This window comes from Syngnathus acus, chromosome 20 (assembly GCF_901709675.1).
Source record: "Syngnathus acus chromosome 20, fSynAcu1.2, whole genome shotgun sequence".
Taxonomy (NCBI): Eukaryota; Metazoa; Chordata; class Actinopteri; order Syngnathiformes; family Syngnathidae; genus Syngnathus; species Syngnathus acus.
Window position 1 is genome coordinate 600,184 of NC_051104.1, and position 71,690 is coordinate 671,873.

Sequence of the window (71,690 nt, forward strand, 5' to 3'; positions counted from 1 at the left end):
AACATTTTGCATGGAAAAACATAGAAAAACAACGTTCAAATCAAACGCTTTCCTTGATTATCGATTGATTGACAGCCGAGTGAGTGCTACTTGTGGGTGTGCTAGCTAACGCTCCACCTCTTGTTTCACAAGAGCTAGCGAGTTTCCACTGACGTAACGACTAACAATTATTCTCCTTTCATTTAATTGTTTACATGTATGCATTTACATATACATACAGCAAATACAGAGCTTGGAACCAGGGCTGTGGACTCGGACTCGGGGACTCTGTCATTTTTGCCGGACTCGGACTCGGTGCTGATTTTGACCGAGTCCACCGAGTCCGACAATAAAAAAAATACGGAGGAGGATGAGTTTGAAAAAGAACTTGATAGCATTGAGCGCCGCCGGCGTTTGTCGGCCGCCACCTCGCCAACCGACATAGATGAAGAAATTGGGGCAATGTTGGCACTTGGTCGAATGAAAGAGAGCCCATTTGTTACAGCTGATCGTTATCCGTCCGGCCTCAAGGCAGCGACTCGGACACTAACAGCAATGCCAATCAGCCAAGTCAGCGTAGAGCGCCTGTTTTCCGGGCTCAAGTTTATCATGTCTGATCAGCGCGGCGCGATGAAGGCTGACTTGGTTGAGGCGATTTTGTTCCTAAGAACAAACTCAAGTCGTTGAATTGAAACTTGAAAGTATCTGTTTATTGTATTCGTTTATATCAGTGGTTCCCAAAGTGGGCGGTGAGGAAGAAAGGGGCGGTAGGGGGGCGGTAGGGGGGCGGTAGGGGGGCGGCAGTCGATTTGTACACAACACGCCGCTCTGGCCCAGTCAGATCCGACAGCATAGACTACAAAAGCAAAAGCTCAGGTTTGTAATTTCAAGCTTGTAATGTTCAGAATTTTATCTTATAATAAAAACCGCATTCTGGCGGTCAACATCATCTTGAGTTCAAGTCAACATGAAATTGGGGACTCGCCAGAACGCGCCGTGTTGTGTTGTGTTGAGCTGGTTAGGGCAGTGGTCCCCAACCACCGGGCCGCGGACCGGTACCGGTCCGTGGGTCACTTGGTACCGGGCCGCCAAGCCGCACAGAATTTTTTTTTTATCGACGATCAATTAATTCAGGTCAAGACACTCGTCCCGGTCACGTGACATGTTTCCCCAGTCGAGCCCGCAAAGCTAATATGTGGCGACAGGCTAACTAACCAGGCAGTGAAGCATTCAAAACTGCTTCAACACGTGGAGACCAAGCATCCTGCAATAAAAGACAAACCTTAAATCACTTCGGGTGTCATTGTCTCCGATTACGTCTAGATGGGACCGGCTCGTTTCTGAGAAACAAACTCAATGCTCCCACTAATTCAACGTAATGGTAATGATATTATAAATGTATTATTTATTTATTTATATAAATGTATTATTTATTTATATAAATGCCGGTCCTTGGGGGGGGGGGGGGGCGCTAGGAATTCACTGGGGAGCCAAAGGGGGCGCCAGCCTGCAAAAGTTTGGGAACCACTGGTTTATATGTTTAATAAAGACAAAGCCATCACAAAACTGTTGTAATTATTTAGATTTTGATCTAAATTAGCCTTGAATAAAGACTAAGCAGTCACATGAATTAACAGAAAAAATGGACAGCCGGACTCGGACTCGGTGGTCAAGAGGCCGGACTCGGTGCAAAAATCCGACCGAGTCCACAGCCCTGCTCACTACAAACCTGAAATGGTAACAACCCGAAGAGCTGCTCGCTGAAGCGGGAATGTACGGTAGCCGAGAAAGCTCAATTCAAATAGACACAAAAGCGCGTCTTTGACAACTTGTCAGAAGAGACACTCCCATATCATGCATACAACACTAGTTCAAATAATTAAGTAAACACGCATAAAAGACACTCAATGCGCTATATGGGAAATATCATTCTGGCAGAGCAAACCATTTAATGCTGCTATCTTTGGTGAGTAGAAGGGCAAGGCTGGTGGATGATATACAGGTGCATATCAATGAATTACAAAATGATAGAAAAAAAACATAGTCAAGTCGTTTGATTGAAAAACATTATTATAGTATTTTATTTATGAAAGGAATCACGCAAAAAAACCTGCAAGGAATTGATGCACCAATTTCAAGAGGGTTCTTGTTGCTGTAACATGGCGGCAAAGCATTACTTTTATCTAAATAAAGCTTCTCAATTCATTTCAACAGAAAGGGAGAAAAAATTGCAACTAGGTGAAATCATGAACGCTGGGGGACAAATATCCAACTAGTGAAATAAATGAACTCCTCTCCAATTCTATCGAAGTGCACTTGTGGCTGTATTAGTGCATCCCTCCATTTCCACCCCCCCCTCATTTGAGGAAAGTATCGAGCTTCCTTTTGATATTGTCAAAGGAGTCCGTCCCCATGTAGTCCGCCTGGCCTTGCTCCCATTTCTGCTTGCGTTCCTCAGAAGACGGCTGCTGCTCCTCCTGCTGTTGCAGCTGCGGCGGCGACAGGTGGACCGCTGCAGCCGCGGCCGCCAGGTTCTCCTTCATGGCCTGAGGAAACCAGTGAAAACAGCATATGAGTCCCAAATAAGGTACTTCGTAAAAATTTTTTAAAAAAAGCATCAGAAGAAAGGAATGCCGCAGAAGCTCTGATGTGAGGTGGGAGCAAAGCCAACAAGCTTTGATTTGCTTGAGTTGAGCTTCTTCCATACCTGTACGCTGCCAAAAGTAACCATGTAGGGGAACTTTACGGGAAAATCAGGAACATCATCCACCACCAGAAATACATAACAACAATCATATTTACATAATCTGTCATGACTGAAACAAAGTGCATCACATTGAAAAAAAATACGGACGGTATAGTTACCTCACCGATGCATTCCGAGTGGAAGGCCCGCTCTCCGTATTGCTCTTGGAGCATCGGCACCACACTGGCCGAGTACAAGGCCCACCAGTCCAGGAGGAAGGAGGGGTGCGCTCCGCCGGATATCCCTTTGCTTTTGGTGTCCAGGCTGTGATTCCAAGGTTTCGTCTTCCCCAAAAAGTGGACCACCTTGGCCTTGGCGCCGTAGCTGAAAGAAGACGGAGCGGAGACAACGAAGGTTTTCATTTGGAAAAACACGCTCATCCGTCCTGCATTGCCAGGAAAAACAAAAAACAACGTGGGGGGTGCACAGCCACAAGAGTGGACGCACAATGACCTGGCTGAGTGGTAAACATAAAAGGTCTTTAAATAAACAGCTCTATTTGGGGATTTGCAATCAGCTGTTGGGGTAGAAACCCTATCCGGAGTTGCAGCCCTCCCAATACTCAAGTCGCTCTCAACTCCGTGTCAGCGTGTGATTACCAGGCCGTGATTTGCGTACGCCTCGTCACGGCGTACGCAGACACTTGGCTGTCGTATGATTTTACTCTCCAACTTTATAAAAAGAACTCAGTGCCCCGCGCCTCTTTTGTGCGCCACTGACGGCTACATTTATCACCCCACCCATTGCCCGTTCCAAATATTCAAGGCACCCGCTCCAGTATGTCAGCAAAGTGAGACACATACTGCTTGAAAGCCGGTAGGTACGTATAAATGGCGATGCTGCTGAGGTTGTAAATGAAGGGAAGGTGTTTTGAAATGTCAGCCGTAGCCCAGTCGCTGAAGAAGCCGTTTAGTACTCCTTGGTCTCCCCCTGAAACAGAAGGGAGGCATCAGGATAGTATTAGCTCCAAGTCGAACAATCGTGCACCAAAAACAACTGCTGCTTATTTTTCCCAGTAGCGTGAAAGCCAGACTTCTTAATTCCTCTACCTGCTCTGTTAAAATTGTTGACGTCTATAGCCGTCAATGGGAGTGAATGAGTTGCCTTATGAGTCGGTATGATTTTTACGCAATCATCTGGACATGAAAGCTGACTTTTTAATACACAGTGTACATTACATGTATGCTGCTACATTTCACAGTTGGCGGCCAGAGCTTTATAGTATGTGTCACACGAGCGTTACAGTTGACACCTAAGCCTCTTCCTCACCATGGCAAATATCAAAGATCAGTGTGTTGCTAGAAATAGGAAAGCTTGCCTACTTTCTGCTCACTACATTTTTATTCAATGGGAGGTTTGACAATGACTGATCGGGACAACTCAGGATGGATCCCAACACTATCAAAGTGGAAAGCTTGTGAATTTTGCAGTTTTGGAGTTCTTGGAAGTTACATTTGCGTCTAAGTGTGTGATTAAACTCCAAAGTTGTTCTTTGTCAGTTTCCACCCGCTCCTGAGGGCATCATTGCTTAGCAGGTAGCGTGCATTTTTTTTTTTTTCTATTGCATTTCCAAAATGACAAACAATCAGCCTAAAGTGAAAACATCCGAGCGGGTGCGCCCTGGGTTTTTTATTACTTTTTACCGTTCTTCACGGTTTAATTGCATCTATGATGTTTCATGAGTCATTTTCCTTCATAAATTTAAAAAAAACACTCAAAGCATCTGTTAAATGCCAACTGGGGTGCAGTGCGCACTTTTAAAGATTATACTGGCTGTAATGTCTTCCTTTTTTAATTGCCCTTTACTCCATTATAGAAGCCATATCCAACTTCCCGTCGTGAAATATTCTGCAATTAATGCTTGTAAGTCATCAAACGAGGAAGGTAGTTAGCGCCGGCGTCTTAATTGACTTCCGTTGCTTTAGAAAAGTTTCAAGCGCATCGTTTCATCCCTCATTTGCTTTATTGCGATGATACCTAGTGCACTTTTTTTTTTTTTTCCCCTGACAAAATAATATTATCCCTCAAGGGATGGGAATAATTCAAGTAACGCACCGGTGCCGATTTACTGATATTTGCAGTCAACTCAATGAACTACTCTCTTCATTAACGTTTCTTTTGAAGTTTGATGTCCCTGAGTGGGGGGGGGGTGACTCCAAATAACACGGGGTATCCTGCAAATGAGAACATTCAGCCATATCTCGATACTATTAATAAAAAAAAAAAAATGCTAGTCATATTCATGACAAATCTGCCGTGTTTATATATTTTTTTGCAGTCTATCACATTTTAAAATTCTGTTATGTTTTCTGTGTTGAATGACTCGGGGATTTCTGGTATGTAGTTGTTGATATCCTGCCAATTTATTGTTGTGTATCAATGTTTGTTTGGAGCCAGGCACGCAGGGAGAGGACACACCGGATCACATCGCTATCTCTGTTGTCTTTTAAAAATATCATTCATAATCTGTAGAGTGATGGAAAGCTTAAGTGCCACTCTGGCTAAAAGGTCAAAGCAGCTTCCAGTCATGTGTCAGCCTACATAAAAAATAAACACCAATGCTGACTTCTTGGTACACTGACAGCGTAAACAAGGTATGCAGCTTCCAGGATCCCGACGGTAAATTTGACACAAGCCCCCCACCCCCCGCGACTTGTGCAAGTTTGCTTACCGTCAAAGCTGCCGTATTCTGTGGAGTAATGAAGGAGTTTGTCATAAGTCTCCACAGACGGACAAAAAACAAACACGCCCGAGTTGAAGCAGTCAGGCCAGCCGGGATCGGGGGCAGCTGACAGTTCTTCTCTGTCAAAGAGCTCGTCTATATTCGAAAGCACCTGAGATGGAAAACATGCTCAGGCACTTTTTTTCAAATTGATTTGACATCAATTTGTCTCACCAGAGTGTCTGCATCCATGAAGACACACTTGGAGTAATGTGTGAGCGTCCAGCAGTGGAGTTTAGTGAAAGTGATGCCTAATTCGGGCCTCTTCAACAGCGCCAGGTTAGCCACGTCGCCGCTATCGAGCACGTCCACCAGCCGAACCTCGTCGAAGATCCTCCTCAGCACGGACCTGACAGTTTTTCAAGCGTCAGACAACAACAACACAGGATTGATGGATGGGATGGGAATGGAGATTCCTTACTGGCATTCTTCAGACACCTGGGGTCCGATGAGGGCTGCCAACCTTTTGGAGGTTTTGTGGTGCCGCAGGGACTGACCCAGAACCATGGCTCCCTTCGCATAGCTGTCATTGGTAGCCAACGTCACAAAAGCTTGGTCTGTGGGCGTTGTAAATTCTTAAGCAACATTTCAAATGGCTCCCTTGTGTTTTAATAACCTTTGAAATATGAAAAGAGTGACAGCTATGGAGTTGTTGTGGTTGTTGTTGCTACTTTCGGATTGTCCTGTCACGGGTCGCCCCAGCGAGGCACGCACATGATTTGTCTGGCACAGGTCGTAATGCCAGATGCCCTTCCTGACGCAACCCACCCATTTTATATCCGGGCTTTGGACCAGCTGTCAAATAATAGCAGATAATACTAAACAATACATCAAACTGCCAACCACCCTCTCCGACAGGGACATTTGGCATCCATTTTGTTTGACGTGAAGTGAGTGATGTCTTGTATAGCAAACAAAGTGACAAAAACACAGTCGTAATTCTTAAAGAAACGGCCTTACATGTTGCTATAATTATTTGTCGAATTGGATTTAAAGAACGTTAGGCGAACCTGAACAATACTAATCGACACAACCCGACTTTACATATTTTGTCATCCATGTTCAGTTGTCATGGCGACCAGATGTTATGTTATCAAATTATGTAACCATACAGGCTAGCACAAAAAATATCGCATTCAATTTTTGGCAGTTTATATGCACAAAGACAGTGCTAGACAATAATAATCGTAATTATTGTATTGCATCTGACAGGGTTATGATGTCATAGCAACACAACTCAACTGACAATATTCAATAGAGTATTTGTCACTTTTGACAGTACTTTTTTTTAAAAGTTAAAATGCAAAATTAAAGTAACAAATACTGCACATTGTTCAATTGTTTGATGTCACTGCGTCTTGTGACGACAGCATGAGTGATGACGTCAGGTGATCGACACACTACTGACATTTAACCTAAAAAAGATCACTTAAAACCTGTACACACATGAGTTCGAGTTTAAAGTAACGACACACACCCCAAGTAGAAATCGCGCTTTGTCACTCCGGTGACATTTTACCTAGGCGCGTCGTTTTATATTTCAGTACAAACTTTTCCACGCTCGTCGCACGCACTTTAAGTGTCAGGTCTCGCCCCCTGGACAGTATCGCGTTATTTGGAGAAAAAGTCGCGTTCCGTTGTCCCATACCTGCCATGACCGAAGGAAGAAAGTCCAAGCTACGTCTTCGTAGCTTCTTGGACGCGACCACCGCACGCACGCACGCACGTACACTCAGGGCAGCTTTGGCGTGCAAACGAAAAGGAGCGACTAAATTTTACTGTGGTGCATTTATAGCAGTGGGACAGTGGTCAGCGTCATGTGACTGGGAATGGGGGTGTCCCGTATGTCCTGTCTCCTGTCCACGCACGCACACATGCTACCAAACCGTGATTTGAAACCGTAACTAACACCGGCTAGTAACCCCAATTTGAAAGCTAATTAACTTTACAATCCTTAATCACTTGCCTTTCCCCCCGATCTGAGAGCAGAGTGGTTGGAGCCGCTCCAGCAAAACAAACACTACCCCAAATTACATATTTTTTTAGCACAAGTTATATAAATAGAGTAGTTAAGTGACCAGAAGTAGCGTGGTAATACAGCTCCGCAAATGATGCAGAGTGACAGCTAAATGATAAATGGTAAATACGACCAGTCCTTCAGAAACCCTTGATCCGATTCCACTATAACTTAGAAGGGTTCATCTTAGATCCTTTTTTTCTCTTATTTTATAAATACTAAACTGCTTCACATTGGAATGTGTGTAAAGCAGAGTGTTGCGGTGCTCTGAAAATATTTGAAGAATGTTGCAGTGTTGGAGGACATATCAAGGAACCGTCCATAAAGCGTATGATGGCTAAATATGATGCTTTGGCATCACCTTGTGGACAAAGGGAAGTACGGCAAATGCACTTGGTGTTTCCCAACTTTTATCGCGTCAACAGGCTTGGTGTATTTTACGTTAGAAAAAACGGATGTACATGTCTTCTGTAAACGCATGTGGAGTTAGTATTTGTTTTTCGTTTTGTTTAGGTACTACTTGTTAATTAATATTTTTATTTTTTCTATAAATGTTTTTGTTGTGCAGTTTCAAAAAATGTAATGTATGATCCACAGCAATCAGTTTTATTTGCGCAATTTTCTTTCTCTTAAACTCCACGGAGGCCTAGGCTGACTCTAAATAAATGTAGTGTATTGTAACCCTGCCCCCCAAACTATATAATTTTAAATTGAATGCAGTGAAGCCTGTATAGTGGGCCCATTGTTTTTACTAGCTATACATGAGTGTTTTATTCTACATTTGTTCCCCCCTCCCATCAGACGAAGCAGCAGACACTCTATTATCATACACACATAAAGCTTTGATTCAGCACGTGGGGATGGATCATTGATTTTATTGTTCACACTCATCTTGACATTCTCTCAAGCACAGCAAGGAAACATGGCGGGTGGTGACCGTTCCCATGGATACGGGGCTGGAGATGGCGGAGAGGTTGCCAGGGGCCGGGGGGGAGGCTGGAGAACTTGTTGGCGGGGGTCCTTTGCTTCTCTGGTCCCACTCAGTTTTTTTTTTTTTTAATAGAGGTTCTTCTGCACATAAGCAACGATGTGCTTGACGGCCAGCATGGTCTCCTCGCACGTGGGCTTAATCTGAGACTCGGGCAGCAGGAAACCGTAACGACCGGTGTCGCGCAACTCAAAGGTGAAGGAGTATTTCACACCCAGGTCGTAGGCCCAGTCGTCGGAGCCTCCGGCGGCGGGGTCTGAGGGCACGTAAACAGAGAGAGACAAGCTTTGTATACAGAGAAGCTAAGGTTAGCCTAGCATGGTTTTGGTCACGAGACAACTAGACTGTCAAGCCTTTCACGGTGGGTCAGTTTTACTCACAGATGGTCGCTGCTCCAGGTCCACTGGTGTAGCGGGTTCCATACAGACCACGAAGAGCGGCAGAAGCTCCCTGAGCGATCTTCAGCTGCAATGAATACGGAGGAGAAAAAAAAGACACGAGTCGGCATGTTTTCTTCTTACACTACCAGTCATTATAGATCAGGAGAAGTTTGCATGGGGGGATCCTCGACTTGGAACAGACTTTGGTGATCAGAAAAAACACACACACTTGGATTTATGAGTGGAAATACTTGCAAGTTAGGATTTAAAGATGGACGAGAAGCCATGAACTCAATCCAGATGATAACGGCAAAAAACACGCGCGTACGCACGTGTAACGTATTATTACGGAAATTGCGCCGGCGCCCGGCAGGAAATGAAATCAAGGCACGCTCAGGAAATGAAATTCCTCATCTGCGAGACTTCTTTTGTTCATCTCCTTTCAAGTGTCAAAAAGATGCCAAGCATTAGTGACTGGAGGTGCGAGTGTGAACTAACTGGATCCTCCCAATTGAGAGCCAGAAGTTTGGTACTGACCAGCTCGCTGTGGTGCGCAGCCAGCTCATACGTGTACGAGTAAGGGAAGAGCAGCAGCTGCGAGTATGAGTGGATGGTGATGTAGGCCTTGATGATCGACTTGTTCGCGCGGATAAAGTCGGCCACATTCTTGACCTCAATCTCTGACTCGGGTTTGTAGCCGCAGAAGGTGTCGCTGCAGGGCTTGCTGGAGGCTCCGATGGCTGAAATGAAGACCCCGATTGTCGTCTCCATTGTGTCTCCATCATCTTCATCCTACTCACTGCACCAGCCGGCGTTCCAGTTTCTGTTGGGATCGGCTCCGATGCAGCTGGATCCAGATCTCCTGGAGCGGGTTTTCCTCCACATTCTGTTCTGAAAAGCATACAGCGCAAACACAGTCAGTCATCTTTTTTTTGGGGGGGTGGGGGGGGGCACTTACGCTCTTGTGGGTGTAGGCATAGCCGTCAATGTTGAAGACTGGAAGGACGTAGACGTCCATCTGGTTGAGCAGGTTGGTCATCTGAGAATCTTTGCCGTAGGTGGACAGAGCCTGAAGACACAAAAGCGGTTAGGAAAACATCCCTCATTTTGAAACTGGGGGGGTTCTTTGGCTCGGACCTCCTTGACAAACCACTGGCAGAAAGCAGGCGAGATCCACTCCCTGGCATGGATGCCGCAGTCCATGAAGATGGCGGGCTTGGCGAAGCTGGACTTTTTGCCGAGCTGCCGTGGCAGACAAATGGTCAGATGCAATCGTGTTCCATGGCGAGATCTGTTGCTCAAAAGGCCTGACCTTGAGGAGAGTCATGGGGCGTCCCTCAAAGGTGTTACCAATCACCTGCTTGCTGATCAGACTCGGGTTGGAAGAGGAAATGGATGCAATCCATGCCTGGACCTAACAGAACAAAAAATTGCAGATTGAGGAAAAAAGTGGAAGCTACTTCTTCTTACCTTGTCCCAGCTGTTGTAATTGATGTAGCTGTGGCTTCGGGGTGAAGCCTTATTGTCGGCCTGGTCCTCTACGGCAGACTGCAGGTCGTCGATGAGCACCCTTTAAGAAAAGGCATTTAGCCAAAAAATGCTGCTAGGTTGACGGGAGAATTTCTCAGACGACTAAATCCGAATCTTACTCATGCTCCATGTCACTTTGCAGCAACATGATGAGCACCATGTCCTGGTACAAAGCGGGCACACGGATGTCCACGTCCGTGTCGATGGTCACCAGCTCGACGCTCTCGGGTCTCCAGAAGTCCACCTAGTAAAAAAGACAATCGTGCTTGAGCTACAGCGACGGCACGTGAAGGTACGTTAGAGTTGAAAGTCTACCTCGATGGTCTGTGCCAGGTCCTTGATGAGGGTCACATGTTGGTCCAAAACTGGTTTCAGACGCAGCACTTGTTGGCTGGGGGGGAAATTGTATTCATGAATTTATTCCGGAGAAAACTCTTCAACCTCAGTCAAACTTGGCAAAATACAAGAAAAGGCTCTCGGTATGATACACCGATGATAAAGTGCGTCACAGCGGGGTGTAACGAAGACCTCCCGAAGATGACAACTTTCTTGTTTGCCGCCGCATGGAAAATTGTAATACTCCAAGTTGATGGGAGGCTAATTGAACTGGATCAGAAGCCAGCGCCAGCCGTGATGGATCGCAGCCACTTGTCACAGTATGCAGCATTAGCAAAAAGTATGATTTGCTCAGCGTGTTTGGCATGGAAAAGAAAAATGGAATTGTCTTTTCGGCAGAAGATTGGGAAACGTTACCCGTCGAAGCGAGCGACGTCCGCCAGGGCCACGGCGACCAGTCCAAAAAGCAGGAGGATTCTCATGTTGGCAAGTCGGGCTGACGTGGCCGCTGCAAGGCTCTTATAAGCGTGGGCACGACCCCCCCCCCCCCCCCTGTCATTTGTAATCAGTTCCGACATGCATAAGTCAATCATTAATACAACCGAGGTGTTGAAACTTGCAAGGTGACATTTTTAGGAATGATGACACATTTCATAATCAAGCAAAGAAGAAAGAAAGATAGATTAGTATCAATTTTAATGTTATATTTTTATTTATATTCTCACATATTCACAACTGTACACATAGACGGTAAAAAACAATATATCGACATATTTAAATACCACAGACCCTTTCTACTTTTTTTTTTTTTTTTTTTTTTACATTGTTACCACCAAGTATATTTTGGACATCGCCACGAGGAGCACATTGGACAGTACAACCACCAAAAAGCATCCTCAATATTTTTGTCGTACAGTACATTGACGCCACATTTGTCGCTTCACAAATTTTTTTTTTTTTTGCACTTCCGACTGCACACACGAAACATTTGATGACCTCTAAGCATGACGACACCGTGTCCTCATGGCCCCCACTTCACATGCTGCATGCAAATGAAAAGACCCATGCAAGAAATTGGACACAAAGTCCACCATTTTGTTTTTAGGTAACTATTTTGGGCTTTCTAACTTAGATCACAAGGGAGGGAAAATGCTTTTTTCCTTGTAACTGATGGACCAGCATGCTACAGGACATCAAAACAGACCGGCATGCTTCAGCATTTCCAACCGTGGAATGTCTTCTTCTTCGGCCTCTGTAGTCCCCTTTCCCCCGCCCCTGTTACTTCCCATCGGACGAAGCCTTGCTTTTCAGGGCAGTCAGGCTCAGAGCCTCGGAGGCCCGAAAGGACAAGGCGCTCATCTTGGAGCTGATGCTGGGGTGTCCCCCAGTGGGTCTGGACGGCGAGCAGCGCAGCAGCCGCTTGCAGTTCTTGCGGAAGTTGCGTCCCACAAACCCGTAGACGATCGGGTTGACGCAGCTGTTGAGATAAGCCAGGCAGATGGTGAAGGGCATGGCCGTGTCGATGATTTCAACCAAGGTGCAGTTCTCCATCTTCATGAGTTGGGTGAGAACCTGCAGCAAGTGGAAGACCTGGTGCGGCATCCAACACAGGAAGAACGCCAGGACGGCGGCGGCCAGCATCCGCAGAACCTCGTCGTCGCGAGACCTCGAGCTCTTCTGGATGTGCCTGGCGCCAACCAGCGCCCGCCCGATCAGGCAGTAACAGGTGATGATGATGACGAAGGGCACCAGGAAGCCCATCAGGCTCTTCATGAGGCTGATGGCCAGGAGGAGACCCTTGAGCCTCTCACGGTTCTCCGAGGTTGGGTGCAGGACACCGCACAAGGTGTTGTTGGTGTTGGCCACGTTGAGCACGTCCCGCGTCAAGGCCGTGGGCACGCTGAGGACCAAGGCCACCAGCCACACCACCACGAAGGTGATGCGGGCGTAGGCCACCGTGCGGAAGCGTCGTGAGCGCACCGGGTGCACGATGGCCAGGTAGCGGTCGATGCTGAGCGCCGTGAGGAAGAAGGTGCTGGTGTACAAGTTCAACATGGCCAGCCCGGCGCTGGTCTTGCACAGAAACCCACCGAACGGCCAGTGGTAGCCCGTGGCGGTGAATGTGGCCCACATGGGCAACGTGATGAGGAAAGTCAGGTCGGACACGGCCAGGTTGAGCACGAAGATGTTGGCGACCGTCTTGAGCCTCATGTAGCAGTAGATGACGGCCACCACCATGCAGTTGCCCACCATGCCGATGACGAAATTGCAACTGTACACGATGGGCACCAAGGTGAAGATGATATCGTGGTTTCCGGACATGCCGCATGTCAGGTTGATCTCCTTGGTCGTCCTTGCTGTCACGTTCTCCATTTTGCCGCTTGGATTCCGCTGACAGCTGTTAGAACTTTAAAACAAGCCTTGGGCCAGAGTTGCTGTAGCTTGTCCTATAAAGAAGTCACGAGAAGAAGAAAAAAAAGACATTGGAAAGTGGCAGAGTCTTTTGTTCAATGATAATTTCATTTTTTTTTTAATAAACATTAAAAAATTATGGAAAGATGTTTAGATAACGTGTCCAGCCCCCCACCGTCTGTCTTCTCAGTATGAGCACTATGCAAGTCAATAAAAGAGAGAAACTATTTTGAGTGCTAGTACTATTGCCACCTCTGGCACCAGCACGACCCATAAACGCTAAATCCACACAAAAGCGCTCACCCCTACACACGAGCTCATTACCGAGCCCAGCATTAAAAGCATCCTTACGCTTTATGCTACCTCGCTAAAAGAGGAGGCCGTGAAAAAAACAGATGTCAAATGCCCGTATATTCCAAAAATGCTCCTGAGGAACATCGTTACTCAGATGTTCAACGTCCCGACTCGTCATTTAATGAATAGGCTAATGAATGGCGACATTCCGTCCGTCCACCTGGGTGGATCCCAGAAGGATAACGTTATTAATAATTCGACAATTCCATTTCTGCACAAAGTGCTGGAGAGCTGAGGCTGCCTTGAAATGAATTGTTGCAATATAAAATGTGAAATTTAATGTCCAGTTCTCGCTCATCAGGATAAAATGTGTCTGTATGCTTTGGTGAGCAGATGTTGCTTGCGGAGTTTTTTTTTTTTTTTTTTTTTTAATGTCCAGGAAAGCCGCATCAGGGATTTTAGTTTCCCTTCCGGTCCCTGTGCGTTACGGCCTGTGTTAAAGCTCCCAAGATAGGCTTAGCGCGTCATTAAAGCACAAAAGGTATAAGAAGACACGTTTGAAAAATGCTCGCCTCGATACGTCGTGCCTCAGCGTGAGAACGTCTAATCAGCGTGCACCTAAACAAACAAGACAGCGGGGATTCGGCTCTCTGGAAACTTTTTTTTTTAGGCCCGACGGTGAGAAAACCAAACCTGCGTGTGGTGGAAAATTAGCCCGGGGGTGGTGAGCCTTTGCTTCCATTTGTACAGGCAAGAGAGATGAAATTATACTACCTGGTTTTATGTTTAATGGCTCTGTGGGCCTCATTAGTTGGCCTACAATAATTGTCGCGGCATACACTAAATAAATGAGTCACTGAGAACTGTTGTGGGCTAACTCCATTTTTTTTTAAATGCAGCTTTGTGGGTAAGTGATTTAAAGTTTTGTTTGCCTTTTGAATGTCCACCACCAACAGTTTAGCCCAAACACTCATCGGCTCTATCAAAAAAAATGTTGAGTGTGCAAATGGACTGCCACCTATATGTGAACATTGGAACTAAATCTTGATTATTATTTCATTTTTGCGTTAAATCTATTCATTCACCAAAAACTACCTTTGCCCACTCTATTTGTCAGTGGATCACTTACTAAAGCCGCGTTTGTGAAGTATTGTGGCAAAATTCAAGCTGAAGTACAATTATAAGTATAAAAAAATACAATTTTAAAAACAAAATTATGAATATATATTTTTTGTGGGGTGTACACTATATTATTATTGCCATTTTGATAAAGTGCTCAAGCGGACAGTTGACAGCTCACTATGACCACAAGAGGTCAGTATTGCTTTAAGATAATATTGTAGTTGAGTGGCAATGGCTCGTTCGCTTTATATTTCTGTATTTTTTTGTATCTATCATAAATGAGAAATATTCAAATATTTTGTTATTGAATAATTGTGAAGACAACATAAATCAAGTGTTACATTTCTGCATTCATTCACAAGTAAATATTAATGCTAGTCGCCATTAATGGAATTTTTTGAGTGAGCGCTTTGCTATTTTTCTTAACAATAAAGTGGCATCATGTCAAAAATGTTAATCCAGTAATTAACTTTACATAATAATAAACATTTTCAGGTAATGTACAATTCATCACAAGTGATGGAAGCCGATTCCACAGCATTCTATCAGAACAATTTAATCTTCCCGACTTTGGTGAAGAACAACAAGCGTATCGTTAAGGTTGTGGCTTACGCAGGACGACTTGGCACTGCCAACGACAACACAATGATGGGCTATCTTGCACGCTTTCCTGCACAGGGGCCAGGCATTGCACGTCATTGCTTTGTTATTTACTTGTACAGTATGTTGTTTTCCATTGTTAATGATTAGAGTAGCAGTTTAGCTGCAGGTGGCCATAAAAAGCCTCCTAGAACAGCAGAACTTTATTTGGGGTCACTTTGAACTCTGTATAGGTCTCAGCATCGATCGTGGCTCCTTTTAAGGCAGCAGTTTGTGCCACAGGTGTTCTTAATAAAATGTTCAAATTTCACTTTTGAGGCATTTCCGACAAAATCTTTCGTTTCACAAGGGATTTATGATAAGCGCCTCTGTAAATAAGGTCTGAAAATCTCCACCATGTGCTCAGTTTATGATTTTATGAGAATTCGAAGTGTTTTTCCATGAGGGAAGTGCATCAAGGCAAACAACGAGGTGTGACAGACGGGAGCTGGGTACTCGGAAGCTGGTGATTTTTTAACGGCGGACATATGGCGATATGACACATTACAGAATGGGCGCCATAAACCCAGGGTGACCGCAAAACAGGAAGGCAAACATGGAGGTCGAAGCTGCATCCTCCTCCTCCAGGGAAGAAGCATAAAGGTCAGGCAAGGCTTATGGTAAACAATCAAGACAGCAATAGCAGGATGTTGGGGGTGAGAAACCCACTGCCTGAAAAAATGACCATTGACAGCCAACATTTTTACTTACAGTACAGTGGCGAGAGAAAGTCTACAAACAAAGTTGACATGTTTTTCACCCCCTTGAAAAAAACTTTTTTTATATAGTATATAAAATATATATAATTTTTTGGGGGTATTTTTTTAAATATATGACAAAACCCAGGCATTTAAACAGGGGTGTGTAGACTTTTTATATCCACTGTATTTATAAACAACCTCCTCCTGGGATCATGGGAAGTTTGTGTCCAAGTAAAATCACAGCCCAGGTTTGAGCGAGTAAATAAAAAAACATGCTTCCCATCAACGGAGATATGCAAGGCTGCCCTTGGACTGCGCAACGGCTCCCGCCTTCCACACGCTTTCCACACGCCACCCGCGTAGTGTGTGCGAGTCTGACCACACACACACAACCAAGCGTGATGCGGGCTTGATGGAGTTAATGATTGATACCAGGCCGTCATCAAGTAGGCCGTCATCAAGTAGGTTTTCTCTTGACGGGCGCTCCCATCAAACGTGCTTGAATGCTGCCCAATTAAACATTCACAATATTTCCTTTTTTTTTTTTTTTTTTTTTTTGCGGCATAAAAAACCCCCACTGCATTTGTGTGTAAGTTTTTTTGCTATTTTATTTTTTATTGTTGCCTCATTTTCTATTTTTATATATGTATATATATATATATATATATATATGTGTGTATACAATACAGCCAGACTACATTGGGGTGTCAATAGACGATAAAAGTATTTTTATCTGATAATAAAAATGTCATATTACAAGAATAAAGAAACAAGTAAGTTCATTTAATAATTAACCTTTCCCAACCTTTTTTCATTCACGGCACACCTTTTCATTGGAAAAAATCTCACGGCACACCGCCAACAAAAATCTGTTATGCTTCTATATTAAAATCAGTTATATTACAACGAAAGACGTAAAGTCCTATTCCTATATATATATATGTATGGAGAGTCGAATAATTTAATAGAAATAAATACTAAATATTCTTTAAATTGTATTCCTTTTTTTTTAAATAAAAGTGACTGTTTTTTAAAAAGGTTTTAGACGGTGTAAGAAATAAACTATTTAAAGTGATTGTGATTAAAATAAAAGAATCAACGTGATTTTGTTTACTGTTTTAGACTAGGTCTATAAATATTGCAACAATAAGAACAAAGTCACTTTTAAAGACGCTCTGCTGTTCTGACAGCAGCTGAGTGGCTATCACAGTCGAGGTGTCTCGACTTGACTGTTTATGTATGTGAAAAATAACCAATCCAGGTTCTCCGGTTGAACTGCATGCTCTGATTTCCATTGGACCACAAACGCACCACAACCGTCATAGTGTCTGTCACTGTTAGCAAAATCACACAGCAACACACACATAAACTGAATATGTGCCAATGCAGCACAATCAGACCGACAGAGCATAACATTTCAAGATTCTCCGATTCTCCACGCATGCACGATTAGCAAGTGGCTGACCAGGCCTTGCGCGAAATGACCAGTGGTTTGGCGATCCTGTTTACAATGCGCTCCGTAATTAATATTTGACAATCCCACGGCACAGCTGAACGTCTCTCACGGCACACCAGTGTGTGCTGAGTACAGTGTCAGCATTTCTTCTCTTAAAAAACTTCTCCATCACTGTCACTATCGACTCGTCTCGCTATCCACAATGACAACGTCGCTGTCAATGCTACCTGCATGGGCATCCCATATACCTGCCGCTGCATCCACAAGTCACCAATTTTCTCGTCTGCAAGCACAAGGCAAATCGCTACCTGCTGCTGCCACCTTCTGATATGGAAGATATGATTACTCTGCCGCACAGGCGCACAAATTGGAGAATTTCCCACGGCACCCCTGACAATATTTTGCGGCACACCAGTGTGCCGCGGCACCCCGGTTGAAAAACACTGATTTAATTAACAGCATGTTTGTATTAACAGGTAATACTTTTGGTAAAAGTGAAAAGATTATTTTAACTTTACACCATTTAAAGTTTGCTTATTACATTCCGTCCTTCCCATCATAAAATGACTTTATTCTTGTAATATTAACATTTTTGTTTTCACAAGATTGCTCACAAATGCAGCATTTAAAGCAGCGGGCTTGAGTCTGAAATGTTGCATGTGTATATATATATATATACACACACATATATATATATATAGACATACATATATTTTTTTTCCTGAATATTTGTGTATTTTTCCATCTACTATTGTGTCTATCTATTGAATTCTTTACTTCCTGTCAGCAACCCAATTGTTGAAAACCATCTGATTCCAGATTGTGATGTTTCAAGTTGGGTGTGAAGTCTCGACCCGTAATGGACGGAAGCAAACGTGACCATTACCAAGTCGGGCCAATGGGATCCATCCACACAATGACTATGACGCTTAAAAGGCAGCACACCATCTGCATTCTTCATTCAACCAGCTCAGTGGCCTAGTGGTAGAGTGTCCGCCCTGAGACTGGAAGGTTGTGGGTTCAAACCCCGGCCGGGTCATACCAAAGACTATAAAAATGGGACCCATTGCCTCCCTGCTTGGCACTCAGCATTAAGGGTTGGAATTGGGGGGTTAGATCACCAACTGATTCCCGAGCGCGGCACCGCTGCTGCTCACTGCTCCCCTCTCCCCCAGGGGATGGATTAAAATCAGGGCTGTGGACTCGGTCGGATTTTCGCACCGAGTCCGAGTCCGGCCTCTTGACCACGAGTCCGAGTCCGGCTGTCCATTTTTTTCTGTTAATTCATGTGACAGCTTAGTCTTTATTCAAGGCTAATTTAGATCAAAATCTAAATAATTACAACAGTTTTGTGATGGCTTTGTCTTTATTAAACATATAAACGAATACAATAAACAGATACTTTCAAGTTTTAATAATTAATTACACCATTATAGCTCAGACATTTATCTAAACACAAATAATTAGTGACGACCCCACAACTATCGAAACACATCAATGATATAAGCTGGGTGACATAATCGTCCTTGACATTGGTACATAATGTAAACATTAGCCTAAGTGCAACTCAACGTGGCCGCATTGATCGTAACTTACGCTCGGTCTTGTACGTGCACGCACGCAGGCAGGCAGGCGCGGGCGCGCACGCAACAACTAAATTTGTCTTCATAACAAGCAAGCAGGGCTGTGGACAGTATTCCTACGCGCATTCTCAGCAGCATGATGAAAATAAAATTCAATAACGTCACTGAGGCATATTTTAACGAACTCCACTTCATTGTATGGCTTTTTAGCCCGTGCAATGTTCCAAGCCAGTTGAAACAATGCAAGTGTGACAGTCTCTGAGTGCTTCGTAATTTTTTTGAAAAACTGTACCTATTTTTCTGCCTGACTTTTCAAAGTCTCCAAACTTGTGCTTGCGAAATTCAGTCCCTTTTGCAAAGTCCTTATCGATATTGGCATGAAGTGAGCTGAAGTGGCGCTGACCATTTGAAGCTTTTAAATGCGCCAATGACGTCCGACTTATCAGGCAGAATGGCTTGCCATAGGGTTCAACAAAAAACAACTTTAACTCTGTTAAAAACGTCCTGTGTTCATCGTCATATATTCGTTTAGCTGTGCATTTTTTCCTTGCCATTTGGGCAAGCGTCTTGTCAGCTTTTCTGGACCTAATGGGCCCCCGTAGTCACAGTCGGCATTTATTAAAAAGCCAGCAAAACCAATCGCTCTGTTTGTCCCTCCTCCTTTGCGGGATTTCCCCTCACGCGCATGCGCGTTTGACCGGTTGGCGAGGTGGCGGCCGACAAACGCCGGCGGCGCTCAATGCTGTCAAGTTCTTTTTCAAACTTGATCGTAAGCAGGGCTGTGGACAGTATTCCTACGCGCATTTTCAGCAGCATGATGAAAATAAAATTGAACGTATTTTTTTTTATTGTCGGACTCGGTGGACTCGGTCAAAATCAGCACCGAGTCCGAGTCCGGCAAAAATGACCGAGTCCGACCGAGTCCGAGTCCCCGAGTCCGAGTCCACAGCCCTAATCACACGGGGATGGGTTAAATGCAGAGGACAAATTTCACCACACCCAGGTGTGTGTGTGTGACGATCATTGGGACTTTAATCTTTAATTCAAGTACATGTGCATGCGTCATTGCCTAAATAGTACTGGCTAGTTCATTGATCGTTTCCATGCCTCCAACGTTCACTTTTGTCGTGAAAATGAGAAATAATTAGACACTAGAGAGAACTGATGGATTGTTTGGATATAAATATTTGGCTCTCCAGTGCCTGGCCACCCATCCACCCATCCACCCATCCACCCATCCATCCACCCATCCACCCATCCCTCCATCCATCCATCCATCCTCTTCCGCTTATCCGGGGTCGGGTCGCGGGGGCAGCAGCTTTGGGAGGGACTCCCAGACTTCCCTCTCCTCAGCCACTTCATCCAGCTCATCCCGGGGGATCTCAAGGCGTTCCCAGGCCAGCCGAGAGACATCAAGTCAAAGTCTGCTTTATTGTCAATTTCTTCACATGCCAAGACACAAAGAAATCTAAATTACGTTCCCACTATCCCACGGTGACAAGACATAGTCTCTCCAGCGCGTCCTGGGTTGTCCGCGAGGTCTACTACCGGTGGGACATGCCCGGAACACCTTCCCAGGGAGGCGTCCAGGAGGCACCCTGATGAGATGCCCGAGCCACCTCATCTGGCTCCTCTCAACGTGGAGGAGCAGCGGCTCTACTCTGAGTCCCTCCCGGATGACCGAGCTTCTCACCTTATCTCTAAGGGAGAGCCCGGACACCCTGCGGAGGACACTAATTTCGGCCGCTTGTATCCGGGATCTCGTTCTTTCGGTCACGACCCATAGCTCGTGACCATAGGTGAGGGTAGGAGCGTAGATCGACTGGTAAATTGAGAGCTTTGCCTTTTGGCTCAGCTCTCTCTTCACCACGACGGACTGGTAAAGAGTCCGCATTACTGCCGACGCTGCACCGATCCGCCTGTCGATCTCGCGCTCCATCCTGCCCTCACTCGTGAACAATACCCCAAGATACTTGAACTCCTCCACTTGGGGCAGGATCTCATCCCCAATCCGGAGAGGGCATTCCACCCTTTTCCGACCGAGGACCATGGCCTCGGATTTGGAGGTGCTAACCCTCATCCCGACTGCTTCACACTCGGCTGCGAACCGCCCCAGTGAGAGCTGGAGATCACGGCTTGAAGAAGCCAACAGCACCACGCCGTCTGCAAAAAGCAGAGACGCAATGCTGTGGTCCCCAAACCGGACACCCTCAACGCCTCGGCTGCGCCTAGAAATTCTGTCCATAAAAGTTATGAACAGAATCGGTGACAAAGGGCAGCCTTGGTGGAGTCCAAACCTCACTGGGAACGAATCCCACTTACTGCCGGAAATGCGGACCAAACTCTGGGATCGGTGATACAGGGACCGAACCGCCTTTATCAGTTGGCTCGGTACCCCGTACTCCCGAAGCACCCTCCGCAGAACTTCCCGAGGGACACGGTCGAACGCGTTCTCCAAGTCCACAAAACACATGTGGACTGGTTGAGTGAACTCCCATGCCCCCTCGAGGATCCTGCCAAGGGTGTAGAGCTGGTCTACTGTTCCACGGCCAGGACGAAAGCCACACTGCTCCTCCTGAATCCGAGGTTCGACCTCTCGACGGACCCTCCTCTCCAGCACCCCTGAATAGATCTTACCAGGGAGGCTGAGGAGTGTGATTCCCCTATAGTTGGAACACACCCTCCGGTCCCCCTTCTTAAAGAGGGGAACCACCTCCCCAGTCTGCCAATCCAGAGGCACCGTCCCCGATGTCCACGCAATGCTGTAGAGGCGTGTCAGCCATGACAGCCCCACAACATCCAGAGCCTTTAAAAACTCTGGGCGGATCTCAGGAGTTTTTAACTACCTCAGTGACTTCGACCCCAGAGTTTGGAGAGTCCACCTCAGAGTCTCCAGGCCCTGCTTCCACAATGGAAGGCGTGTCGGTGGAATTGAGGAGGTCTTCGAAGTACTGTCCCCACCGACTCACAACGTCCCGAGTCGAGGTCAGCAGCACGGCATCTCCACTGTAAGTCAAGTCAAGTCAAGTTTATTTGTATAGCCCTAAATCACAAGCAGTCTCAAAGGGCTTCACATAGATGAACAATTGACAATTATTCTCAAAGCATCCCCTGATCTTAAGCTCCCAAAAGGGCAAGGAAAAACTCAAAAAGAGGGAGCGAAAACAAACTCCAGCCGAATCGGCTACTACAGGTTAATTAAAGGCCATATCATAGAAATGTGTCTTTAAACGTGTCTTAAATGTTTCTAGTGAGGTAGCAGTTCTAATATCCATTGGTAGGGCATTCCAAAGCTCTGGAGCCCGAATAGATCATGCTCTAGACCAGCGGTGGCCAACCCGCGGCTCGCGAGCCGCATGCGGCTCTTTGGCTGGTTTCATGCGGCTCTTTTACGTTCATATCAACATTTGTGTTTATTTTTCGTGCGTATTTGCTTCGCTTGAGTTCAATATGGTATTTTGGTCAAACGCGCATGCGCGTGAGGTGAAATCCCGCAAAGGAGGAGGGACAAACAGAGCGATTGGTTTTGCTGGCTTTTTAATGAATGGCGACTGTGACTACGGGGGCCCATTAGGTCCAGAAAAGCTTAAAGTTGTTTTTTGTTTCAGCCATTCTGCCTGATATGTCGGACATCATTGGCGCATTTAAAAGCTTCAAATGGTCAGCGCCACTTCAGCTCACTTCATGCCAATATCGATAAGGACTTTGCAAAAGGGACTGAATTTCGCAAGCACAAGTTTGGAGACTTTGAAAAGTCTGGCAAAAAAATAGGTTCAAAAAAATTACGAAGCACTCAGAGACTGTCACACTTGCATTGTTTCAACTGGCTTGGAACATTGCACGGGCTAAAAAGCCATACAATGAAGTGGAGTTCGTTAAAATATGCCTCAGTGACGTTATTGAAATCTTGTCTCCTGAAAACGACAAACTAAAACGAATGGTCTGTCCCGCCACACATAGTAAGTGAAAAAACTTATGTTTTTGTTTGTGGAATTTGTTGAACTGAGAGTTTGTCTGTGTGAGACAATGCACACAATGTTCATTGTTGAAAATGTGGTCTTTGGTCTGTGGTTTTAGTACTGTAGGAGTCAATTTGTCATTATCATGTTGGTGCGTGACATAATAATGTCACACAATAAATTTGGCTGAGCAGAGGGGTGTGTGTGTGTATGTGTGTGTGTGTGTGTGTGTGTGTGCGTGTGTCTGTGTGTGGGGGGGGGGGGGGTGTTCATGTGTGCTCATGTGTATGATGTGGCTCTTTGCGATGACACAGTAAAAACTGTGGCTCTTGGTCTCTGACTGGTTGGCCACCCCTGCTCTAGACCCTGCAGACATTTTCTTGGCCCTCAGTGTCACTAAAAGACTGGCGTTTTGCGAACGAAGGTTACGAGACGGAACATAAGGAACAACTAGGTCGACGAGATATGAAGGCGCTAAGCCATGCAATGATTTATAGGTTAATAGAAGAACCTTGAAGTCACATCTTAAATGGACCGGGAGCCAATGTAAGTTGGCTAATATTGGGGTAATGTGATCAAATTTTCTTGACCGTGAGAGCAGCCTTGCAGCAGCATTTTGTACTAACTGTAGACTTTTGACACTGGACTTCGGAAGACCAGAGAATAATGCATTACAGTAGTCCAGGCGCGACGTGATGAACGCATGTATAATAGTTTCCGCATCACGAGAGGATCGGACGAATCTTAGCAATATTACGAAGGTGAAAAAACGCAATTCTGGTTATATTCTTAATGTGCTTTTGAAAGGAGAGCGTTTGGTCAAATAATACCCCGAGATTAGTTACAGTATCGCTCTGAGTGATAGTACGGTTATCTATAGTTATAGTGGTTTCCTTAAATAAGTGTTGATAACGAGTTGGACCAATTATCAACATCTCAGTTTTATCTGGGTTAAGACGAAGGAAGTTGAGAGACATCCATTGCTTGATCTCCGCAAGGCATGCCTCAAGATTACAACAGTCCCGCGGATCTGTCATCGATAACGGCATATATAATTGGGTGTCATCCGCGTAACATTGAAAACTAATATTATATTTACGTATTATGTCCCCAAGCGGAATCATATACCGTATTTTCCGCCCTAAAAGGCGCACCTAAAAACCTAAAATTTTCTCAAAAGCCGACAGTGCGCCTTATAGGCCAGTGCGCCTTATATATGGATCAACTGATGAATTTGTTGATCCATACTGGTTGTACACAGTGCTCTGCCAAAATGTTTCAGTACGTTTTAGTACGACTAGTAAATTACAAGGTCGCATCGCTTCCCAGCATTACGGCAACTGTAGTCAGGGGGCGTCACCGAATAGCTGTTGTACCCGCGAGGCTATTTCATGTCAAAATAGGCTGCTCTGTTAATGTTTCGAGTAAATCTACGGATCGATATGGAAGGGAAACATAGGTAAGTAGTACCAATGCGTTAGATCGAACTTTAGTCAGTTCCGATCATTTTATAGGAGATCGTTTGAGAAACGCGATTGTTTACACTTTGCTGAGGCTCATGGGAGATTGCGAGCTGAGGCTCGTGAGACTTTGCGGATGGCTAATGCTATTGCGATAGCTGCTATACGTACCAGGCTATTTCATGTCAAAATAGGCTGCTCTGTTAATGTTTCGAGTAAATCTACGGATCGATATGGAAGGGAAACATAGGTAAGTAGTACCAATGCGTTAGATCGAACTTTAGTCAGTTCCGATCATTTTATAGGAGATCGTTTGAGAAACGCGATTGTTTACACTTCGCTGAGGCTCATGGGAGATTGCGAGCTGAGGCTCGTGAGACTTTGCGGATGGCTAATGCTATTGCGATAGCTGCTATACGTACCAGGCTATTTCATGTCAAAATAGGCTGCTCTGTTAATGTTTCGAGTAAATCTACGGATCGATATGGAAGGGAAACATAGGTAAGTAGTACCAATGCGTTAGATCGAACTTTAGTCAGTTCCGATCATTTTATAGGAGATTGTTTGAGAAACGCGATTGTTTACACTTTGCTGAGGCTCATGGGAGATTGCGAGCTGAGGCTCGTGAGACTTTGCGGATGGCTAATGCTATTGCGATAGCTGCTATACGTACCAGGCTATTTCATGTCAAAATAGGCTGCTCTGTTAATGTTTCGAGTAAATCTACGGATCGATATGGAAGGGAAACATAGGTAAGTAGTACCAATGCGTTAGATCGAACTTTAGTCAGTTCCGATCATTTTATAGGAGATCGTTTGAGAAACGCGATTGTTTACACTTTGCTGAGGCTCATGGGAGATTGCGAGCTGAGGCTCGTGAGACTTTGCGGATGGCTAATGCTATTGCGATAGCTGCTATACGTACCAGGCTATTTCATGTCAAAATAGGCTGCTCTGTTAATGTTTCGAGTAAATCTACGGATCGATATGGAAGGGAAACATAGGTAAGTAGTACCAATGCGTTAGATCGAACTTTAGTCAGTTCTGATCATTTTATAGGAGATCGTTTGAGAAACGCGATTGTTTACAGAGGGCTCGTTGGTTATTGGCTAGTGGATGCATACCGCAACCCTAGTCAACCTCAGTTTGATGCAGTATAGCTTCTATTTTATGCGCCTTATAATCCGGTGCGCCTTATATATGGACAAAGTTTTAAAATGGGCCGTTCATTGAAGGTGCGCCTTATAACCCGGTGCGCCTTTTAGGGCGGAAAATACGGTACATATTAAATAGAATTGGTCCGAGTACCGATCCCTGTGTGACACCACACGTAACATTATAGAGCTCAGAGGACGTATTGCCATGGACCACTCGGCGCGTCCTGTCTGATAGATAGGAATAGAACCAGCCTAGTGCTGACCCTGAAATACCAACACAACTTTTAAGACGCTCTAATAAAATATCGAAGTCTATAGTGTCGAAGGCAGCACTAAGATCGAGTAGTAACAATACCGATGAAGTGTTTGAATCCTTAGCTATGAGGAGATCATTAGTCACTTTAGCAAGTGCTGTCTCAGTGGAATGATTAGCTCTAAAACCAGACTGAAAAGATTCATATCGATTATTGGCGACCATGTAATCAATAAGCTGCTGCGCTACTACTTTTTCCAAGAAGTTTTGCTTTGAATGGGAGGTTTGAAACTGGCCTATAATTACTGAGACAGTCCGGGTCAAGATTTGGTCGCTTAAGTAACGGTTTAATGATAGCGGTTTTAAAGGCTGTTGGCACTATCCCAGAGGAGCAAGACAGATTAATTATATTTAAGACGGACGGTCCTAAAATTTGAAATAATTATTTAAATAGTTTGGCTGGAAGCGGGTCGAGTAAACATGTTTGTTTAGCCGCACTAACCAATTGTGTAAGCCTTTCAAGGAACACGCTTTTAAAATTTGAGAGGGTTATTGCATGATCGTCAGCGCCGGTAATCGGCGGTCTCGACTGAGCGATTGGAATGGTCATCTTGATCTCATCCCTAATGGATTCAATCTTTCGAGCGAAAAATTTCATGAACTCGTCAGCTGAGTGGAAGGAGCTATCGAGGGTCGGCTGGCGTAGTGTTAGCTTTGCCACTGTATCAAATAGGTATTTAGTATTGTTTTTATTGAGATTAATGACTTGCGAAAAATAACGAGTTTTTGCTAAGATAAGCGCATCTTTATATTTCAGGAGGCTGTCATGCCATGCCTGATGGAAAACCTCAAGTTTGGTTAAACGCCATCTGCGCTCATGCTTTCTACATAATTGCTTAAGTGTACGCGTTTCATCTGTGAACCACGGAGTAGGCAATCTGCGGTGAGTTTTCAGACGTAGCGGCGCCACAGAGTCGATGGCATTTAACAATGTTGTATTGAATTAATTTGTAAGATTATCAATAGAGCCGATATATGCGGGAAATATGGCAGTTGCCGGCGACAGTAACTCAGATAGCGCAGTTGCAGTCATGGAGTTAATATTACGGCTGCTATAATTCTGATTGCTCCCTTGTCTTTGACAAAGAACTAAAATTTCAAATTTTATTAAGTAATGATCAGACAAAACAGTAGTGTATGGCAGTACTGTTATATTTGAGGTTGCAAGTCCTCGGCATAATACCAGATCTAAGGTATTTCCATTCTTATGCGTTGCTGCCTGTATGGCTTGCGTATCAGTTAAAGTCTGCACTGCTTCCCCCTCCTGAGATGCCGGATGGTGGACCAAAATTTCCTCGAAGCCGTCCGGAAGTAGTTCTCCATGGCCTTGCCAAACTCCTCCCACGCCCGGGTTTTTGCCTCAGCAACCGCTGAAGCCAGGTTCCGCTTGGCCATCCGGTACCTGTCAGCTGCCTCCGGGGTCCCGCAGGCCAAAACGGCCCGATGGGACTCCTTCTTCAGCTTGACGGCATCCCTTACCGCCGGTGTCCACCAGCGGGTTCGGGGATTGCCGCCACGACAGGCACCAACCACCTTACGGCCACACCTTACGGCCACACCTTACGGCTGCCTCAACAATTGAGGCACGGAACATGGTCCACTCGGACTCAATGTCCTCCGCCTCCTCCGGAACGTGGGAAATGCTCTGCCGGAGGTGGGAGTTGAAGCTCTTCCTGACAGGGGATTCTGCCAGACGTTCCCAGCAGACCCTCACAATACGTTTGGGCCTGCCAGGTCGGATCGGCATCTTCCCCCACCATCGGAGCCAACCCACCACCAGGTGGTGATCAGTTGACAGCTCCGCCCCTCTCTTCACCCGAGTGTCCAAAACATGACTTCCCAAATCGATGACACGACTACAAAGTCGATCATCGACCTGCGGCCTAGGGTGTCCTGGTGCCAATTGCACACATGGACACCCTTATGTTTGAACATGGTGTTCATTATTGACAATCCGTGTCCAGCACAGAAGTCCAATAATAGAACACCGCTCGGGTTCAGATTGGGGGGGCCGTTCCTCCCAATCACGCCCTTCCAGGTCTCACTGTCATTGCCCACGTGAGCATTGACGTCACCCAGTAGAACGATGGAGTCCCCAGAAGGAGCGCTCTCCAGCACTTCTTCCAAGGACTCCAAAAAGGGTGGGTACTCTGAGCTGCTGCGGCGGCTGTGGCTCAGGCAGTAGTGCGGGTCGGTTAGTAACTGGAGTGTTGGCGGTTCGATCCCAGCTCTGTCACAGTCACATGTTGTTGTGTCCTTAGGCAAGACACTTCACATACCTTGCCTCCAGGTCGCCATTGTAAATGAGAAAGTGTTCTCAATTGGCTTGCCTGGTAAAACAATGAATTAAAAAAGAAAAAAAAAAAAAAAAGCTGCTGTTTGGTGCATAGACACAAACAACAGTCAGGACCCGTCCCCCCCACCCGAAGGCGGAGGGAGGCTACCCTCTCGTTCACCGGGGTGCAGGCGCCCAGCCAGGGGGCAATAAATATACCCACACCTGCTCGATGCCGCTCACCGTGGGCAACCAGAGTGGAAGAGAGTCCAGCCCCTCTCGAGAGGGCTTGTACCGGACCCAAACTGTGTGTGGAGGCAAGTCTTTCGTTTCGTTTCATTTATTTCAAACATGTGAAAAAAAGAATAAGATTATTGTACACAATGAGTCGTCACCTTATCGTGGTGGAGGGGTTTGCGTGCCCCTATGATCCTAGGAGCCATGTTGTCTGGGGCTTCATGCCCCTGGTAGGGTCACCCATGGCAAACGGGTCCTAGGTGAGGGGCCAGACAAAGCACGGCTCATCAGCCCCTTATGATGAAAAAAATTAATGGATCACGTTTTCCCTCGCCCGGACGCGGGTCACCGGGGCCCCCCTCTGGAGCCAGGCCTGGAGGCGGGGCTCGAAGGCGAGCGTCTGGTGGCCGGGCCTTCGCCCATGGGGCCCGGCCGGGCTCAGCCCGAAAAGGAAACGTGGGTCCCCCTTCCCATGGGCTCACCACCTGTGGGAGGGGCCAAAGGGGTCGGGTGCATTGCAAGCTGGGCGGCGGCCAAAGGCAGGGACCTTGGCGGTCTGATCCCTGGCTGCAGAAGCTGGCTCTTGGGACATGGAATGTCACCTCTCTGGCTGGAAAGGAGCCCGAGCTGGTGTGCGAGGCAGAAAAGTTCCGACTAGATATAGTCGGACTTGCCTCCACGCACAGTTTGGGTTCCGGTACAAGCCCTCTCGAGAGGGGCTGGACTCTCTTCCACTCTGGAGTTGCCCACGGTGAGAGGCGTCGAGCAGGTGTGGGTATACTTATTGCCCCCCGGCTGGGCGCCTGCACATTGGGGTTCACCCCGGTGAACGAGAGGGTAGCCTCCCTCCGCCTTCGGGTGGGGGGACGGGTCCTGACTGTTGTTTGTGTCTATGCACCAAACGGCAGCTCAGAGTACCCACCCTTCTTGGAGTCCCTGGAGGAAGTGCTGGAGAGCGCTCCTTCTGGGGACTCCGTCGTTCTACTGGGTGACTTCAATGCTCACGTGGGCAATGACAGTGAGACCTGGAAGGGCGTGATTGGGAGGAACGGCCCCCCCGATCTGAACCCGAGCGGTGTTCTATTGTTGGACTTCTGTGCTCGACACGGATTTTCAATAATGAACACCATGTTCAAACATAAGGGTGTCCATGTGTGCACTTGGCACCAGGACACCCTAGGCCGCAGTTCGATGATCGACTTTGTAGTCGTGTCATCGGATTTGCGGCCGCATGTTTTGGACACTCGGGCGAAGACAGGGGCGGAGCTGTCAACTGATCACCACCTGGTGGTGGGTTGGCTCCGATGGTGGGGGAAGATGCCGGTCCGACCTGGCAGACCCAAACGTTCTGTGAGGGTCTGCTGGGAACGTCTGGCGGAATCCCCTGTCAGGAAGAGCTTCAACTCCCACCTCCGGCAGAGCTTTTCCCACGTCCCGGGGGAGGCGGGGGACATTGAGTCCGAGTGGACCTTGTTCCGCGCCTCCATTGTTGAGGCGGCCGACCGGAGCTGTGGCCGTAAGGTCATTGGTGCCTGTCGTGGCGGCAATCCCCGAACCCGCTGGTGGACACCGGCGGTAAGGGATGCCGTCAAGCTGAAGAAGGAGTCCTATCGGGCCGTTTTGGCCTGCGGGACTCCGGAGGCAGCTGACAGGTACCGGGTGGCCAAGCGGAACGCGGCTTCGGCGGTTGCTGAGGCAAAAACCCGGGCGTGGGAGGAGTTCGGCGAGGCCATGGAGAATGACTTCCGGACGGCTTCGAGGAAATTCTGGTCCACCATCCGGCGTCTCAGGAGGGGGAAGCAGTGCAACGTCAACATTGTTTACAGTGGAGATGGCGTGCTGCTGACCTCGACTCGGGACGTCGTGTGTCGGTGGGGAGAATACTTCGAAGACCTCCTCAATTCCACCGACACGCCTTCCATTGTGGAAGCAGGGCCTGGGGACTCTGAGGCGGACTCTCCAATCTCTGGGGTTGAAGTCACTGAGGTAGTTAAAAAACTCCTCGGTGGCAAGGCCCCGGGGGTGGATGAGATCCGCCCGGATTTCTTAAGGGCTCTGGATGTTGTGGGGCTGTCATGGCTGACACGTCTCTACAGCATTGCGTGGACATCGGGGACAGTGCCTCTGGATTGGCAGACTGGGGTGGTGGTTCCCCTCTTTAAGAAGGGGGACCGGAGGGTGTGTTCCAATTACAGGGGAATTACACTCCTCAGCCTCCCTGGTAAGGTCTATTCAGGGGTGCTGGAGAGGAGGGTCCGTCGGGAGGTCGAACCTCGGATTCAGGAGGAACAGTGTGGCTTTCGTCCTGGCCGTGGAACAGTGGACCAGCTCTTCACCCTCAACAGGATCCTCGAGGGTGCATGGGAGTTCGCCCAACCAGTCCACATGTGTTTTGTGGACTTGGAGAAGGCGTTCGACCGTGTCCCTCGGGAGGTTCTGTGGGGGGTGCTTCGGGAGTACGGGGTACCGAGCCAACTGATAAGGGCGGTTCGGTCCCTGTATCACCGATGCCAGAGTGTGGTCCGCATTTCCGGCAGTAAGTCGGATTCGTTCCCAGTGAGGGTTGGACTCCGCCAAGGCTGCCCTTTGTCACCGATTCTGTTCATAATTTTTATGGACAGAATTTCTAGGTGCAGCCGAGGCGTTGAGGGTGTCCGGTTTGGGGACCTCAGCATCGCGTCTCTGCTTTTTGCAGACGACGTTGTGCTGTTGGCTTCTTCAGGCCGTGATCTCCAGCTCTCACTGGAGCGGTTCGCAGCCGAGTGTGAAGCGGTCGGGATGAGGGTCAGCACCTCCAAATCCGAGTCCATGGTCCTCGATCGGAAAAGGGTGGAATGCCCTCTCCGGATCGGGGATGAGATCCTGCCCCAAGTGGAGGAGTTTAAGTATCTTGGGGTCTTGTTCACGAGTGAGGGGAGGATGGAGCGTGAGATCGACAGGCGGATCGGTGCAGCGTCGGCAGTAATGCGGACTCTGTACCGGTCCGTCGTGGTAAAGAGAGAGCTGAGCCAAAAGGCAAAGCTCTCAATTTACCGGTCGATTTACGCTCCTACCCTCACCTATGGTCACGAGCTATGGGTCGTGACCGAAAGAACGAGATCCCGGATACAAGCGGCCGAAATGAGTTTTCTCCGCAGGATGTCCGGGCTCTCCCTTAGAGATAGGGTGCGAAGTTCGGTCATCCGGGAGAGACTCGGAGTAGAGTCGCTACTCCTCCACGTTGAGAGGAGCCAGATGAGGTGGCTCGGGCATCTCATCAGGATGCCTCCTGGACGCCTCCCTGGGGAGGTGTTCCGGGCATGTCCCACCGGTAGGAGACCCCGGGGACGACCCAGGACGCGCTGGAGAGACTATGTCTCTCGGCTGGCCTGGGAACGCCTTGGGATCCCCCGGGATGAGCTAGATGAAGTAGCTGGGGAGAGGGAAGTCTGGGAGTCCCTCCTGAAGCTGCTGCCCCCGCGACCCGACCCCGGATAAGCGGAAGAAGATGGATGGATGGATACACAATGAAAAGACATGACAAAATACATGCATATACATATATACACATACCGACATACCCACATACATACATATACATATATATATACATATAAAAATATACATATACATATATATACATATACACATACACATGCCTACAAGCGTAGCAATAAAGATATAACCGCAAAAGAACCATAAGTCACATTCACATGTCTGAAAAGGAGTAGGAAGAAGTATCCAGCTCAGTGGCCTAGTGGTAGAGTGTCCGCCCTGAGACTGGAAGGTTGTGGGTTCAAACCCCGGCCGGGTCATACCAAAGACTATAAAAATGGGACCCATTGCCTCCCTGCTTGGCACTCAGCATTAAGGGTTGGAATTGGGGGGTTAGATCACCAACTGATTCCCGAGCGCGGCACCGCTGCTGCTCACTGCTCCCCTCTCCCCCAGGGGATGGATTAAAATCACATGGGGATGGGTTAAATGCAGAGGACAAATTTCACCACACCCAGGTGTGTGTGTGACGATCATTGGGACTTTAATCTTTAATCTTTAATAACTTATTTAATCCCACCCCCTTTTAATAATCCCTAAATACCCAGCCATAAATCATTTTGCCTCAGTTATCCCAACAAAATACTAAATTACTAAATTATCTCCCACCTGCTGCTCGCTTAACACTAAACATGTACCTACACACTATTAATACATACGTATATTTCACACACAGACACTTAACGTACATACACACCTCAAATACAACACAAAGATACCTGAATGGTAGAAATAAACAAAATAAAACAAAAAATAAAAAACAGCCTGAACAAAACAATGACAAACAGACAAAACCAACAAAGAAACGTAAATCAATAATTACTAAGCACCCCATGATACTCATACACCCTCATTTCTGTACCTTGTAAAAATAATTTCTTCTTTATATCTTTTTTTAAACTGATAGATGTTTGAACATTCCCTGAGCGTTTCCTCCAAAGTATTCCATAACTTAACTCCACATATTGAAATACAGAATGTTTTTTTTGTTGTGCGTGCCTTCCTTATCCTGTAATTAAATGTCCCCCTTAAATTATAACCCCCTTCCCTCCCAATGAAAAGATTCTGAATATTAGTTGGCAACAGATTATTTTTTGCTTTGTAAAGTATTTGTGCTGTCCGGAATTCCACTATATCTCTGAGTTTGATGAGTTTTGACTCTAAGAATAATGAATTTGTATGATCCCTGTATCCTGCCCCATGAATGATCCGTATTGCTTTTTTTTGTAAAATAATAAGTGGATATATTGTGCTTATGTAATTATTACCCCAGATTTCTACACAATACATGAAATATGGAAGAACTAGTGTATTATAAAGGATGCGAAGTGTTGTATGATCCAGAGCCTGTTTTGCTCTATTTAATACTGCGATGCACCTTGAGATTTTAGTTTGTACATGTTTAACTTGTGATTTCCAACTGATCTTATCATCTATTGTCACCCCTAAAAATTTAATCTTATTCACTCTTTCAATAATAACCCCATCCAGCTTTATCTCTAGTTTCAAATTAGTTCTGTGATTACCAAAAAGTATTGCTCTTGTTTTGCTTAGGTTTAAGGATAATTTATTGCTGTCCAACCATACCTTTAATTGACTTAATTCATTATTTATTAGTGTTGTTAAGGTGTGTAAATCACTACCAGAACAAAAAATATTTGTGTCATCTGCAAACAAAACCATCTTCAAAATATGTGATACCTTGCATATATCATTTATATATAATATAAAAAGTTTAGGGCCCAACACTGACCCCTGAGAGACGCCACAACTAATGTCCAACCACGTTGAACAAGTGTCACCCAACTTCACAAACTGCTTCCTTTTTGTGAAATAGCTCTTGATCCATTCTAACGGTTTCCCCCTGATGCCATACCGATGTAATTTATTGAATAATATTTCATGATTTATTGTGTCAAATGCCTTTCTTAGATCAATGAATATCCCAACTGTATATTGTTTTAGGTCTATTGCGTTAGTAATTTCCTCCACTGAGTCAATTAGTGCCAGTGATGTTGCTCTGTTGGATCTAAATCCATATTGACTTTCAGTGAGTATTTTATATTTATCTATAAATTTGTCCAGTCGTTTATTGAAAAGTTTTTCCAGTATTTTAGAAAATTGTGATAGTAATGATACAGGTCTGTAGTTTGTGAAGTGGTGTTTGTTCCCGGTTTTATACAAAGGTATGATTTTTGCTATTTTCATTTTATCTGGAAATATACCGGTCTGAAATGATAGGTTACAGATGTATGTTAATGGTTTAGAGATCCCCTCAATCACTCGTTTTACGGTAATCATATCAATGTCATCACAGTCTTTGGATGTCTTGTTTGTGCATTGGGAGACTATCTTTATAATTTCTTTCTCATCCGCTGCTTTGAGGAACATTGAGCTCAGATTCCTATCTATTAAACTATTACACTGCTCCTCAGTTGTTACTGAATCTGGTATTTGTTTGGCCAGATCAGGTCCCGTATTTACAAAGAATGTATTGAAGTTATCAGCCACTTCTTGCATATCATACTTCTCAGTATTCCTGATAATAAAATATTTAGGATAATAAATTTTTTTAGAGCCATTTTTTATTACAGTATTCATTATATTCCATATTTCTTTGGTGTTATTTTTATTATCATTTAATATTTTACTATAGTATTCTTTTCTAGCAGCTCTTTTAATATTAGTTAGTTTATTCTTATATTGTTTATATTTATTTTCTGACTCTTTAGTTCTCTGTCTTATAAATTCTCTGTAAAGTGTATTTTTCTTTTTACAGGCATTTTGTAAGCCCTTTGTGATCCAGGGATGATCTACATACTTTAGTTTCCTATTATTTACTTTTACAGGACAGTATTTGTCATATAACCTTTTGAAATTTTTTAAGAATTCCTCATATGCACAGTTAATATTATTTTCATTGTATATAATATCCCAGTTTTGTGACATTAAACCATTTTTAAATGCGTTTATTGTTTCTTCTGTTTTAATTCTTCTGTATTCCTGTTTTTTGGCCGGTTGGATAATTTTATAGTTGTCATCAAATACCATAAAAACTGGCAAATGGTCACTGATGTCGCTGACTAATAACCCACTTATGGTGTTGTTTAAAATGTCATTTGTGAATATATTATCAATAAGAGTGGCACAGTGAGAAGTTATTCTGGTTGGTCTAGTGATTTTTGGATACAAGTTCATGCTATATATTGTGTTAACAAAGTGTTCGGTCAGGTTGTGCTTGTTTGGATTGAGTAAATCAATGTTGAAGTCCCCACAGATGAAAATTGTTTTGCAACCGATTTTTGAAAACACCTCCTCCATCCATTCTGTGAACAGTTCAATGGTAGAACCTGGTGTCCGATATATACAGCTAATGATCACATTTTTCTTTTTTTCCTTGAGTATTTCAATTGTTATGCATTCCAATATGTTGTTAACTACCATTGACATATCCTTTATCACCCTGACGTTTAATGTCTTTTCCACATAGATCGCAACTCCTCCTCCACCTTTGTTTTGTCGATCTATGTGTATAAAGTCATATCCCTCCAGCTCAAAGTCCGCCCCTTTTACTGTGTTGATCCATGTTTCCGTTATTGCAATAATGTTGAATGGGCGAGTAAACTGATGAAGATAATCCTTAATGTTTGTAAAGTTGGCATACAGACTCCTACTGTTAATATGTATAATAGACAGTTTGCTATCTTTATTGATTCTATTAAATTCTTCATCAGTATAATAACTGCAGTTATTGTTGATTGAGTTAAAGAAGTTGTTATCCGGGTCTATATCATGTTCCATATCCAGTGAACTGTGGTCAGTGTATTGAAATGATTGGAGTTCCAGTTTGTCGTGTTCACTAATCCTCTGAGTTATGTTACTGTTGTCTTCAGGTGTAGATGCTTGATTTCTTTCGATGTGTGTCATGGTTGTGAGTAGAGTTTACCTTACAGTCCTGCATGATGATCATTGGTATCTATCCAGCTCCTCAATACTCCTTACCATCAGCACTTTTGCTTCCTCCGGTGTTCCATTGAGCTTGATAAATATTTTACAGTTTGTAGTCCAGGTATGTTGAATTTTTTTCTGCTTCCTCAGGTAGCGTGCTTTTTTGGCAATATCAGCGTTGTGCTTGGTCAGGTGCTCATTGATGTAGACGTCGGTTCCTCTCAGCTTTCTTCCTTGTTTTAATAGTGCAATCTTGTGTTTTTTGTTGACAAACCGCATGATGACAGCGGGTTTGTCTCCGGGTCTCCTCTTGGGCAGAGGGTGGCAAGCTTCGATGTTGTCGCAGTCCAGCTGTATCCCCTTGGACTGCAGGAAAGTAGCCACCTGTTGCTCCGTGGAGCTAACATCCAGTTCATCGGGCTCACCTCCCTCGCCAGCGGCCAATGCCCGGGCGTATGACCGGGCTTTGGTATTGACTCCAGAGATGATCACGTCGTTGATTCTGGTATACTGCTCCAGGTCAGCAACCCTGCTTTCCAGGAAGGTGATTTTCTTTTCATTTTCCGCATTCTGGATGCGGAGAGCTTTGACCTCCTCGACCAGCTTGAGGATAGCTTTCTGCTCCAACCTGACAGCCGAGACTTCTTCAGTGAGGAAGTCCAACGCCTTTTTAATATCCTCGCCCTCCTCGACCGAAAAGAGGGGAGCCGTTGACGCCTTCTTCGGACCCATGTTTGGGACGCGCTTGTTGGTTTTTAGCAGTGAAGCAGTGTGTTGTAGCTTCACGGCTCTAGTCTAGTCGGAACTTTTCTGCCTCGCACACCAGCTCGGGCTCCTTTCCAGCCAGAGAGGTGACATTCCATGTCCCAAGAGCCAGCTGCTGCAGCCGGGGATTGGACCGCCAAGGTCACCAAAGTCGCCGCCCAGCTTACACTGCACCCGACCCCTTTGGCCCCTCCCACAGCTGGTGAGCCCATGGGAAGGGGGACCCACGTTTCCTTTTCGGGCTGTGCCCGCCCGGGACCCCATGGGCGAAGGCCCGGCCACCAGACGCTTGCCTTCGAGCCCCACCTCCAGGCCTGGCTTCAGAGGAGGACCCCGGTGACCCGAGTCCGGGCGAGGGAAAACGAAGTCCATTTATGTTTTTCTTCATAAGAGGCTTGTGTGAGCCGTGCTTTGTCTGGCCCCTCACCTAGGACCCTTTTGCCATGGGTGACCCTACCAGGGAAATGAAGCCCCAGACAACATGGCTCCTAGGATCATTGGGGCGCGCAAACCCCTCCACCACGGTAAGGTGACGACTCACGGAGGCCACCCATCAAGTGTGAAATCGTCCATCTTTTGTTTGCTGCCGATTTCTAAATCTGACCGTAAGTGAACTGTATTTTAATTTTGCCGAAATTACTCAGTGGTGACTTTGAGCACGCGCCATTCATTTTCAGTCTCAAAGCGGAGGGAGGGAGGAAATCCGTCTGTCTCACCAACTCCAAAATGTCACTACATTTGGTGCTCATCAATTTTCGGAGGGTAAAAATAGTTACTCGAAGCCTGGAAGAATCACTCAGCCCCTAAAAAAAACCCCCAGAGCCTCCAATCTCAACTGTGGGTCAGACATGCTAACCAATAACGGAACACGCTGACGCCAGTTTCACCCATGAGAGCCAATAAAAGACAAAGATGCCGTTCACTTTGATTGGCTGCAAATGACTCCAAAGTGTTGTCAATATGATTCAGTGCAGTTCTGCATGGTTTGGAATAGCAAGCACCAAGATAAGCATCATAATGCTGCTAGAGATGTTGCCCCATCCAAAGCTCACATCCATTCATAGAGCACGTTTCAAAACAACAGTACGAAGCCTTCAAATCAAAATAAAATAAAACGATGATCACTTTCTTGGCGCAGGGGTGGGCAAACTTTTTGACTTGCGGGCCGAACTGGGTTCTAAATTTGGACCGGAGGGCCGAACCAGGAGCAGATGGATGTAGTGTTTGTGTGAAGTAATATAAACAACCTGTAAAGGTCATTGCATAAAAGGTTTTGGCCTTTAGTAGGTAGTAAAGCATGGATATTCAAAAAAGTTTTTTTGAAAACAAATGCATTAAAAACAAAAAATTCACTAAAAAACTGCTATCAGTGATTCTCATAAAATACAACACTGTTATTATGAATAACAGTCTCCATCACTTCAGTGCCTGCAGGTCAGATTAATGCAAGATGTTTATCTTATGAGATCACATCAAACGGCAAACATTCTGACCAAATATATCATCTTGAAGAATCGGTGAAAGCATACATCCAAATAAAGTAATCAAAACGGCAACACGGTGAGGGGTATCTGAAAATCAGAGCAGAGTTTTAACTCACAAACACCTGGTAACAGAGGTGAGGAAACGGGAAACACTTCCTTAAAGTAAGCCTTAAGAACTTTACAGGTTAAGATTAGTCGCAAACAAGTGGTGCATCAATGTCCTCCTTGAGCATCCTGCATTGTTTGAAAATGAGAATGGTCACTAGTTTCAATCCCTGCTATTTGTACAAATCATATTCAAAATGCATTTTTTTACAACAAACTTGAGAGTCTCCCATTCATTTTCAGTGGGAACAGTGTTGTTGGTCTCCCTTTTTTGCTAGTGCGTCATAGTCTGGAGTAAAATTTGTTGTGGCAATTCTTGGGAGAGATCCGAGGTGTTGGTCCGTTTACCTAGATCTGTGACGGGTTGATGTTGATGTTCATGTGGCTGAACGTCACGTCGCGTACGTCGAGCCAAATTGGCCACTCTTTTTTTAAACACTCGGCACTGTGTCCACCTTGCTTTTCCTTGGGCGACTCATTTTAATAGAAGGATTCCAGGGGAAGGTTTGTGGGTGGCTTTAGCGTAAAACTGTATCTGAAAGCTCAGCGCGCGAATTACAAGAATGCTGTCGTCACAGCCCACGCTCTAAATTCGGGACTGATACAAATAGAGCGCGAGTGCGCCATGTCCGTACTACTGAGTACGTACACGCACTTGTGAGTGTGCACCGAGCTTTCTGACACGGCTTCCGGTAGTAAATGCGCAGGCGAGCGGTTCCCCATCTACTGGGGAAACGCAGTCATTGCAGGCAAAATGACCCAAAAAATTTTTTAATAATACAATTTATTTAGGGTTGGCGGGCCGGATTAAACGGTCCCGTGGGCCGGATGTGGCCCGCGGGCTGTAGTTTGCCCATTCCTGGTCTAGCGGGTCACAGACGCTAAGTCCAACTGGATCTAACCAAATGAACTTAACATGCAGGTTTTTTGGAATGTGGGAGGAAGCCAGACTACTACTGAAAGCGCCGTTGAAACATGCAAATTGAAGCTACAACCCCCAGAACTGGGACGCAGACAGACAGACAGACAGACAGACAGACAGACAGACAGACACAGCGAGAACGTTGAAACAAGTTTTTAAGTGTGTACATTATTTAAATGCCTTTCATTACTGTCAACGGCTCAGCTAGAAAAAGTTTACTTGCATCACTGATTTCAGAATTTTGATACATTTGATGACTACGATTATTTTAATTGATTTAAAATTGAAAGTATAGAAAATGCACAAAGAAAAATGATTTCATTTTCTGGTTTGGTCCATGACATGTCAGAAAATACAATGTTTGCCATTTTTAAAATTTGAATTGATTTGATGAATTAAAGATAACCAGTCTGCTTTCATGGAGAGCGACAGAAATCGGACAAAATTTACTGTTACTGGACAATTTTAAATTAAAGGTCCGACGAATCGATTTTCTAAAAATGATTGCGTCATTTGAGAATCAATTAGTTGTTGATTTGCACCTCTACTAGAGTTATTATTTTTTTTAAATTGAAATGCCATTTACAACGATACACTTGGCTCTCATGAATCGCAGACCTCTTTGTTTTAAAGTCCTTGTTTGACATTATGTCACAACTGGTAACGGTCCCGAGCGAGCGAGAGAGCCCGTCTCCCTACATAAACTCCGATGAGAGTTTGAAAACATGATGTTAGGCATGAACGTTGCCTCAAACAAGGTCCTCTTCAAAAAGCAAGTCACTCTGTGGAAAAACATCAACCCCCTTTAAAAGCCACATTAGAAGAGGCCCTTATTGACACTAGTCTCCATTTCCTTGCTCTTAAAACTCTCTCACTGGGAAAGTGAGGAGTTCATCAGGCCGGATTGGGATTTCCACTCCCTTTTACTTCCACATCAACTACTGGACCAAACAACAACAGGTGGAAAAGAAGCAGTCGCTCAATGTAGCCCCCCAATAATGAATACAGTTCAAATCAAAGAGAGCTCAGTCTTTACCTGAAGAGATGCTGTGAGAGCGGAAAAGAGAGAGAGACCACCGCTGTGCCGTGTACCACCGGTTGCCTCTGATTCGACTTAACTGGCGCAGCCAGACGAGCAGGAATACCATCTGACACACACCAACTCGGACTGACCGCCCACCCTACCCACCCAGGCCCTACACACTGCTCCCCCCACCCCACCCCTCCCCTCCCTCTCGCATACACACACAAAGTGATGAATGAGTTACATTGGAGCTTTTACACACTCACATTGTCCTGGCCCATCTCTTGAGTGCGCGCGCACACGCACGCACACACGCACACGCACGCACGCACGCACGCACGCACAGACACACGCACGCACGCACGCACGCACGCACGCACGCACGCACGCACACACGCACACACGCACGCACGCACGCACGCACGCACGCACGCACGCACGCACGCACGCACGCACGCACGCACGCACACACCACACACACACACACACACACACACACACACACACACACACACACACAACCACACACACACACACACACACACACACACACACAACACACCACACACACACACACACACACACACACACACACACACACACACAAATAAACACTATTTCACAACAGCAACTCTCCATCCAGCCCTTCCTCTTTGCTCCATGTCTGCTTTTAATCACTCACTTTCTCTCTCATATGAAGTCTGCTTTCTCTTGCAGGCTTTTAGAATCAACACTCGCTCGTAAATTACACTTTCAAGGCGGTTCCATGTCATCATGTGACCTGAAAATGAAGGTTGTTGTAGTAAACGAAAAAAAAATCGAAATTGATTATAAAAAGCAAAATGCATAAGAAAATTAAATTGAGGTTAGAATTGAAGGCAAATTTGGAAGAGGAAGGACAAAAGTGGTGAGCACGTTTGCATCACAGCGCCGTGGTTCCAGGTTCGAATCTCAGCTTCCACTGTGTATTTTACAAGTTCTTCCCTCCAACTCGTTTTCTCCAGATGCTGCAGCTTCTCCCCACATTCCAAAAACATGTTAAAGTTTCCATAAGTGTGAAGGGCTTGATTGTATGTGCCCACGCCATCGACTGACGACCACGCAGGTCTGACTTCTTCCCGCTCTCCAAAAACATGCGTGTTAGCTCCATGGAAACGGTGGACATGTCCAGATGTGCGACTGATTGTTTGTCTATCCCTGCCATTAAACAGCAACCAGTTCTTCCACATTCCCAAAACGTGCAGCCTAGGTTCACTGAAGACTCTAAATTGAAAGAGCATTTTTTTTCTTCTTCACTATTGGTGTCAGAACTCGCTTTCTATCCTTGTGCTTTACTGTACTAAGTTTGGACAAGATGCATTGGCCAAGACCAAACGCCAAACAATCATCTCACCCGAGTGCTTCAAGTATCTTCACCCTCCTCACTTGGTCCTCTTTTGTGCCCAACTTTCATCAATTGTGCCCACCCCCCCCCATCCGTCCCCCTCCCCTCCACAAAACATGAAAGCGACAAGCATTCTGATTGTGACAAGATCTGTCATCACTTTGTATTAACAGCCAATGCTAGTTTGCTCACGGCCGGCCGGGGCTATTATAAGGGTGGAGCCGGGCAGTTTTCTTTACTCAACTTTTTTTTCCCCCTCACTTGATGATATTTCCAGAACCATTCAGTTGTCACTCACTCATCCAGCGTTTTTCTCCGACGGGCTTTACAAGAAATGCTCACAAATAGATGAATAGGTCAAAAAAGGCCGTGTCATTTTTATCCATCCATCCATCCATCCATCCATCCTTCCATCCATCCATCCATCCATCAGTGCTAAACACATTCTTTTCTTTTCTAAAGGTGTGAGAAGTGGGTCACATTCGTCCTCGCTTCTCAGGCCGCACCGTCCGAAGCCGTGACGGCATAAATGGATCGTGATAGATGAGTTGTCCGTCAGCGGCAAAGGCAGTATCGACAACGAGGAAAGAAAGGAAAAACAAACAGGCTTTTTAAAAGTCCGGCCGGCCGGGCGACTTGCGGCACTCAGGTGTGACCGAGTCATCGGCTCACAAAGCCGACAGGTGACGGCGAGATGGGAGAGTTGTTTGTGAAGCCATGTACCTGAGGCCTCTTCAGTCTTTATGCCTGTCATTAGTCAGGTCGGGCCTGAAATGCGGCAACCGAGCAATTTACACCTCCCGAGTCTCGTATGGCCTCCATTACGCCCGCCAATGAAGAATCCCCCTCATTAGCCGCCGCACCTTCTCCGGACTATCAAACAACGTGAATCTGACCCACGAGAAGGCTCAGGATGTCTGTTATGTATGGAGCGGTGCATCTCCGAGAGGGGCTCTTCACAAAACAAATACTCCACAGAGGAGCCAGGATGATTTGGCAATGGCTAGCTAGCGCTGCGCCGCAACACCGATTTACACCCCCTCGGGTGCAACGAGCGCAAACAGATGGCCGCTTTTTCAGAGTCAAGAAAAAAATTGTGAGAAGCTTTTCTTTTTGTTTGTCCTTGTGGGCTTGCTTCTGAATTGACACTATAATTCGATAATTATTCGATTCATCGTACTCTGTGCCGGGAATCCATTGTCCGAGATTGTGATGACTAACGTCTCAAGATATTTTTCATCTCACTTTACAGGCTCCATTTGGAAAACACTTTGATTGAAGAAGAGGCGAAGAGGGCGAGACTCGACCTCGCCTGGAGCTGCGGCACTCCGGCCATGTTCCCGCTAATCGGATCCCCTATAACACTATTAGCCGCATTCACGCTTAAGCGAGCCATCCGACGAATCGGCGATTACCGGCAGCTGGGGAGGCACTTTTTCGAAATGCCAAACCGTTACCCTCGGTCACCTGCCCAAGGAAAGATGACACCCGACGTTTTGTCACCGGCAGAAAAATGGCTCATCGCCAGTAAATGCAGAAAGATTTCTTCTTCACATATCCAAACGTAAATTTTGTAAAATTTGTTGCTGTTGCACAATCAAAGTTTTGCATTACGGCGTTCGTGAACTTTGGTCATGTTTTGGCCTAGACTGATGTTTTATTGATGAGCGTGGCTTCCTCTCCACTGTCTGGTGTGTTTTGTACTTTTGTTACAAAGCCACTCGCCGCCCCCCGCCGTCCCCCAAAATGCATTCATATGTCTTCACCTCAGATTGGGAATGTATTTAAGACACCATGAGTCATAATATAAGGGTATTATTAGAAGCGTGATACTGTTGTGGAGCTACTTTGAAACAATTTGTACAGCAATCTGGTCAGGTTATGATTTATGAGAGGGGAAAGTTGGAAGAAATGTTCTGTACACATACACAAATCTGTTTTCATTCTTTTTCTTTTCTTCTTGGCCGAGACTTTCATTTCTATCAAATTGAGTGAAACAAGAGTTACAGCTGGAATGCAACAGTAATAATGACAAAAATGTCAGGTGTGATTTGTAAACATTGCATTAGATTATTTTTGCAAGGCAGAAATATCAAGAAATTAAATATTAAAACTTAAACTTGCATTTTTTTTGCAGTTTTTAAACTTGCATTTTTTTGTAACATTTTCAATATGTTAGACTTGACACATTATATACATTGTTGAAATGCTAAACACCATCTGCTGTAGTTCTTCCACATTTGAAAACATTTAGCTTGGACCCATTTTTCCACCATTTTGTGTCCAGTTAAGAGTGATGCTGTGTCCTTGTAAACTGAAGTTTTTAACCAGCTGTCTAGGGCTGGGTGATACGGCTTTGAAAAAAAGAGCACTAAAATCTTGCCAATCCAATTTTGGTAACGGAAAAAGCGAGTGACAATGCCATTGTTTGAACCAAGTTTTGCTTTTTGTTTTTTTCTCCTTATTGGATTTGCTTTATTTCTCTTGATACTACTAATCAAGCACAAACAGTTTTCCCTCATGTTTTTTCCCAGCAGCAACTCCCGCAGAAAAATTTACCTTTTTTTTTTTTTTTCAGATTAAATAAGTGTTTCCTTGAATCAAAACAGTCCTTGAAATAGAAATAAAAAATACACTTGTTTTCTAATGGCAGCATAAACAAAATATTATTTGCAGCTCGGTCAGCTTAAAAGTTTGCTGTAAAAAAAAAAAAAGTATTGTCAAATCAATTGGCCAACTCACCCATCCCTATTGCTGACTAAATTGTTTTACTGCTTTGCTGTACTGGTGCCTCAGAAATTCTTAAAATACCATCGCTATGATTGTGGATAGTGTTTCTAAATGCTTAAAAAAAAAAACAATTATTCTTGCTGAACATTCCGTGTTTTACCACAGCCGCATGTTCGCTTCCCCTTTTGTGGAAGTAAGTTTTGCATTAACCAATCCTGACTGTTTATGGTAAACCTTGTGACAAGGTAAGTAACAATGGTGGTCTTGTCTACACACGGCCACAACATATGCTTGACGTTGGAATAATGTTTTGATTCGCCCTTTCCAACCCCATAAATGTCCAAACGTTATAAGCACTTCTCCCATTTTCAAGCGTTATATAACATTTGTTAGGCTTCAACTGAATTCCAAACTCTATTTGAATTTAATATTCTATTCCCAGATCCCTTCAGATGAGAGCAATCTAGTGTAAGCCCCTCTCAACCGAAATAAATATCATACACCAGTGTAACGCAATACTTTAAATGGCCCGCTAACAACATCAAAACATTTTTTCACCCTGATCAAACTTTCAACTATTGAACGAACACATACGCATAAGAGCAAGTAGATGAACCTGATGTCTGATATTACAACTGACACTTTCATCTTGAAACTTGCCCAACATTTCTTACAAGAAACGTCACTATTCTAACTCCCCCTAAACATGAAGAAAGCAAACATGATGTGCTTTCTTTTAATCGTTGAATTTAGTTGAATTTTACTTTAAAAGTATCACAAAACATACAGGGCTGTCTCAGAAAATTAGAATATTGTGATAGTTGTTTATTTTTTGTATAGAATTACACATATTAGCTTTGTAGCTATAATCCCTCATATTTATATTTGGTTTTATACTGATGTTCATTAATGTGCATTGTCCCTATTCAAATAAATAAATAAATAAATAAATAAATAAACAATATTTATTTAAACGCATAGTTTCTTCGTAAATAAATTTGCAAGCATTGTGCTAACATTTCAAAAATGCCATAACAAAGTTAACAAGTCAGCATCATAGCCTTTTAAAATAACACAATAACTCAACTTATGCAGAATAATGCCATAATAAGAATATTTGCTAGCGTCTATTGCTTTTGTTCTTCTTCTTGTGTGGCAATGCTTCAAGGCAGAATGACAGCACTAAAGCTGACTTCGAATTATGCGCCGCAAAATTGTCAACAGGAGGGGTGAAGCCTCGCCCATTCAACATCAACAATTTGATTAAATGTCTGAAGAAATCCAGTTAGAGACATACCTTGGAGAGACAGCAACTGCTCGCAAAGACCACCCACTGGAGTACGGGAGGGTTCATAAATTCTGTGACGCTTGTATCATTTGACGCGCGTTTGATTTGAGGTTTGGTAAATGGTTCTTTTTGGAGTAATGTGATTACAATTGGATTGTGGTCAACTTTTCCACAGTCATTTACTAAGTAACCAGAAATACAATTGTCTCCTTTTGCCAGACATAACAAACAAAAATGTGCAGGACTCCGACTGGGCAGGAACAATACTCGTGTTTTGTATGTACGTGGGTAGTGCACGTCTCAAGGGCGGACTTGACTTGACTCATGTCAAGGCTTGGACAATATTTGTTGCCGTTGCTATCTTGATTAGCGTGACTCAACCTGTTCTTCCGTGTCAGGATGACGCAAAATCAACCACTTAGAGATTACAATCTCAGGCATTTTCGGTTGGCCAAGATTTTGTAGTATTTACTGGAAAATATTGTATATATCCAACATTAAAAATTTATTCTATACCATTTTACATGTACCCGTGTCACGTCATGGAAGTCTCTGACCCATGAAATATGTGTCGCCGTTGCACACTCTTCTGTTTTGCAGATATGTGAAAGACAACTAATGTTTTACACAAACAGGAAGCGCCCCCTCCCCCCTTGAGATGGTGGATGGTGAGGGGGGGGGGGGGAAGAGCCAGTTATGGGCCTCCAAAGAGTCACATTGTTTACGTCAGGGCTCCCCAAGATTGACTTTTTAAATCTACACAAAGGGAAGGATGGGAAAGTCTGTCAGTTCGTCTGCACGTACGTTTCCGAAGGACGTGATGCCATCTTTTTGAAAATGATGAGATTTATACTTCCCTCAGTTGCTTTGAGCTTCAGCGGGAGACATTTTGAATTGAAAATAGGGCGAATTGTCGTGCGTCACTGCGTCGGCGGCTGTTGCTGCCATAGAGCAGGAGGTCGGGCTTTTATGAAAGACATTTATCTTTCAAGTACACAAGACGACCATTATAAAACGATAAACAAACAAATGATAATCTAATCTAATCTAAAGGCTCTTCAACTGAAGTGTTCAAATATTTTTACTCATGTATTCCCAAAGCGGTTTCAGTTTTTGTCTTTCTCGCGTCAGATTGTGATTCCTGATTGCGAATCATGATCGTGCAAAGTCCCCTCCGTGAGTCGTCACCTTATCGTGGTGGAGGGGTTTGCGTGCCCCTATGATCCTAGGAGCCATGTTGTCTGGGGCTTCATGCCCCTGGCAGGGTCACCCATGGCAAACGGGTCCTAGGTGAGGGGCCAGACAAAGCACGGCTCACATTAGCCCCTTATGATGAAAAAAATAAATGGATCTCGTTTTCCCTCGCCCGGACGCGGGTCACCGGGGCCCCCCTCTGGAGCCAGGCCTGGAGGCGGGGCTCGAAGGCGAGCGTCTGGTGGCCGGGCCTTCGCCCATGGGGCCCGGCCGGGCACAGCCCGAAAAGGAAACGTGGGTCCCCCTTCCCATGGGCTCACCACCTGTGGGAGGGGCCAAAGGGGTCGGGTGCAGTGCAAGCTGGGCGGCGGCCAAAGGCAGGGACCTTGGCGGTCTGATCCCCGGCTGCAGAAGCTGGCTCTTGGGACATGGAATGTCACCTCTCTGGCTGGAAAGGAGCCCGAGCTGGTGTGCGAGGCAGAAAAGTTCCGACTAGATATAGTCGGACTTGCCTCCACGCACAGTTTGGGTTCCGGTACAAGCCCTCTCAAGAGGGGCTGGACTCTCTTCCACTCTGGAGTTGCCCACGGTGAGAGGCGTCGAGCAGGTGTGGGTATACTTATTGCCCCCCGGCTGGGCGCCTGCACATTGGGGTTCACCCCGGTGAACGAGAGGGTAGCCTCCCTCCGCCTTCGGGTAGGGGGACGGGTCCTGACTGTTGTTTGTGTCTATGCACCAAACGGCAGCTCAGAGTACCCACCCTTCTTGGAGTCCCTGGAGGAAGTGCTGGAGAGCGCTCCTTCTGGGGACTCCATCGTTCTACTGGGTGACTTCAATGCTCACGTGGGCAATGACAGTGAGACCTGGAAGGGCGTGATTGGGAGGAACGGCCCCCCCGATCTGAACCCGAGTGGTGTTCTATTATTGGACTTCTGTGCTCGACACGGATTTTCTATAATGAACACCATGTTCAAACATAAGGGTGTCCATGTGTGCACTTGGCACCAGGACACCCTAGGCCGCAGTTCGATGATCGACTTTGTAGTCGTGTCATCGGATTTGCGGCCGCATGTTTTGGACACTCGGGCGAAGAGAGGGGCGGAGCTGTCAACTGATCACCACCTGGTGGTGGGTTGGCTCCGATGGTGGGGGAAGATGCCGGTCCGACCTGGCAGACCCAAACGCTCTGTGAGGGTCTGCTGGGAACGTCTGTCGGAATCCCCTGTCAGGAAGAGCTTCAACTCCCACCTCCGGCAAAGCTTTTCCCACGTCCCGGGGGAGGCGGGGGACATTGAGTCCGAGTGGACCTTGTTCCGCGCCTCCATTGTTGAGGCGGCCGACCGGAGCTGTGGCCGTAAGGTCATTGGTGCCTGTCGTGGCGGCAATCCCCGAACCCGCTGGTGGACACCGGCGGTAAGGGATGCCGTCAAGCTGAAGAAGGAGTCCTATCGGGCCGTTTTGGCCTGCGGGACTCCGGAGGCAGCTGACAGGTACCGGATGGCCAAGCGGAACGCGGCTTCGGCGGTTGCTGAGGCAAAAACCCGGGCGTGGGAGGAGTTTGGCGAGGCCATGGAGAATGACTTCCGGACGGCTTCGAGGAAATTCTGGTCCACCATCCGGCATCTCAGGAGGGGGAAGCAGTGCAACGTCAACACTGTTTACAGTGGAGATGGCGTGCTGGTGACCTCGACTCGGGACGTCGTGTGTCGGTGGGGAGAATACTTCGAAGACCTCCTCAATTCCACCTACACGCCTTCCATTGTGGAAGCAGGGCCTGGGGACTCTGAGGCGGACTCTCCAATCTCTGGGGTCGAAGTCACTGGGGTAGTTAAAAAACTCCTCGGTGGCAAGGCCCCTGGGGTGGATGAGATCCGCCCGGATTTCTTAAGGGCTCTGGATGTTGTGGGGCTGTCATGGCTGACACGTCTCTACAACATCGCGTGGACATCGGGGACAGTGCTTCTGGATTGGCAGACTGGGGTGGTGGTTCCCCTCTTTAAGAAGGGGGACCGGAGGGTGTGTTCCAATTACAGGGGAATTACACTCCTCAGCCTCCCTGGTAAGGTCTATTCAGGGGTGCTGGAGAGGAGGGTCCGTCGGGAGGTCGAACCTCGGATTCAGGAGGAACAGTGTGGCTTTCGTCCTGGCCGTGGAACAGTGGACCAGCTCTTCACCCTCAGCAGGATCCTCGAGGGTGCATGGGAGTTCGCCCAACCAGTCCACATGTGTTTTGTGGACTTGGAGAAGGCGTTCGACCATGTCCCTCGGGAGGTTCTGTGGGGGGTGCTTCGGGAGTACGGGGTACCGAGCCAACTGATAAGGGCGGTTCGGTCCCTGTATCACCGATGCCAGAGTTTGGTCCGCATTTCCGGCAGTAAGACGGATTCGTTCCCAGTGAGGGTTGGACTCCGCCAAGGCTGCCCTTTGTCACCGATTCTGTTCATAATTTTTACGGACAGAATTTCTAGGCGCAGCCGAGGCGTTGAGGGTGTCCGGTTTGGGGACCTCAGCATCGCGTCTCTGCTTTTTGCAGACGACGTGGTGCTGTTGGCTTCTTCAGGCCGTGATCTCCAGCTCTCACTGGAGCGGTTCGCAGCCGAGTGTGAAGCGGTCGGGATGAGGGTCAGCACCTCCAAATCCGAGTCCATGGTCCTCGATCGGAAAAGGGTGGAATGCCCTCTCCGGATCGGGGATGAGATCCTGCCCCAAGTGGAGGAGTTTAAGTATCTTGGGGTCTTGTTCACGAGTGAGGGGTGGATGGAGCGCGAGATCGACAGGCGGATCGGTGCAGCGTCGGCAGTAATGCGGACTCTGTACCGGTCCGTCGTGGTAAAGAGAGAGCTGAGCCAAAAGGCAAAGCTCTCAATTTACCGGTCGATTTACGCTCCTACCCTCACCTATGGTCACGAGCTATGGGTCATGACCGAAAGAACGAGATCCCGGATACAAGCGGCCGAAATGAGTTTTCTCCGCAGGATGTCCGGGCTCTCCCTTAGAGATAGGGTGAGAAATTCGGTCATCCGGGAGAGACTCGGAGTAGAGTCGCTACTCCTCCACGTTGAGAGGAGCCAGATGAGGTGGCTCGGGCATCTCATCAGGATGCCTCCTGGACGCCTCCCTGGGGAGGTTTTCCGGGCATGTCCCACCGGTAGGAGACCCCGGGGACGACCCAGGACGCGCTGGAGAGACTATGTCTCTCAGCTGGCCTGGGAACGCCTTGGGATCCCCCGGGATGAGCAAGATGAAGTGGCTGGGGAGAGGGAAGTCTGGGAGTCCCTCCTGAAGCTGCTGTCCCCGCGACCCGACCCCGGATAAGTGGAAGAAGATGGATGGATGGATGGATGGATCGTGCAAAGTACACATTAAAAAATAAAATCACATATGTTGTAAACCAGGGGTCTCAAACTCCAGTCCTCGGGGGCCGCTTTCCTACATGTTTTCCAAGTTTCCCTCGCTGAACACACCTGATTCAATTATCAGGCTCCTGCAGAACGTGAGGATGAACTGCTCATTTGAATCAGGTGTGTTTAACGAGGGAAACTTGAAAAACATGTAGGAATGCGGCCCCCGAGGACTGGAGTTTGAGACCCCTGTTGTAAACTATATCAAGCACTTTGTACGTCAAGCATTAGCATTAGCATCTATGTTGTAAAGTATTAGTGTCTTTGCATAGTACAAATAAGTTGAATAAAATTCATCCTTGTCATAACGTAAGAGGATACACCGCTTTAAGGGACAAAATAAACACAAGCTAAATTTGGCTCCTTGAAAGGCTGATGGTTACACAGCTCGAAAAGAGAAAAACAAGCGCACACATGCTAGCATTAGTGCTGCGCTCTGCTGTATGATAGCCTACAGTTGCTAGTTTCTTGCCGTACATTTCCTCAGCAGCCCTGATAAAATGACAGCGTCGCGGCGTAGCACAAGTACGTGTGAAACTCAAGTTGTCTCTGGTTCCCGTGGGTGTTTGCCAATATCTTCTGGTCTTTTCCTCTCAGGCTCTGCAGGGGAGGCCTAGCTAAGTCAATAGCCGCGAGGCCCTCCAGAGCACATAAACAAGCCTGTCCTCGGGGGAAGTGGGTGACTCGCGCCATGCTGGCCATGTTATGTCACGCGTTTATCATCTGGCGCGGCAACAGATTTGACAGATGTATTTGGAACCTTTTCCTCACTCCTCGACAAGCCAATCATCCAACTAATTATCCACTCAACAACTTCTTCTTCATTTGTTGTCTATGTTAAACAAATCGAGCGGAATATTTATTTGACTTTTTGACGAGAGACATTTTTCATTTTAGGCTGATCTCCCTCTCTAGCTTGCTTGCTGAGCCATATTAGATCCACTTGGTGGTCTTCTGAGTTTGGGAAAAATAATATAAGAAAAACCATCGGTCCATATTGTAGCACTTTGTTTTTTTCTACTGTGGTGGTCATCTGGAGTGCACCAGACAATTATTGAGGCCAGTCAGAGAATTTCCAGGACTGATCGATTTCAAATCCAAAGCACAGTTTGAAAGTAATCCCTCTGGATTCCAACACACTTTACCCACCTTCTCTGTTACATCTTCATGCACCACTGCAAGGATTTTTCCTCGGCAGCTCTGTCGTCACGGCCATTTATCTTGATGTCGTACCCCTTGATGACAATCTTGAGCTTAGGAAGAAAGGGAAAACAAATCACACAGAGCCGATATATTTGGCATTTTCCTTTTCACCACAGTGCTCCGTTCTGTTGCTAGTCAGTCTCCTCCTGGGTGAAATTTGCCCTGCTTGATTGACAGCTGTAAATAGAGGAGCACCCAATTGTGTCCCCATAACACACTGGATTAGGTTTCATTATTGTGGGCATTCTTTGTGTCGTTAAAAAGTCAAAATTGGTGGCTGGTTATTTAAGCCATGTGTTTTTTTTTGTTTTTTTAAAACCCTGTTAGGCAATAACCTCTGAACATGAGCACGGTGTATACTGTAAACACTGCTTCATTAGTGGCAATAATGCTGAACATGGTTGTTGTAATAAATAGGCCAGCTGGTCATCTTTTAAAGCTGCCTTTCGTCAACACGTAGTTCACTTGACCTGATTCTGGTAATAGGTCGAGAGATTATTTCGGGCTCTCCCAGTGACCTTTTCCCTTTTCTCAACTCATGTTTGTGTTTGTGTGTGTACTGTACTCGTTTGCAATCGCTTGGGCAACTTGTGCTTAGCTGTGCTTCCTTTAAAATTTTTGTTGATTGTAATGCAACAATGAAATTCCCTCATGTATCTGCTTAAATACCCAAAGTGATGTCGGGTGTGCCACTTCCTACCATTTTGTATTTTTATTGGGACAATTGGCATTGCTTCACTTGCTTTGCTTCTAGGAAAAATAGTCATATAATGGCTGAATGTTCTGACGTATGTAACTTGCAGAGTATTTACCTTTCAATTCGAAAACAATTGGCCAACGAAATTACTTGTCTGACCTTTCTTGTCTAATAAAAATGAAGGAGCTTTTTCTAAAAAAATTTCTTGCAGTGAATCACAAGGGTGGGAAAGTACTTGGCTGATATCTCGAATAATTTATTCCCAAATAAGAAAAACAACTCAATTATATTCCATCACAGTGAAAATTAATACACTTGGCACCATCTATTTGATTTAATTATTGGAGAAAAAAAACAAAATACTTTGTCTCATATTTCATAGTTATCACAAAGTAGAATGAGCGAGGCTCCTAAATTGGTCATAAGTTGCGTCTTTTCCCAGTGGTAATCACAAGAGGCCCCCTCGGTGCTCGTACTGTTTGTTTCTGGGGTCAGCTCACCCCCGCTGTGTGGAGGAGGAAGTAGAGCCAGAGGAAATAACGCAGCAGCGGGGAATCTCATGCCAATCAACGCATGGCAAAGTGTGAAACATTAGCCCTTAGATGGATGTAAATGTGGTTTTTTTCTGTTGGTGCTCACCATTTACCATCACTGGCGTTCAAGGTTCACAGCTGTAAATGTGTTACTGTAGAGAAGGTGTCTCGCCACAAGGCGGCACGGGGAGCTCTGGAAATATTTTCGTCCCCTCCTGCAAGCATGCCGATAGACCAGGGGTGGGCAAACTACGGCCCGCGGGCCACATCCGGCCCACGGGACCGTTTAATCCGGCCCTCCAACCCTGAATAAATTGTATTAAACATTTTTTTGGGTCATTTTGCATGCAATGACTGCGTTTCCCCAGTAGATGGGGAACCGCTCGCCTGCGCATTTACTACCGGAAGCCGTGTCAGAAAGCTCGGTGCACACTCACAAGTGCGTGTACGTACTCAGTAGTACGGACATGGCGCACTCGCGCTCTATTTGTATCAGTTCCGAATTTAGAGCGTGGGCTGTGACGACAGCATTCTTGTAATTCGCGCGCTGAGCTTTCAGATACAGTTTTACGCTAAAGCCACCCACAAACCTTCCCCTGGAATCCTTCTATTAAAATGAGTCGCCCAAGGAAAAGCAAGGTGGACACAGTGCCGAGTGTTTAAAAAAAAGAGTGGCCAATTTGGCTCGACGTACGCGACGTGACGTTCAGCCACATGAACGTCAACATCAACCCGTCACAGATCGAGGTAAACGGACCAACACCTCGGATCTCTCCTAAGAATTGCCACAACAAATTTGACTCCAGACTATGACGCACTAGCAAAAAAGGGAGACCAACAACACTGTTCCCACTGAAAATGAAGGGGAGGCTATCAAGTTTGTTGTAAAAAAATGCATTTTGAATATGATTTGTACACATAGCAGGGATTGAAACTAGCGACCATTCTCATTTTCAAACAATGCAGGACGCTCAAGGACATTGATGCACCACCTGTTTGCAACTAATCTTAACCTGTAAAGTTCTTAAGGCTTACTTTAAGGAAGTGTTTCCCGTTTCCTCACCTCTGTTACCAGGTGTTTGTGAGTTAAAACTCTGCTCTGATGTTCAGATACCCCTCACCGTGTTGCCGTTTTCATTACTTTATTTGGATGTATGCTTTCACCGATTCTTCAAGATGATGTATTTGGTCAGAATGTTTGCCGTTTGATGTGATCTCATAAGATAAACATCTTTCATTAATCTGACCTGCAGGCACTGAAGTGATGGAGACTGTTATTCATAATAACAGTGTCGTATTTTATGAGAATCACTGATAGCAGTTTTTTAGTGGATTTTTTTTTTTTTTTTTTTTTAATGCTGTTAATAAATGCATTTGTTTTCAAAAAACTTGTTTGGAATATCCATGCTTTACTACCTACTAAAGGCCAAAATATTTTATGCAATGACCTTTACAGGTCGCTTATATTACTTCACACAAACACTACGTCCATCTGCTCCTGGTTCGGCCCTCCGGTCCAAATTTAGAACCCAGTTCGGCCCGCGAGTCAAAAAGTTTGCCCACCCCTGCGATAGACTAATTCCACTGGCTAATTAATCAGCTGGGAGTCGGGAGGAACTGGACAAGTGGTCAGCGATGCTTGTGTTGGAAAGCATCCATCTATCAGCGTTTGGTACGCGGCACGACCTTGACTCGTGTCGGAGTCATGCGTATGGACAGGCATGTAAACAAAACTCTGGTCGGGAATTTCTTTGATATAAATACTCATTCCCGGATTAGTCAATTAATTAAAGACCTTTGTAACAAGATTCCAAAAAATCTTGAATTACCTTGTAATGGTTACAAAAATCTTTATTTAACTTTCGATCCCAAACATGTTGGAATATTTTGAAATGACTATCCTGTGCACTCATTGCATGTTGAAGGACTGACAGTGAGCCAGCTCTTCCAGGGATGTTGGACCACCTAGAACAGATCATTAAACCCAATCAAACTAACAGGCTGTGATGGTAAACAGGTGCTTCTGTTTTTATGACAGTTACGTAGCCAGGCCCAAACCTCCTATGTCGCATTTTAGTCCATTGAATATTTTTCTCCTAAATTCATGCTAGCTTGGTCACTACGGGATTGAAGTTTCCAAAATGACGCCACTTTTATCAGCTGATGCTAAATGGTTAAGTGCGCTGAAAGGACTTAGGTTGTATGGTATCAAAGTGTCACATGAGCCTTGTCATGGAAACATTCTTTGTAGAAGCGTCCATCATTTACGTAATACCACTTTGATGGGCTTTGGGTGATGCACGCAGATATTGGACTCGTAGCTAGCATAACGCTAATCAGGCTAGCTCTTACGCCGAATGTGGTGGTGGTAGTGATGGGGGGCCCAGTGAGCGGCGGCCTCTGTTCCATCTTCCTGGCTACATTAGCCACTTGTAACAGAATTACTGCGCTCATCTCATTTTTCATTGCATTAAAAGGCCCATCGAGAGTTGGACACGAGACGGCGACTTGCATTAATCCCCGAGTGTACCTGTGATCTTGTTATTACACGCACACGCATTTCCCCCTTATCTCCATCACTTTTTTTGCTCGTACACGGAGTCCGTCACTAATCCCTCTGCAAAGCACATTCTCCTCATTAGCCTTTTGGCTCAGTCGCTGTCTTAATTGCATTTGAACGAGGACGGCGGCGCTGCCGATGACCATTACAATGACTCAGAGCCATTAAAAAGCTTTAACAAGGCAATAGAGAGACACGAGTTATTGCTAAGCTTCAAATAGTTTGGGGTCTTATCTGGATTTGTTTGTCAGCGCACGGCGGACCGGCCAGCCTCCATCAAAACAAAGCCTGTCCTCTGTTTTACACTAGAAGGTATAGATGCCGCTTTTCAATCTTTATCCAAGTGAGGTTTATATTTTCTACGGGTAGTCACTCATTGGCGTCGCCGGGGATGTGCAACGCGGTGTTAATTATTAGCGACTTCAGAAGAAGTGTTCATGTCCCAAAACACCGCTTTCCAGCACAATAACACACGTAGGTTCCAAAAGGACAATTGTCGTTACTTGTCGTTTGTAAAACATATGTTTCATTTTTCATTTACCGTAAACACTCCCCAGGGCAAATTACACGACAATATTATTGCTTGAGGGACATTTTGGTTTCCTTCTCTTCACAACAAATACAATTTATTGTGATCTTTTACCCGATATAACCATTGGGTACTAACCGTTCAGTTTGTATCCTGCCACTGGGAAATTTGGATTTGTGGATAGGGCGGGCGGGTGGGGGAGGGACATTGGTGTGTTGGCAAGAGGCTGTTTCCCATGCATGTTTCCCATGTCTATTGTGCAATTAGTTTGAGAGATGTACTTCACATGAGCAGCGGGCTGCAAAGAAAATCCAGATGTGGTATGCTTTACAGTTTAATCCATCGCAGGAGTTTGTACAAAACTAAACACCTGTTATTCCGACACACTGCATAGTTTTTTTATGTATATTTTGATTAAATATTTAATTATTATTGTTATTATTAATTATTATTGTGTTTTGTGTTGCACCACGAATAAAAATGAAGTTGAATTCAGCACATAATACAGCACCAAATAGCAAATATTTCTCAATGATTTATTTTTTGAGCTTGTTGGGCAAAATTAGTCAAACACTTGTGCCAGGGTCATCATTGCATTTGTGTTTTTTTGTCATGTGTCCTATACCTATCCCTCGGGTACACCATCTGCTCCAAACCACTGTTGACGTCATTCTGTTTCTTTTTAAAGTGTCCCCACATGAAAAGGACCATACTGTGCCATATTTCTCGAGCTTTACGTCCATCAGTCCACTCATGTGGAGCATGTCAGCAAGCAGGCGGGGGTCGTTACGTGCGCATGTAACCAGGCTGCAGTCATGTCACAACGCAGGATTAAAACGAATACTCGGCGCGGCTCACACAAATAGAGCAGCTTGTGGATTAGTCACTGCAGTCACTTCCAGGCATTGTTTAAATTTGTTTACATTTTTCTCCGCACTTTTACTGTGACTATAGCTGGATATTTATGTCATCTGGCATTTTTTTTTGTGTGACTTGAATTGTACACATGGTTTGTAGTCTTCTGCTTGGGATACTGGTGAGTGAGCTGTTACTCTTTTCACGGCCATGTCGTCACTCTGCCACCTGGTGGAAACATTCATGAGCCGCTGGCTTATTTTGGCCCTTGACACATACAAGTATTTTATTTCTGATGTATTTAAAAGAACAACCTTCTCTTCAATTTGTCTAATTGTATGTATGAATAGTGTCCTTATACAATAAACACAGGGGTTATTAAAAAAATTGTTGGCTAGGTTATTATCGTAAAGTATCTACATTGCAAGGCTTGTATTCATTAGAACAAATTAGAACACAGCAAGACCTTGATAGCAATTTTGTATTACATGTTTAATAAGAGTGAAGAGTTGCCGTTTCAGCATCACATTGAGAATGTGATTGGTGACATCTTGTGGTTTTTGACCTCAACTGCGAATGAACTACTGACTTGCCCCCTTTTTTGGTATGAATGTCTAACTTTATTGGGAAAATAGTTTTTGGATAATTGCTATGAATCCACACCAGGACTGCCCGTTTACATACGTTGCACCACAGCATAATTGTAAAGTAGGAGTCCATGAATGTGATGGGTGTGTCGTTTCAAGCAGTTTGATGCGTGGATGTTTGCAAGTCTCATGGTGAGCAGTTATCATTGTGTTTCAAGCCTTTGCCTCGGGCGAACATGCACTGAAGGCGCCGGAATGAGTGTGCATCCCTAATGTCACAACAAAAACAAAACAAAACAACAAAAGGGAGGCCCCGGCAGTAACGTGCTTAGCCTTGTTTGTTTATTTCTAATCTCACCCTTGTCCCCGTTTTTTAATTAGTCAATTAGCATAGTAAATTAGCAAAACAATTATGATGCATGGCGCACTTCCAGCACACCCAGTGATGAGTGAAGTGATATTTGTGGCAATAGGTTACAATTGCTTGGAAAGTGAAGCCAGAGTTGGTAGGAAAAACATATTTGAACAAATGTCATGCACACTACTCTGCATGAAAGGTCATAAATAGAATGCAAATGTATTTATTAGCTATGTATAAAGAGTAATGAGGTAATTCTCCGTGCACACAATTAAATGGCGTCTTTATTAGTTTCCTGGTATATCACCACTTGGGTCATTTGCGCTGGTGTTGTGACACAGCTTCACGCCCTTTTTCACCTCGCCCCGATTTCACGCAGCAGTGGCGCATCTTTACGTCGACACTAATGATGATTTTTTAACCTCCATTAGTGCCACTTGCTCATTGTTCGCAATCAGAAGACGACGTAAACTGGCGTTGTAAGTAAGCGACATTTAGCCCAATCCCTCGTTTTATCCCGAGAAACCAGATGTGCGACTTTGGTGGGCAGTGTCGACAAACTCTTTCTACTGGAAGGCTCCCAGTGGCACAAGTTTCTTGTGAATATCACATATCTCATTACACTCCACTCACTTTACGTTCGTTGTGTAATTAGTTTAATGAGTGTTGTCCACTGAGAGTACAGTGGGGGGGGGGGGGGGGGGGGGGGGGGGGGCTCTCTTAAGCTCTTGTATTTGCATGAGAGCAGATTGCACATCACAGTCTAACAGTAGGCGTCTCTCCTATGTGTAATAAAAGATCCAAAAGTCACCGGCGGTTGCAGCGAGTGGGCGCAATCACCGCACACCAACACAGCCGTCCATTTCATATCTTATTATTTTTAATTGTCTTTGGCAAATATCGCCTTTCATTTGTCCAATTTTTTTTTTTGGCCCTCATATCCGACGCAATCTGTTCCATTTTGTCATGTAAATAAAAGATGCGAGTTGAAAAGAAATCAATTCAAAGTGGAAGCATCCCACTGGCTTCCTGGCATTCTCATCAAATGGCCCAAAACGAGTTTCACTTCTGCTTTTCTATTGTTCAAAACCTTTCGATGAACAAAAAGCAATTTAGCGGCCGATATGAAGGTTATCTCGGACCAGGCCCAAAACATCAAACAGGCCCTACTTGCTCATTATGTGAAGTGTTGTAAAGATGTTTGTTGTATGTGATCCGAGACGTCCTGCAGTCTGACATGAAAAGCTGGCAGCGTTTAAGAACGATAGTCAAACTTATTCAAACTAAAATGGTGCCTTGCTAAGGCACAAAATCCTTTGTTTTATATTTCATTACACCTAAGACTGTGTACTGTATCGTAGGGTTATCTCACTTCTGTTCAACTAGCGCAATAGTTAAGTCATAGCTATAGTAAATGTTTGTGCAAAAACATATTATAAACATGTCAACTTTAATTCTGCAGAAATAGCTGACTCGTGCCCATACCATTTCAAACAAACTCGTTCAATGATTATTGTAAATCTGAAAAGCGGATATCGTGAAGGATGCGATTCCACTCTGGTCATATAGGTGGCAGTAATACACATTACATCACAGTGTCTATCTAGTTACATTTTACTTGAGTATAAACAATAATGCTTTTCTTTTAAAAAAAAAAAAACAATTCCTTGATCTGTCACGGATTAATGGAAAAATATGAAAACCCAACTGCTTTGCTTACCGTACTTCCTGTCACGATCAGAATTCACCGATTATTCTCGCCTCTCCCCCCTTCCGCGAGGAAAGTCACTAGTTGGAACGTCAGCAGTCCTCGCCTGTCAAGGCTGTCACAGCTGGACTCTTTGTGCGAGTTGATTAAAATAGAAGAGTCCACAGCTAATTAAAAAGCTCCCCCCGCCAATTTTCTTTTTTTTTTTAACCGTGAGAGTGTTAAATAAAGGAGCGGGAGAGAGGATACAAACAGCCTCCTGACAGATCGTTCATTTGCAGAAACTCCGGGGCTCCCAGTCGACCGGAGCTGAGCGTGAGGGAGTTGAGTGTTGATTTGCACCGCCGAGTCTCACCTCTTTGCACTCTTTGCTCTGGTATCCGTCCGCTGCGGATGGCTTTAAGACATTAAAGTTCATTTTGCAATTGAATTTCCGTTTATTACGTTATCATAGCGCCCGCAGTGAAGTACCATATCTTCCTTACTTCTATGCATTCCTGCTTTATCCAGGCCCAAGGGGTGTGGAAGAGACTTTTTTTTTTTTTTAAATGAGGGAAGGCATTAGCTACTGGGTGGTAAGAGCTCCCTCTAGAGGTAAAAGACAAATGGGTGAGAAGTGTCTGGATTTTGAGTTGTTTACCTGCAACCTTTATTGAGTTAAGCTACAATTTGCGTGAGGAAAAATATCAGCACCAAATAAATGTCCCCAAAGGTGAATGCACCTTCGGCCATCTAGTAGAAGAGTAGTTCATTGCACTGTGCATTGATAAAAATAAACCGTTCATAGATTTGAATGATATTTTTTCAGCTGTACATCGTCCCCCCCCCCCCCCCCCCCCTTTCCCCCCAGCAGCGTCATCGCTTTCATCTTCTGTTGTGTGTCCAGTTGTAAACAGTGGATAAATAGTGCAACAAAGAAAACATTGTTTTGGTTGTGATATAAGCAGACGAGCTCCACTCCGTAGGCTGCAGTTGCGCAAACAGTCGGCCTCACGCAACAGTCGGTCTTCTAAAGCTTTTGTGTGGCCGGCACGTTTTTATGATCCTAATTCTTTCACATATAATGCCAGCATAAATATGGCGTTTCACAGCGGGACCCTCCGCCGTGGCACGTAAAAAGCGAGGCTCCGCAGTAACAGGTTCACATGCACATCATTTTATGGCCAGCCTATGAATTTTCCCATCGGCAACCTGGCTGTGCGCTCGGTGCGAGTGCAGGCCACATACTGCGCCTGACTTTTAACGGCGTGGATTTGCGCCTATGATGATTTTAAAGCTTCGGCCCCGACGGTGTAACTAGTTTGCGCGTGTTAACACTGTTGGCTATTTACTGCCTACGGATGGATTTGATGCAACATGTCGGGCCAATGGATTTCGGAGTCACCGTGAAATATTTAGTCTTTCATAGATCCGCCTGAATATCTTTTGTACAGTCTTGCTAAGCAGCCTATCAAATTGCAGCACTTGATAGAGCACTTAGTGTTACCGAATCTCATTGCGTTACACTTTAACAATGTTCGCCAGCCGCATGGCTAACAGAAGCCTTAAAAAAGTGGTCAGGAGCACCTGTCTTCACAGACGTTAATGAAGGTGCCCGATGACAGGCGATACCAAAGAAAGTTCGATTTAGATGGCTACGTTCCCGCTCAACGTATCGTTGCTAACCTGACCCGCGCAAGTCAAGTCCATTTTTAGATGGATTCTTCACTACTAATACTATGGAACACCTTTGCACACCCAAATGCGAGAATGTCAAAGGCACAACATGGGCGGGGGCAAAAGCAGTTGACTAAATCATCCAAGCCTTTGGCAACAACACGGTGGTGTGTGATTCAGAAACATGTGCTGCCATTTCATCATGCCGAGGGCCAAATTTGGGCGCCTTAAACACCCCGCCAAGGCTTGATAAATCTGGCTAGCAAAATCTCATTTGCAGAGAGTTAAGCATCTGCAACAGTATTTATCTTCTTCCCCGTCCAAGGGTAATGACTTGGGCACGATGGATGAGGGCACAGTCCCGTTGCCTTCAGGTGTAGCCATCTTGAGAAGAAAAAAAAAGAAAGAGACTGGCTGCTCATGACACAACATAAGAAACACATCAAGCCAGTAAACATACCACCACAGCTGAACAATTGCTTATTAGCATAATTAGCTTGCCTGATCTTACCCTTCATTCCAGAACGTCTGTGATCGAGGGGGGAGGTTGTTTTTTTTTTGCCCAGCAATTAAACTCGTCTCATTTCATGAAGAGCGAATATTCTTTGGTGTTGAGGGGAAAGCTTTAGGGCACCCAAACTTTAGGAAAATTAAGGTCCTTTGTGGCAAAGAGACTCGTCTGATGATTGCTAATTACGCAGCCAAACACTTCCTGGTGATAATCGGCGCATGTCTGCGCCCGAAGCTTATCAAATAACAAGCAAGCAAGTTGATCTGGCGCGGCACGTAGCCATTTTGTGTCTCATACGAGAAAACAGAAAGGACAGCTGAGGACCAAACCGTCTCAAAGGTCGAGTTCTAGTGGTGTCACGCTATTAATTTATCTTGTAAACATCCCAGCAATTCATATATTTTGACATCATTAGCATGAAGTGACCTCTCATTTCAATTGATATTTTTTTTGGGGGGGGGGGTATTTCCCTTAAGTCACCACTCAAAGACCTTGTAAAGTTTTCTGAAGAAAGTCATTTAAAAAATGAATTTGGACAGTCTGGAATGAAGACGGCGAGCTTCTCTCTGTGCTATGGAGAAAGCTTTCGATCGCACGCACGCACGCGCACACACGCGCGCTTTGAAGTGGATGCCTGGCCAGTTTTATTCACGCAAAAGTAACCCACCTAGCTAGATTGTAAAGCCTCGATACCGCCGTATACAGTGAGTGAGAGAAATGCGTACGTCATAAATTTTTTGCAATACATGAGAATGCTTTGGGGTGAATAGCTTCAGTTTACAGTGCAGCAGTAAGAAGACATTTGCCACCATTTCTAAATCTCATTAATTTCATTTACGAGTGGAAACCCCCGACTTCCCCACCCCCTAATTGAAACAGATTCCCCGTGGAAGTTGCTGAGGATCACTCCATCCGTAAAAGCCAGCACATTTTGTGACCGGATGGAAGATTAGGCCAGACTTTTTACTTAAAGATGCTGCAGATATTTTGGTATGTGCATCTTTGTCTTTAGGATCCCATCTTAGACGTTAAATGTATCAGGAAGCCATTAAGTGACTTGGATAATATTTGTTTTACATAAAAAGTCTTTTTGGGGATTATTAGCCGATAAACTCTCTTTGACAAAGCGCAAAAGATGTTTTCTGAAGATAAAACATCATCTGTTCTTGATAATTGTAGCCCACGGTAGTTTCTTACGACTTGTTCCGAAGCCTAATCATCCCGGACGCTTGTCGAGGATGCCAACCCACTCTATTCAAAATGGCTGCCAGCAGTGTTCCCTCTAAGCTGCGCAGCTGCGCAATTGCGCACTGGTCGCGCAGTCTTTGCGCACAAGAAACTCCAGGCTGCGCACAAAATAAAATTCAGCATAAACTGATTGATAAATATCTAATGTTAGATGTAATGTAATCTAATTAAGTGGACAAATTATTTTCTTTCTGTGCCTTTTTGTTGTGTAAATCAGTAATTGACAGGTGTCCAGCCAATGATATGATATGGTTCACTTACGCTACATATATGTATGACACATATGTGTCCTGCCCATCCGTGCCACGCAGGTTAGCTAGCTAACGACAATGCGGCAGAGTCAAGCGATCCAAATGCTAAATTAGCTAATCATGGCGAAACGAATGAGAAGCATCCACTCGCCAAGCCAAAATAAATAAGAGATGCAGCAGTTCTTTTAAGATTGGATGGCTGTCGGAGTGTGTGCAACTACAAGAGGAAACGTTGAAACTGGGTGAGATTTTCTCTTTTTCGAATGAGAAAGGTCTCCTCTGCAAAACATGCAGTGAAGCCAAAGTGGCGGGCGAGTTTATGGAGGGAAAATATGGAAGGAATGGAAGTTGGACTACCTCAAGCGTCACATTCAGCAGAAATGTTATTTGAAAGCTGTTGGAATTGTACAAAGACTCAAGATGGGACAGGGGATCGGTACATTAATGCGAGAGAGCGCAAAAGATCGACAGAAAAGGAACGAGCTGTCACACAAAACAAAATCCGACCCCGAGCAAGTTAAAGTTCTCATTGACAATATTTATTTATTTATTTATTTATTTATTTATTTATTTATTTATTTAATCTGGTGTTGCACACAGTGGTCCACAGTGTGCACAGGGAGCTTGTGTGTTTGCACAGACACTTGAAAATTAGAGGGAACACTGGGTGCCAGTCATTTAAGGCCCGCACGCACGCGCCCGCACAGTCTCGCTCTTTAAACTCCCACCAATGCTCCGCCATATGCCCCTCAGACAGCCCCCCCCTTCCCCTGCTCGCATTGAAAGAGCTTGATTGGAAAGAACTGATTGGAAACAGTCGATCCAAAGGGGGCGTGAAAAGAAGAAAAAGGTGTCTGTACTTCAAAACATCTTGATTGGCCATGTTTTGCGCGGTGTCCAGATCGTCCGCTGGCGACATCAAAGCTGTCGGGCTCCAGCTGAGATGTTTATCTGCTTCCAAGTCTTGAAGCCACCCGGCCAAGAGGATCAATAGTGGGCCCTCGCCATCTGTGTCCCATGCTCGGCTCCACGCAAACGGTCAGTATCCCGGAGTTCATAGTTAGTGACGCCATTAAACGCGGCCTAATGTCGGGCTGGCCGAGAGCATCGCTGTTGAGGGACAGAAAAGGCAAACGTCCTCATGTTGGACTCCCAACTAGCTTTCCAGATGTGCCAGGGGTCAAGGGTTAAAGATAAAAGTACCAGGATGTGGCGGCACCCCCACTCCAAGGCAGTTGCAGTGTGTGCATTCCTCACCGGAGGGGGCCGACGAGCCGAGTGCTTTGCGTTTCTTCTTACGGCCGCTCGCAGTCGGAGGCCTCGTTTCGCCGCCGAGAGTTACGACACCGCAACTTCTACTTACTGGCTGTGTTTACCAAAAGGTAAAATGTCAGCCACGTTAAAGGTAGCGCGGGTAAGTTGTTCGCTGCTCTTAAATTCGCCTCCGACCATCACCGCGGGGGGCGGCCACCGGACGTGTTAAAATCATACGTCTTTTATTAGCTAGCAAAATGAAACGATTTAGCGCCACATCCGTGATTAGAACGCCTCCAAAGGAATGCGTAGCAGCGAGAAGGGCGGCGGGACTGGTAGCGTTCACCCCCTTGCCTGCCTGGCACCCAGCGCCAATAGAGACATCACAACTTGTATTACGTCAATGTCCCCACAGAAATTGGGCTAATTTCACCCAAAAATGCTAATACGATTATTTCAAGTGTGTCAGAGGCTTAATAAGTGTGAAAATTGGCCTGTCATATGAGACCTGGGAGCGCTGCTAAATTGCGTGATTACAGCGGAAAAGCCTCGACCTGCCTTATTGTTTCTTTACATATCGTAATCTGCAAAAATTGAAAATAGATCGGATAACTTCGTTGGGATTCCTAAAAGTGCTAATGTGACAGCGACAACTTTATTTTACAGTATTATGCTAATAATGAGATTTACTGGCTGTAAAAAAGATTATTGAAATTGCTTCTTTTATGATTCAATTTTAACTTTAAGGTTAAGGGGCTCACCTCCAAAAACTGTACCGGATTAGTTTCTAAAAAAAAAAAAAGAAAATGATCTAAAAATGTGTGATTACCAGCATGCTAGTTTGTTAATATTTTTAAGACAATTACTGCAGTATTTTTGTACATAACAGATTGTAGCTCAGCTGTTGTCAACACTATCCTGCTAATTTTTTTTCCAGTGAGTGGCAATGCAGGTTAAATTATTTTCAGACAAAATCAGAAGCTATATTTATAATACAATGTAGTAGGAAAATTATAAACATCATCTATACATATATTTAACCTTTTTTCCGGATTCATAAGGGATTTTAAGGCCATGAACACTAGGAGGGATTTAGTGAAACACCTAAACAAATAAAATTGCTTAGGCTGAACTTACAAACACAATTTATTTATTTACCCAAAGTCGCACAATTCTCATACCTGTCACGGGATTGTCAATACAAATGTATATATATATATATATATATAAAAAAGGAACAGGGTACTTGGACCTGCATTGCAAATACACTACAAATGTAATTTTCTGCCATTATGTCGTCTGTTTCAAGCATTTACTTTCCCAAAAGATGGAATTTCTGAGCATGTGTGTGCGTGTGTGTGTGTGTGTGTGTGTGTGTGTGTGTGTGTGTGTGTGTGTGTGTGTGTGTGTGTGTGTGTGTGTGTGTGTGTGTGTGGTAGGGGGAGGAGGCTTATTGAAGAGCTACTTTAGCACCGCTAGATGGCGTCAGATCCTTCGGGAGATCTTTGGGACCCCCTAAGAAGCCCATGAAAGTACAGCACAGGACACCACAGATTTACACTGTGACCACAAGCTAGTCTTCCAGTGGCCTCACACCCTTGGAGAAGCACAGCCCGTAGAATGTTTTTTTTTTTTTTTGGTCATAGTGAGAATTATAAACACTTTTTATTTTATTTTTTATAGTATTTGGATTATCCTCGAAGACGTAGGTATGTAGAAAATGGCGGCGATTGGAAGGATTGGATTAGAAGTGTGCTAATTAAATACCACATCAAATAGCTACGATTGCCACCGATAGCTTATAAAATAGAAACAGATGCATGCCCCCCCCCGCGGATGAAGTTTCAAGAATATCCAAAGGGGCCTAATTAAGTGCTGATAAAAGCAGAATAAATTGTTGTGATTGAAGCGTGTTGAAACAATAGTAGCAAAAAAGCCCACTGGGACCCACCCATATTGTCACTTGTCTGACACAACATATTTAAGAGCTCGTCCCACAGGAGGCAACTCAGTGGACGTTCAATGCTGTGAAATGAGGCACACACACACACACACACACACACACACACACACCACACACACACACACACACACACACACACACACACACACACACACACACACACACACACACACACACACACACAAAAGAGGCCAGTGCAATAACTACAGTTTGACTCCATCTCTCGCGTGGATTGCACCGTTTAGCATGCGCCACTCGTGACAGGTAATTGACTTGGAGTGTTTTGCATGACGCGAGTAAATAATGCATCCTTCCACACGGCCATTATGAATATTCAGATTGTATGTTTGAATTAACCGCTGCTTTTTCATCGCGCCAGACGAAATGATGTTTTTTTTTTATTTTTATAATAATCCAATTGGTTCCTCTCTTCAATAGAAAACGCCATCGTTTAGAAATAGCACGGTGAATGAGCGATTGTTGGTTGAGGCTGCCACTTGTGAAATATTAAAAGCCTAATATGTCATCTGTCGTGAGTGTCATTTGTCACGGCGGCGTGTCCCGTGGGCGTGTCAAGATTTCCCTCCAATTACTTTTATTAAGTTCCACACATTTGTTCCCGTTTTAATATGCCTGTCCGTCCGGTTTTTATTCCCGCTTTGGCTCCATTAGCAGCTGCCCGTCCCCCCACCCCTACCACTCCTACTCCCCATTTACCCAATGACCCAACATCCACGTTTTTCTGTATAGCTGAGCTGATTAAGAAGTTGCCTTTTGAGTGCTAATGTATTCGTCTTTTTTTCATCTCTTCCTACGTGGCCATTGTTTTATTTCAAGTTTGGAAGTCACGCTCGTTGTGAGCCGCTATTTGCCCTCACAATGTATGATGGATCTGATTAGTCATTCATGCCGCCCGGTCGCCCGGCCTCTGCCTTTCTACTTACATTAAGTAACACAAAGAGACCCCCTACAGGTTAAAGTTTAAATGTGGATTAGCAACTCCTGATTAGGTTACCGTGGAGGCTTTAGCGAGAGGAGGAGAAAATGATTTTCTTTTTCTTCTACGCCCAAACATCTTCACTTGTTCCTTTTCTTTGTCATCCTTGGACTCCCGCTCAGCATGGATGTCTATTTTGCTGCAAAATCTTTGAACAATTATGCAAATGCCGGTACAGCGATGCACAATACAGTATGGAAATGGCGCGGGGAGAAAATGGACTCATTAAGGACAGATGGCGTGAGCGCTAGAAGCCATTTGTTATCAACGCGGGAAGATTTTCTCATGCCACGTCACAAGCAGAGAAGAAGTGTTTGTTGTGCTGCTGCTGCTTCTTGACTAGTTTAGCCGTGTTTGTATATATTGGGAAATTGCCTTTCTTACAGATTAGGGTTGGGATTAAATGATCATTAAGAATTTGGATGGAGATTGATGTGTTGCGCGCTACGGGGGCCGTAACCAACGATAAGAAAAAGGGAAGAACATTTTTGCATTTTCACATTTCTCCTCAATTATGCAACAGTTAAATGGTGATTTTAAAACTGAAGATCCGTGAATTATTCGAATTGATGTGCCGTCATTGCGTCATACAGTCATGTGATAAGATCCAACAAGGCAGGGTGGGGCCGCCATGATGTAAACTGATGAAATTACACTCGTGTCCGATAATACAGACATATAAAGCGGAGCGGCGGCAAAGATTAGCCGGCGCATATTGAAACTCATTTTTGAAAGGACGTGTGAGACGCATAAAGTGAACAGTGGGGCTTTGTACGTCCAATTAAGATAATTAGTTCTTTTTTTCCCTGCTCCTTCCTCTCTCATGCCCAACAAGGATAAGTATTATCACTGAGGCCATGTTAACCCCTGGGCAGCAGAAATATATTAAGATTAAGCTTTATATACATCTATAGTGTGAACAATGCAGGGAGGGGCACTTTCAAGATGGAGATTGAATGCTTGATAGCTCTGTTTGGGCCGCGGCCCTCTACGGACTCGCCCACCATTGCTTCCCGGGCCTTTTGATTTTATTGTCGACTCCGTTCGATGCCTCGGCGGCCTCCGTATTCCTCGAGGGGAGCGGAGAAGGCAGATAGGCCACCGCCTTATTTTTGCACTTATTTTCCTTTGTGATAGATGGATCCCATTTGAGAAATGCTTCAAAATTTTATTTTCAAGTGATGGTGGAAAAAAAATAAAAAGTACTAAAATTAAATCCGTAATACTGTTTGTATTCAAATTATACAAATAATTGAAAACTTAACTAATTTAACTAAAATTAATTATCTTTATTTATGCACTGATTTAAATATACATCATCTAGCAAACATTTCTGGGATAAGTAATTGATCTTTTTTTTAACTGATTAAAAGTTAGATTTTTTTGTAAATGGAAACTAATTGGAATCTTGATTCAAATACCATGTGAATAACTACACATTATCTGAAATAAATCACAATACATTTTGTAGCATTACTGAAGGTCTTCCGTTTATGATGGTTTTATTCCTACAGTGGCAAAGTAAGCCAATTCTTTTAGGTTTCAACGTGTCATCGTTCATTGCAGTAGTTATAATTGCAAAAATAACATTTTTACGAAAAAGGCTTGAAGTCTATCGATGAGTATTAAAAAACAATATTTGATGCTATTAATGCTTGAATAAATCTTAAATTATGTAAGCAGACTCTTATTGAAAGACGTACTTTACATATGCCAAAGTATTTTCTAGTATCCATCAAAATAATTTAACTTTACCAAACGTACTTGTTTTATCCAAGCCCTTTTTTTGGAGTGTTAAGCTGAGAGTGAAGGCGCCTCATAAAAAACAAATCCCAAGAGAAAAAAAAGTCAGTGAACAAACGAATCAAAGGCGGTGGCATTCAGGCCGCCCTCTTTGTTGCATCGGCGTTGTCTTTTGTGCGCCCGTCCGCTATTGTGACAGGACACAGAGACTTCTGAAGGCCACAGTCTCTTATTGAATTATTTCTGGGTGAGATGAAGAGCGGCTTGAATGGCATCATTAAAGTTCACCAGTTATAGGAATGCGTACACGCCGTCTGCAAGCGAGACTAAAAGCTGCACGTTTTCATGGCCCTTCACAAACCTTTAACCGGCCATGAAAAGATATGACATCAATCCTGGCAAAAACAGAAGGGGGCAAATGAATGATGCCATTGTGCTGCCCAAAACATCAATCATGCTCAATACTTAGCAAAAACAATGTTTTTTTTATTTTGCGTTTCATTGGTGGCAAACAACACTTGTGACTGCCTTAACATTGTCAATCCCCATTACTCAAAAAGCTGAAACAAATCAGACCTCAACCGTGGCCCTGTTGCTAGGCAGCAGACTTCTCTTGACATGGTGGTTAGTTTTTCTTTCATGGCTTGACAAGAGCCCAGTGAAAGGAGTTAAGAAAAAGTTGCTGCAAGGCGCTCGGAGGAAGGGGATAATTGGGGGGCCGCCGATTGTGTGGAAACTTCCCGAGCCGGAGACAGAGAGCGCTGGATGCAAGTGAATTTTAACTTTTGTACACAAACTTGACCCTCGGGAGGAGCTGAGGGGTCCCCTCCACCTTCGCCGAGTGTCAACATTAGCTAGCTAGCTAGGTAGCTTTAACGTTCAACGGACAATCTGAAGGAAAGTCAATGTATTGGATCGACCGTCAGTAACTCCACAGTGATAACAGAGAAGTTCCACAAATATTATACATGATCAATCTTCACTTGAGCGTTGAACAGAAACATAAGATGAGTATTTGTTTGACTACTGTTTTAGCTTTAGCTAATCTTTTTCCTAACGGAAGCAGGCCAAGTCAACAATGAAGAAAAGGGGCCCTCGCCGGAGTGCACACCCAGTTTAAAATGCAACCAATTAATGCTGGATTAGCATTGATGCCTATTTACAGTTGCTTTTGTGTTCATTTCTGCACTCCTAAATTCCTCGCCGAGGCATCGCGAGTAAAGGTAGTGCGCGCCGAGGGGCTCCGGTAACTGGGTTTGTTTGGCCGCAAGAGGTGCGGCGAGGTCCATTGTGAGGACACCACCTCTCTCATTATGCCCTCTCAATCAAGACGAGCGCTCACACGAAGCACGTGTAAAGCCCATCTGCCGTCGCTAATCTACGGGCAGCCCCACGCTTGCGTCTGGGCCCACTAGCCTCTGACGTTTTATTCTCCCATCCGAGGCTTTGGCGTAGGGATCAGCCGAAGCCCATTAAAGTAAATAATGGTCAGAAATGACAGGCTTAGTGAGGATTGGGAAGGAAGTTGAAGACTGAGAGCTCTGATTTAATAGAGAAAAGCACTTTTGAAGGGGGTGGGGCTGATCAAGAAGGTGGAGGGAGGAAGAGAATATGACCTTAGGTCGCTGCAAAGAATTCTTAAACCTCTTTGGGTTGTTAGCACGGGTGCTACCATCTGAAGCATTAGCCATTCGGGAGCTCCGTCTGCTGTGATGAAGATCAGGCGGGATGGGGTGAAGGGGTAGGGAAAGGGCGGGGAGAGGTCTTCTCAGGAGTCAGCACGTTATCCTAAACATTCGACGCATTTGAGTTGAAATCCGACATTCCTTGTTCCCGTCTTTGTTGACTAAGCCTATTGGCACATGGTGAAAGGCCCACTTTGTCATGGTGAGCTTTAGGTTAAACAATTAAAGCTGCCTCCTCGGATCCAGTTAGTGTCAAGTTAGCCATGCAAATGACTAGTTGACTTGGTATAGACGGAGACGCTTAACTCTAGCTACTTCCCGGAAAAGACGTTCAAACGAGCCGTGACTTGTTTAAGCTTTACGGATAACAACGATGCCGGTAGCATTTGCTCCATCCGTCCCGGAGTGTTTAGTGTACAAAGAAGAAGAAGAAGAAAAAAGCTTACTCCACTTTGTGCTTGAGCTCAGCCTGAGGATTTTAACAGGATCTGTCAGTGGGCCGACAGTGGAGACGGTCTAAGCGAGATTATGCGAAGCAGTTCCACCTCTGCTTAACTACTGTAAAAATTGCTTATACGCCTGTGAAGGAATTGGAATGCCTTTGGGAAGCGGATGATCGGGGCCTTTGCGGTCAGTCTGAGCGCTTTGCCACGGGCCGTTCTGATTGGACGCGCGGCCCAGACGGGAAGAAACAAGTTAGAGCTGCATGAAAGGCGCTTGCGCTCCTTCCGAGATTTTTCTCTATTGATCTTACGCTTACCGGAACCTTCAAAAACACGCTTCCTCTGAGATGTAATGAAGAATTTAAGATGCTCCCAATGTTTTATTGACAAGTGTCTGTAAAAAGATACCATTTATAGAAGCTGACAGAGGCGTCTGGGGGAAACACTTTAGGCTCCTTAAAGAAGTGTTTAATGGTATCGATTTTTATTGTTCGGCTAGCTGTGTGAAGCCTTTGACTGTTTTATTGAACGTATTCACACACATGCTCTTAAACACCAAGCTCCAGACTTTCTCTTACATTTAATCCATCAACGGAATGTGACGGAAGCAGACCTGTTTATAAGCATGCTCGGATTTAGCATGTTACGGTAGCTGCTTCCTGTAAATAAATGCCTTTGTTTCTCCACTAAGACACTTGTGTTAGGACCCCTGGCAGCCAGTAGAGGCCTCTCAAGACTTTGAGGTGAGGCGGAAAACTGTTGCAGTCTTTCTTTTGGAGGGGGGGGGGGCTTCTTCCTCGAGCTTTCCTTTTCAGAACGCCAAAT

The 71,690-nt window shown here is 45.2% G+C and overlaps 3 protein-coding genes across 8 annotated transcripts; all 3 read right to left on the bottom strand.

The window, feature by feature from the left end:
- Positions 1-1,916: 1,916 nt before the first annotated feature.
- gyg1b (glycogenin 1b) lies at positions 1,917-7,256 on the bottom strand. Of its 6 annotated transcripts, none has more exons than XM_037280318.1 (8): positions 7,096-7,256; positions 5,869-6,004; positions 5,622-5,796; positions 5,397-5,559; positions 3,529-3,655; positions 2,845-3,049; positions 2,687-2,719; positions 1,917-2,525 (listed from the first exon to the last, which is right to left on the bottom strand). In XM_037280318.1, exons 1-8 carry the CDS (start codon positions 7,100-7,102, stop codon positions 2,337-2,339), a joined length of 1,035 nt encoding a protein of 344 aa, XP_037136213.1. In that variant the 5' UTR covers positions 7,103-7,256; the 3' UTR covers positions 1,917-2,336. The 6 variants fall into 6 exon arrangements, with proteins under 6 accessions (XP_037136213.1, XP_037136212.1, XP_037136214.1 ...); XM_037280317.1 differs by having other exon boundaries at positions 2,687-2,752; XM_037280320.1 differs by having other exon boundaries at positions 2,323-2,525; positions 2,850-3,049.
- Positions 7,257-8,319: 1,063 nt separating this feature from the next.
- On the bottom strand, positions 8,320-11,234 carry cpb1 (carboxypeptidase B1 (tissue)). The gene is made up of 11 exons (XM_037280308.1): positions 11,116-11,234; positions 10,678-10,753; positions 10,482-10,606; positions 10,303-10,402; positions 10,145-10,246; positions 9,970-10,074; positions 9,791-9,901; positions 9,633-9,723; positions 9,370-9,572; positions 8,833-8,917; positions 8,320-8,708 (listed from the first exon to the last, which is right to left on the bottom strand). The coding sequence occupies exons 1-11, from the start codon at positions 11,178-11,180 to the stop codon at positions 8,521-8,523; spliced, it is 1,251 nt and encodes a 416-aa protein (XP_037136203.1). The 5' UTR covers positions 11,181-11,234; the 3' UTR covers positions 8,320-8,520.
- A 143-nt stretch (positions 11,235-11,377) lies between these two features.
- Positions 11,378-40,224, bottom strand: agtr1b (angiotensin II receptor, type 1b). The gene is made up of 2 exons (XM_037280316.1): positions 40,100-40,224; positions 11,378-13,145 (listed from the first exon to the last, which is right to left on the bottom strand). The coding sequence occupies exon 2, from the start codon at positions 13,069-13,071 to the stop codon at positions 11,977-11,979; it is 1,095 nt and encodes a 364-aa protein (XP_037136211.1). The 5' UTR covers positions 13,072-13,145; positions 40,100-40,224; the 3' UTR covers positions 11,378-11,976.
- Between the last annotated feature and the right edge of the window lie 31,466 nt (positions 40,225-71,690).

Excerpts from the sequence above, each read along its gene's own strand:
- gyg1b (XM_037280317.1), bottom strand. Across the intron at positions 3,050-3,528 it reads TACCTACCGGCTTTCAAGCA|CTACGGCGCCAAGGCCAAGG; the intron begins GTATGTGTCTCA and ends GTCTTCTTTCAG. Across the intron at positions 2,753-2,844 it reads ACTCGGAATGCATCGGTGAG|GTGGTGGATGATGTTCCTGA; the intron begins GTAACTATACCG and ends TATGTATTTCTG.
- cpb1 (XM_037280308.1), bottom strand. The coding sequence starts at position 11,180 with ATGAGAATCCTCCTGCTTTTTGGACTGGTCGCCGTGGCCCTGGCGGAC. Across the intron at positions 10,247-10,302 it reads ATTACAACAGCTGGGACAAG|GTCCAGGCATGGATTGCATC; the intron begins GTAAGAAGAAGT and ends TTGTTCTGTTAG. Across the intron at positions 9,573-9,632 it reads CTGGAACGCCGGCTGGTGCA|CCATCGGAGCCTCCAGCAAG; the intron begins GTGAGTAGGATG and ends TCTTCATTTCAG.
- agtr1b (XM_037280316.1), bottom strand. The coding sequence starts at position 13,071 with ATGGAGAACGTGACAGCAAGGACGACCAAGGAGATCAACCTGACATGC.